The sequence below is a fragment of the Alnus glutinosa genome, chromosome 13 (genome assembly GCF_958979055.1).
Source record: "Alnus glutinosa chromosome 13, dhAlnGlut1.1, whole genome shotgun sequence".
Classification (NCBI taxonomy): Eukaryota; Viridiplantae; Streptophyta; class Magnoliopsida; order Fagales; family Betulaceae; genus Alnus; species Alnus glutinosa.
This window is the reverse complement of record NC_084898.1, coordinates 12,240,451-12,312,500: the sequence shown is the minus strand read 5'-3', so window position 1 is coordinate 12,312,500 and position 72,050 is coordinate 12,240,451. Positions and strand designations below refer to the sequence as shown.

Sequence of the window (72,050 nt, the reverse complement as noted above, 5' to 3'; positions counted from 1 at the left end):
TGAAGACTCTGAAATAAACGGAATTCGTGGTAAAATGGCAACATTACATAATAATGATTTTGTCAAACAGAATGTAGCCAACACAAACTAACAATCTCCCCATTTGCCATTTTGGGACAAAAATCACTTAACCGATTTAAAAATACATTCTCAGCCCAAAACAAAAAATACTTCCCCTTTTTGTCTCAAAAGAACAACGGGTAAACATAGTATAGAAAAACCTATAAAATACTCCCCCTTGATGTCTCAAAAGGACAAGGGTAAATAGAGTATATAAAATCCACACACAACAAGTTCTAAAATAAAATTTAAAAAAAAAAAAAAAACAAGGATAATAGAAAAGTGTCTGCAAGTAGCCTAAAAAATCAGAAGTTTGTAAAACAACTTATAGAGAGAGGAACCAAAATCCTTCAAATACCAAATCCTGCTGATCCACTGAAAGCAAGTGACGGAGAGAGATTCGTACATAAAGCTGGATTTGTGCTACTTCGGCTTCTAGCTCCTGAATCTGGGAACCATAGACTAAAAAACCTTCAGTCGCTTGATTTTGCAAAGCCTGAAACTGGTTATCCAAAGATTGACATCCTCTAAGCAACTGGTCTGCAAGATAAATGAGAAGATTCACTATTGAACCTCTAACTGATACAGATCTGAGAAAGATGCTACGGAAGGCTCTGCATGAGCTGGGGGAACAAGCTTATCTAAATCCTGAGACCTTTAGAAATTGAATATATGACTTCAACAACAGTCTGTTTTCCAAAGGATCCATCTATTTGACACTTTGTTGGGAGCCATGGATGACATATTCCTGAAAAGATTTAGACAGAAATATATCCAAAAATAATACCACCAAGAAAGATTAGATCTTGTTAGTTCCAAAAAAAAATGTGGTATTATGACGGCTGTCAATTAGATGCTCCAAAAATTACAAAAGCAAATATAGCAATCCAAATGGCACAGATATATAAATATCAACCCAACACATAGACAGAATAGGATTTTTATGCACAATATCTCAAGAAAATATTCCGGTCAACAAATATTCAAATATTCTAACAAGCACAAAAACTTAAAAGAACAAAGGAAGACACAAAAAATATCATGGAATGAGAAGAGATGTGCAGAGAATGCCAAAATCTCGGGAGAAATTCGCGACAAAAAACACAACATAACATGATAAATCAATACAAAATGCAGTGGTGTGTGAATGGCAAAGAAAGCAAGCGACATATAAAAACCTATAAGGATTGCGTCCGGACGTGTTACCAACTCGTCCGGACGGTACACTGCCAAATTAGCAATTAGCAGGGCCGCTTGCATCCGGACTATAAGCCAAGTCCTTCCGAACGCTTCACATTGAAAAGCTGAAAATCAGAGAAAAAATTGTAGAAAAATAATTTTTCTTAAAGTTAGCTTCAGAACCCACATGTATAAATAACCGATAAAGCAGTCAAATAGCAATTCAAAAATATGCAAAGATATAATTGAGAGTTAAGTATTCAATCGGCACAAATTTCCTTGCAGATAGAAATTTTAAATAAATTACTCAACTCATGCAATGTGTGTGTGTGTGTGTGTGTGTGTGAAAGCTTTCTCAATAAGGTATGAAGTTTGCTGATATGATTTAAAGCAACTGAATTTTCTAAACAAGAGAGAAAATCAATGTTAGATCAGTCAAAAGTCAAACCTTATTTTGCGAGGGCCTAGCCACCCTCATCTGATACATTCCCCCTAAGATGCAACACTTTTCTTTTACTTAGTCCTTTAGTAACCGTATATTTCTGCAATGATTTGGTTACTGACTATTTCTTTAAGGACAAGTTTAATAATAGATTTAGCACAATAAGCAATGGATCTTTTTACTATCTAGATAATTGAAATTTAAATGCTTTTTATCACTTAGTGCTGCAACCTAGAAAAAATGCCGGAATTTATAGGTTCTAGGATCAACTAGTGAGTTGGTCATTTTGACCATCTTAGCAAAAAATAATTTATCTCATAAGAATTTTCAGAAGCTAAAAGTCAAAGAGTAAAAAAAATGTACCTTGGGGGAGCCTTGGATAATAGTGCACAATTTTTTATTGTATGAGAAAAATAACTATCTATCATTAAGATGAAACAAGAAAATTTAGCAGATATCAAGCATACTTTCAATTATATATAAGCATATTTAATCAATGTACAATGAACTGAGATTTCAGGCAAAAATATATTCAATATCTAAAAAGCTATCAAAAGAAAAAAATAGAATTCTACATCTTTTCCCCCAAAATTTTTTTTTTTTTTTTTTTTTTTTTTTTTTTTTTTTTTTTATGTTGAAATAAAAAATAAGACACAAAAACAACAAAAACATGCTTATGGAGACAATAAATAATATCTAGTCCTAACATGTGAGGTAAAATCAAACCTGTCCTTAAGGAGAGAAGTTTAGAAATACCAAGACAGAAAAGCAGTTGCCCGATGTGCTTTATCTGTCATCCCCAAAAATATCTGCAGAAGTTTCTCAAGACAACAAGAGAAAATACGGGGATAGAATAAATGGTTCCTCAAACAAAATACAAGGCATGGATAAGATATGACATGATAAATAATGCAATGCAAACGTACCTGGCATGCACTAGGATTTAGGAACCAAAATCCTAGGCATTCGTGAGACTGCACCTCTACTAGGTGAGTCCACCCCCCTCAATGGGTAAATGGTCTCATCTTTCCTTACCCATATCTTCTTTACCTGAGACATAGGGTTGTAAGCCATGTCCAATTTGTCCAAACTGACTAGGACATTCTTCATCATGTAGACAAGCCTTTTATAAATCTGAATTTCCTTGGGCTTGTGAGGCTTCTCTCTGAAGTATTTGGCCTTGGAGTGACCATTCTTGTCATTGTGATGGCATCAAGGAAGCATGATGAAGCTTGGAAGGTTTAGAGCTAAACTTACCTGTCTTTGACTCTTGCTTCTTGATCCAAAGCTTCTAATGTCGAATCTGATGATAGTGTGGCCTAATGTGTCCTATGACACCACAGTGATGGCAGGTAGGCTGTCTTTGTTTGCTGAAATGCTTCTTGACAAGCTTTGCAATTTGAGGCCGGACAACAGGGCTACACCGTCTGGACGCGATTCTTAATAAGGCAAGACGTGGAGAAGAATTGCAACCATCCGGACGTCAGGGCAACATTGTCCGGACTCGGTCCTTATTATGAAAGTTACGTGCAGCAGAAGTACAATCGTCCAGACGTTAGAGCAACATTGTTCAAATGCGGCCCTAATATGGAGAGCGTGAAATGCGTTATGGAAAGGCGGTTGCAGTTATCCGTCTAGACGCACTTAGATTCCGTCTAGACGCGACCTAGAGAAGTTCATTTTAGACTTGACTTAGGTTTTCTTAAGCCTGTAAATAGAGGCATCTAGGCATGTAAAAATCATGAATTCAGTGTTGAATTCTTCTGTACTTAGAGATGGTGTTTAGGTAGAAATTGTGAAGATCTGCTAGCTCTCTAAGGGTTGCCAGTGTGTTGTTGTTGTGCTCGTATTGAAGTCTATCTTAGAAAGGAGCCCTAAGGTAAATGAATCCATTGAAGACCCCTTCAAGTAGGTGACTTGGTTGGGAGGTGTTCACGTTGGGTTACATGTCAGAGTGCAAGATACAATCGCTACATATGGGTATGTGAGTGTTACTATCTTTGTACTAACTTTGTCTTCTGAATAGTAGATTTCCTGAGTTTGGCTGCCCCGGAGTGGTTTTTCTCTTAATTGTGTTTCCACTTCATTAACAAAATATTTGTCTCATTTAATTCCACACTTTTGATATTTTGTTACACATTGCACACACACGGTTAAATCATAAGTCATATTTATTTTTCAATATATATATTATTGCTTTACATGTACATATATGTTTGAATATTTCATATGATATACATGTAAGGTCCCTAAGTTACATTGTATATGACTAAGGTGTGAGTAATGAGATTATCACATAGAATATCAAAGTCATAGGTCCTTGTAATTTATAAAATATTGTTTGTAGTCCAAAATGGAAATGGGAAGCAGGAAGGGCTCCGAGTTGATAAGTTGGTGTAAGAGCAAGATAGTGCCATGCACCAAACGGACTACATGAGTCATCATTCTTTCAATACTATGATTATGAATGATGTACGTGCATGAAGACTTATAACAGTTACTATAACAGTTACTCTAAATTCTGAGAAGATTGCGAGCTTAGATGTAAAGTGTAGGTCACTTTGATGTATAAGAATGAGATCAAATCGTTGGTCAACACTTTTGTGCGTTGGGTGATCACATGTAGCATTGTGGGAACATTTTCTTCAAGAAAGAATCTAAATCCTTTGTCATTGAACAAAGTGATAAGGAATATTCTCCTTGATATAGATTTAATGTGATTGATTATCCTAAAGTTCGGGCCTGAGTGTTTCAGTGGTATTTACTGAAACTTTGTTTTGTGTAAGAGGGGATGAAAAACTCACAAGGTACAAAAATGTTATATCATGTAATTAAATCAGGAGTATCAAGAAAAAGAGGTAGTAAACTAAGTATCGGTGTATTGACTTTGGTTCAGCTACGAAATAATTCCATGGAGGGGTAACATGTAATAAATAAGTAAGTTGCGAAGATTGATTTATTAATTTGAAAATACATATTAGGGTGCAGTCACATTTGTTTAGTGGAATCAATTGTGATTAAATAGGGTCTTGTGATATTGTCACAGACCTATTTAGAGCTAATTGTTTTTTTTTCCTTTTAGTCCCTCTTTGAGCTGATGTAAATTGACCATATGCTATGAGCCTCGGTTATATATTTATTTATTTTTTATTGTTTTATTTGATAAAACATGGGCCAAAGAATTATGATTCCTAAGTGGCTCATTACTTAGAGATGATTGGGCTTATGAATTAATTTCCTATGGGCTTAAGCAATTAAATAGCTATGAGCTTAATTATTTAAGAGCTATGGGCTCTTAGAATAAATTTCAAAAGGCTTAAGAAGATATTAAGGAGCATTGGGCCTAAGGGATAAAACTTAAGCCCATGCTGAAAAATTAGTAACAATTGAGCTAGGATTAAAATCTTAGTCCTAGATGCATGGGATGGACGTGTGGTGCATGACCAAGGGGAGTCTTTCACTCCCACTTAGCCGTGCACTGTACTAGGAAGGAGGATGAATTTTATTATACCTATGACTCCTATCATATCTATGCTACCTAGATAGTAGGTATTGGAATTGTAGTTCTCCTATGACTGCAATCATATCTATGCCACAGCTCTTTCTTATCTCTTAACCCTATCATGAGTATAAATCAAAGTCTATAAATAGATGGTCATAGTAGAGTATTGAAGTAGGGAGTCCACACTTACGGTCATATTCAATCATCAGAAAGAAGATCTGGAGGTTGAGTCAAGAACACGAAGAACATGTTCTTCACCATTCAACATGCAATGAGCAAATCAACCAAAATCAACTGGCCCTAGTAGCCTAGGAGAGGCCGATTTTGATTGTAAGTACCCTGAACACGTTAGTTTAATTAATCTAGCCTTGTTTATCTTAAAGAAATTTTTTCTAGGATCGGTATTCCGATGCGCATACTTTGATTAGCACAAGATCTCTAAGTAATGAGCATGAAGCCTTATAAATCATCATATGAAATCTAATCATAATGATATACATATGTTAGGTTCCACTCAAACTTATAAGCATATTAATCCGTTTAGCCAGTAATTCCACATAAATCATTTTATGCAAACTAGTCGTAACGGTATACATATGTTCTGTTCTATTCAAAATCATATACATACTGATACATCTAGCATGAAAACCATCATAAATCATAAATCATTTCATGCTTACCTTTCATATGTTTTTCTTGTTTTATTTCTGAGGCTAATGAGATTTTCACCCAACTGGTCTTACACATGAGCGGCTGATGGGACTGCAACCTAAATGGTCTTATGTTCATTGTTAATGATTTCGTTCCATGTTATGCATCCATGCCATAATCATTATATACATGCTTTCACACACTTATGCAACATTTCGTATCCCATACTTTTCATAACATTTTCAAACATATCATGAAATCTTTAACTCATCATAAAGCTCAAAAATCATTATCCTATCATATCTATCTCAATTCACAATTTCATAAAATATACCTTTAATGCTCATAAACCATCACCAAATCATATCTAACATAATTCAAAGTATCTAAAGCATTCTTAAAACTCATATCAACCAAAATATTATTGGCTAGAATTTAAATAACTATAGCATTTTTGTATCTATATAAAACCATCAACACTTAGTATCTTTTTTCTCAGTAAGTTAAATACTCACCTAGGCTGCTCGACTTAGAGTTTATGAAGGAATTTCCCAACATAAGCTTGCAATCTACCACTGCATTACACATTGCAATAATACATTAAGACTATCCCAATCCAACTTTAACCTTATACTTTACTAAGGTTCTTGATTTATCTTAAGAGCCAAAACATAAACCCATAGAATTTTTAAGGTTCCCTTAGACAACCCAATAACTAAAAACACCAACCCATAAGAAAATCTTATGGTTAGACACCAAAAATCTATAATTTACCACATTTACACAAAATGTAGTGTTTGGGTCTTACATTGATTTTCAACCAAAGATGAACCCGTTGCTTGGAAATTGTTTAGAACTCCTCTAAACACCAAATACCTAAAGAAATTTGATGGATAAAGCTCAAACTCTAAGGATTAACACAAAATGTAAAAAAAAAAAAAAAAAAAAAAAAAGCTAGGGTTTGTGGATTTACATCAAACCAATCAGTGAAAACAACAATTTCACACCAAAGATCGTGCTTCCGATGTCAAATTTTAGTTTAGAAGCTCCAAAGCACCAAGATTTAGGGTTTAAGTATAAACCCTAGAAGAGAGAAAGAGAGGATTTTCGGATGGGAGAGGAGAGAAAGAGAGAAAAGTGGGTTGAAAACACGTCCAGCTAACTTAAATCTCGGCCTGTCCGGACAAGTTAATGATCCGTTCGGACACATTAGAGTGAAATGTACATCTGACTCTCTAGTCCCACCGTCCAAACACAAATGTCGCGTGCGGACGTGCATGAAGAAGTGAACTCTCTGTCCAAATTGTTTTAACATGCTAAAGTCCGGTCTGGACATATTACTTCTTTCTTGTTTTTAGCTCTCTCTTGCCTGTAATAGTAAAGACAAAAAGATGGTCAAAGGAGTGGAGTACACATAGCACAAAAAATTATTTGTAGTGCATTTACGTTTGTATTCACTTTTTAGTTGAAAAAATAAACTGTTAAAATAAAAAAAAATATGTTATTTTAAATTAAAATAAGATAAAAATTTGCTCAGCAAGATAAATGCTTTTAAGTTGCAAAAATCACAAAGGATGGATTGGTTACAAATAAAGTTGGGCTTCCTTGGTCTTTTTATTGTGGAACTAGTGGGGCGGAGTGGGGGACTTGCTCTCTTGTGGAAGGAGGAACAGTAACTGGAGATCTACAACTTCTCAAGATGCCATATCAATGCTATCATTAAGGATGAAGATGGCTATTTCTGCTGGAAATTCACTGGCTTCTATGGGCATCCTGAGAGTGCAAAGCAAGAGGAATCCTAGGCGTTACTTAAGCATCTAAAATCTCATGCTCCCGTCCCTTGGTTGTGTACTGGAGATTTCAATGAAATTCTGGATCAATTTTAGAAGGAGGGAACCACAGTTTGACGGGAAAGCCAAATGGACGAATTCCGAACAGCATTGGAGGAATGCCAGCTCTGCGATCTGGGGTATATAGGATCCAAATTTACTTGGAGTAATAGACACAAGGATGCCACTTTCACAAAAGAACGTTTGGACCTTGCAGTTGCGAATAAGGAGTTGTGTGCACATTTCCAAGCTGCTATTGTCATGATTTTGGCGGCACAAACCTTTGATCATAACCCTATCCATGTGATGTTCAGTGATCAATACCCCGAGCTGCAGTGATACAAACATGGTTTTAAGTTTGAGGATAGCTGGACTACTGATGAGGAGTGCCAGGGGATTATTAAAGCATCTTGGGAAGATGATATATTAGGAAATGACTCAATGCAGGTAGTCCAATGGAGGCTATCGTCTTGTCAACACGAACTATCCTGATGGAGCTGTCGAAAATTTGGCAATGCCGAGAAACAACTAAAGGAGAAAACCAATCAGTTAGAGGAGCTCCATCGTCGAGAGAGCCCTGAACTTGTAGAGGCCATCATAAAGCTACAACACGAGATTGACGGTATCCTGGAGAGGGAAGATATCAAGTGGAAACAGAGGGCAAAACAGAATTGGTATCAAAACGGGGATTGAAATACGCGATATTTCCACGCTTGGGCTAATCGTTGAAAGAAAATAAATGGCAACCGAAAAATATGTGACGAGAACGGCCGAACTTGGACAAATAAGAAATAGATAAAAGCTTTTATTACCTATTATGAGAACCTGTTTATGTCTCAAGTACCAGATGGTGTGGATGTTTGTCTGAACCATTTAGAGAGCCAAATCACTGGGGACATGAATGAAAGACTACTGAGACCTTTCATGAAGGATGAAGTCAGCTTAGTCCTCTCCCAAATGCACCCTCTTAAGTCCCCTGGCCCAGATGGATTTGCAGCCTGCTTTTACTAGAAATTATGGGGCACAGTGGGTAACGTCGTTAGCAATGCAGTTCTTAACTACCTGAATGGGGAACCTTTTGATGCTGCCATCAACTCCACAAACATAGTGCTCATCCCAAAAGTATCCTCTCCCTCTTGGTTGATAGATTACAGGCCCATTAGTCTATGTATTGTGCTATATAAGCTTATTGCCAAGGTGCTTGTAAATCATCTCAAACTGGTACTGCCCCATGTCATCTCCCCGGAACAAAGCGCTTTTATTCCAGGTAGGCTAATCATTGACAACATCTTGGTGGCTTTCGAGACTGTACACACTATGGATACCCGATTGAAGGCCAATGAGGGATATATGGCCCTTAAACTTGATATGAGAAAAGCCTATGATCGCATAGAATGGAGCTTCCTGGAGGCTGTGCCGTGCAAAATGGGGTTTGCACCTAGATGGACCCAACTCCTAATGACATGTTTGAGGACGGTTTCCTATTCGATTCTCATTAATGGGCAACCATAGGGGCACATCGTGCCCATCTGTGGGCTCAAGCAAGGCGACCCTTTGTCTCTATATTTTTTCATCCTATGTGCGGAGGCCATGAGCTTTATGTTGCACCAAGCTGGGAGAGAGGGAGGGATAATAGACATTCCAATCATCAGGGGCAACACTAGAGTTAACCATCTTTTCTTTGCGGACGACCGTCTCTTATCCTGTCGAGCAAACCTCAGGGGATGGGGAAGAATCCAAGAGTTGCTAGCTTGCTATGAGACAACCTCGGGGCATAAGATTAACAGAGATAAGAACTCTATTTTCTTTAGCAGAAATACCAAAATGGAGGTTAGAACACACATCTTAACCGAGGCAGAGGTTAATTCTACTCAACAATACGAGAAGTACCTTGGACTCCCAGCTTTCATTGGACGATCAAAGGTTAGCACATTTAATGGGATAAAAGGAAGGATTTAGAACAAAATCAATGGGTGGAAAGAGAAGCTCCTATCACAGGTTGGCAAGGATATCCTCCTCAAGGCAGTCATTCAGGCCATTCCCACATACACTATGAATGTCTTCCAACTATCCAAATCACTAAATCGAGATATCAATTCCTTGATGCCCAAATTCTGGTGGGGACATCAAGAAAATGAACATAAGATTACTTGGATGAGTTGGAGTAGGCTAGGAAAGAACAAAGATAACGGAGGCCTCGGCTATAGAGACTTGGAATGTTTCAACCTGGCGCTCTTGGCCAAGCAGGGATGGAGGCTTCTCCAATAGCCTGGAACTCTGGCAGCAAAGGTTTTACAAGAGAAATACTACCACTAGGAGCTCTTTCCTAGAGTCCTTCCTCGGTAGGAGACTGTCTTTTTGAGGAGGAGTATTTGGAATGCAAAACAGTTACTCCAGGCGGGTTTGATTTGGAAGGTTGGCAATGGGGAGAATATTCAAATTTGGGGGGATAGATGGGTTCCCCCTCCATACACACATATGGTCTAATCTCGAATTCGGCTAGTAGACACAGAGGCCCGAGTCAGTGAGCTTATTGATCATGATTCAAATTGGTGGAATGTACCTTTAATTGAGAGTATATTTTCGAAGAATGTACCTGAGCAAATCTGTGGGATGGCTATTTGTCCTCGACTACAATCTGATAAGTTGATATGGGTTGGTACCCAAAACGAGAGCTTTTTTGTTTGTAGTGCATACCATATGGAGGTGGAACGAAGGGCATGGTACCATGGTAGCTGCTCGATGAGTCCAAACTCAAATTCTGCTTGAAAGGCCATTTGGAAGCTTCAGGTTCCATGAGCTGTACAAATGTTCCTCTGGCATGCCTATAATGATATCCTGCCCACGAAGGAGAAGCTGTTTAAACGACAATAGTGAGTGATCCTTTTTGCCCTCTATGTGGTCTGGAGCACGAGTCCAGTGATCATTTTCTGTGACAATGTGTGGTTTCTACAGCTGTTTGGGCAGAATGTAACAGGCGGATCCAAAAAAGTGTGCTTGAAGAAGGGGATTTTCTCACCATTTTTGAACAACTAAGCAATCGCATGGAAGCAGGGGATTTGGAACTGGTAGCAGTTGTGGCTTAGAAACTATGGTTGCGCAGTAATAAGGTCGTCTTTGGAAGGGTTGTATTGCCTCCTACCTGTTTGGTAAAAAGCGCAAAAGAATCGCTAGAAACTTTCCATCTGTCGAAAGCACAGCTCCGCTTCCCTCGTAGGGCCTAATGATAAGTGATGAATGTTACACATTCAAGCCGCTTAATTTACATATGTTAAGCTCTTAGTTTTGTTATAGCTTGATGTTTTGCATTGTTTTTGTGTTTTGTTGTATTTTACAGGCTTTGGAAGAAAATCCATCAAATTCCAAGATTATAACGAATTCGGCAAACTCACTTTCGGAAAGATTCAACTCCAAATCAATTTTGAATTTAAGAAAATAGAAGTCGGCAAAAATCTGTTATTTTTGGAAATAATCCAAAATGAGCATGTCTCTGTATTTTAATTATAACTTTTTCTTCGAGTATCAAATTATGGTGAAATTTCTAGCGTTAGAAAGCTATGAAACAATTGAACAAATATGTCAGAAATAAGATTTTCCTAATTCAGACGTTTACAATGCCAAAAATGCCCCGCAATAAAGAACCGCAAATCTGTACGAATTTTGGAATCATTTTCCTACTTTGATTGAAATTCCAGAAAATGAAAAGACTTATACTTATTCTATTTGGACTAAAAGACCTATTTACAATTTTTCTAGGATTCCTAGGGCTTCTAGAGCTTCTTTAATCTCGATAAATAGGCAACCTTCGAATAGAAGAATTGGAGGCTACTTCAAGAAGAATTTTGGTTTTTCTTTCTTCCTTTATTTTTTATTTTTATGTATATAATTTTAGTCTATATTAGTTGTAACTAATACCTTAGTTAGGGCTCGATTGAAGTCCTAATCATGTCTCTTTAAGTTTTTCAATTTGCTTTACTACAATTTATATATTGATGCTTAACTTGATTAATTCTAGTTTCTTGAATTTCTCGTATGTTTATGTTTGGCCATCATATGTGGTATGGACTTGTTATTTATGTCAATTCGGATGACCTAGTCCTGGCATAACAGAGTAACGAAAGAACCCCGACACAGGTTCTTGGATTAATCAACATAAAGACAACTGGAATAGATACCATATTCCAATTTGAGTGTGTTTATCGATTTCCATAGATTTATGCTTTCTTGAAGAACAACTTAGTAGATACCATGTTAAATCCTTCAAGGAAGAAAAAAGTTAGAGTAGATAACATATCTAACTCGTTGCTTAGGAAAATCAAAAGCTTTAGGAGAAGATACCATTCCCTTGTGGCTGGTAAACATTAAGCATTATGTTGTGATTGCAGTATTATGCATATTGCGAATCTTATTTGAGTATGATTAACGGTGGGTATCGAAGCCCTACCTTTTCTTCTTATTATTTTTAATTCAATATTTTATCCCGTCTTATTCAACATATCTCTTTTAGGAATTTCTCTTTAAATACAATTTATACCAATCCTCATGGGAATGATCTTGTATTTGCCTACTATACTATTGTTTTAATCTTGTGCACTTGCAAGTAAAACATACAAGTATTTGCCTATTTATTTAGGTAAATATTTGCACAACACCTAAGCGGGACGGCAAACAAAATGGACGAAGCCACCTTTTGGCCAGATCAAAATAAACTAGGATGCGGCTGTGGACCAAAAGAATAAGCTTATGGGAGTGGGGATTATAGCCTGGCACCACAATGGCCATGTTCGGGCTTCCATGTGCACCATCAAACCTTATGTATTAGACCCATTAGTGGCAGAGGCTCTCACAGCACGGCAATGAGTGGAACTCTCTCGTGATCTTGGGATCCAATCTATTTTGCTGGAAGGAGACGCTAAGGAAATAGTTCTTGCCTTGGAAACTGGTGGTGATTCGTTAGGAAGTTATGGAAGCATAATTGCATATGCCCGAAACCTCCCATCGCATTTCTGTCATGGGTTGTCAATTTTGTAAAGAGAGATGGGAATGGTGCCGCACATAAGCTTGCGAGACCGGCTGTATCTCAAATCTTGCAACAGGTCTGGGTTGAGTCCTACTCGAGCTATATCACGGCAATTGTATTTGCAGAGCAAGAGCTGAAGAGCCCCTTTCTACTGATATAAAAATTTGAGTTTACCTTTAAAAAAGAAAAAAAGAAAAAAAAATTGCGAAAATCACAAAAAGAAAAAAAGAGGTGGAAAAAAAAAATAAAAAAAAATCCACAGCGGATAAAATGTGCTTATATTCTCTGGTGGCCAGTGCTACGAGCAACCAACTGTCCGAGGAAGACCAAGCAAATGGCTGCTGCTATGGCACCGGCCACCCCACTTCGCCTTAAACCCTACGCAGCTCTTCGCTATCTCTCACTCTACACCAAACCAAACCCTTACCCTAACCTCCTCCGCAATTGCCCCAAAGGCTTAACGAAGCCCCTCATTCCGTCATTTTTTAACCGCCCGGTCCCATTCTCCGGCGCCGGCCTGGCCGTAACTCGCCGGAGATTATTCTGTAATATTGTCTCCGGAGCTCTCCAATCAGGCGAGGCCGTGGAGAGGACGAAACCGGAATTTGCCGATAAGCCGAGGGCCGAGATGGGCGAGAAAATTGGGGAGTTCAGGAAGAAGCTGAAGATTGCGGATATAAAGGGCGAGCCTGATGAAGGGTTGGGTCGCGTGGGGCAGACCCTGGTCGTGATGGGCTGGGTTCGGACTCTTCGGGTTCAAAGCAGCATTACATTCATTGAGGTAACAATCATTGTGTCAATTGTATCATTGTTTTTGTGGTGGTTTATTTGTGATGGTGCTGTTTGATTCCCGGGAAAATGTAGGAACAGAAATGGAACCAGATATTTAAATTTAGTAGTAAATATTCAGTTGACCGGACATAGATAAGTTGAGTTCAGTTTCTCAAAGTATTTTGAAGACTAATAATATGAGATAATTTCCTCTTATTTTTGTGCACCAATGTCTCGTAAACCGAAGAGAGTTTTGCAATTGCAATTATTGTGTGGATTTGAATTTAATATTTTGGTTATTTAACATGTCGTCGTTGGAAGTTAAAGTAATCGAAATTGTGTTATGAGCCTGCTAGGTAAGTTTGGTGTTTAATTAATAAAATGACAATTGTTGACACTTCAAGGGGTCAATTTCCTCCTGTTTAGCTTCTGAATCTTTCATGCCCATTTCATTGATAAAGCTTGGTTTAAATACAGGACTTGAATAACTAAAATACAACCATAAACACACAATTCTAGATAACTGCTATACAAGATACTAGATAACTGCTATACAAGATAATAGATAACTGCTAGAGTCCAACTGCTTCTGCAGTTGCTGTACACGATCTCCCTGTTCTGCTCCCACTAGACCAGTTGATCTCCTAGCATTCAGGACTTCTACCCACGTTCCCTCTTCTTAGCAGAAGCTGGACATGGAGACGACACCGTTTAGGGAATTTACATAATTTAAACATAAGTGGACATCCAGCTGTCCTAAACTCTCAGCAAGTTAGTTGGTCTGCCCCCACGTGTCCCCTTGATAAGCACCAAGATGACACTTGCCTTAGGCTGAACCCTCTTGTCTTCTTTAGATTAATTGAGACAGCCTTGCGCATAACACGACTCCTGTGTTCAGAAGACCTTGCCCACAAGGTTAGGGAAGGATGTTCGAAGCTCGTTCAGGTCCTCCCAAGTCGCGTCTTGTGCTGTCGTACCCGTCCACTGGATGAGTATATCAGCCCCAGCTTTGTCCCCTTTTTTCTTCAGGCGTCTGGCTAACGCAATTTCTGGTTCCGGAGCTAGAGTTCCCTCTGTTGTGAGTGGCGGTAGGTGCGGCAGGGGAGCAATTTGGTTACCCAACTTTTTCTTGAGGTTAGTGACATGGAAAATAGGATAAATCAGTGAAGTTGGGGGGAGGTCGAGTTTGTATGCTACTGCCCCAATCCTTTGGGTTACCTGGAAGGGTCCGTAGTATCTTGGAGAGAGCTTGAGATTTCTACGGATAGCTACTGTCATCTGACGGTACGGGCGTAGCCGGAGATAGACCCAGTCACCTACTTCGAACTCCCGGAAGGTGCGGCTGCGGTCTGCAAAGTGCTTCATCCTTTCCTGCGCGTCTTGAAGATTCTCCCGGATAAGTGCTAAGATGAACTCTCTGCTCCTCAATTCCTCTTCCACTGCTTGCACCCGAGTTGATCCTGCCTCAAATGGCATTAACCTAGGAGATGGATAGCCGTACACGGCTTCGAACGGGCTCACCTTGGTTGAAGTGTGCACAGAAGTGTTGTAAGCCCATTCTGCCAATGAAATCCATCGCATCCAGTCTTTGGGACGGTCACTGGTGAAGCTTCGCAAGTATCCTTCCAGCCCTTTATTCATAATTTCCGTCTGACCATCGGTCTGTGGGTGGTAGGCTGAGCTCATCAGCAACTCAGTGCCAGTTACACGGAACAGCTCCTTCCAGAATTGGCTAGTGAAAATCGGGTCACGATCACTGACTATAGATTTGGGCAACCCATGCAATTTGAAGACATGGTCCACAAATACTTTAGCAATCAGATTAGCAGTGTAGGGGTGACTGACAGGAATGAAGTGAGCATATTTGCTCAACCGGTCGACTACCACCAAGATGACATTCTTCCCCTGTGAGATAGGTAATCCTTCTACAAAATCTATGCTCACCTCAGTCCAGTTTCGTTCTGGTATAGGTAATGGCTGTAACAATCCTGCAGGGTGGAGGTTCTCGGAGTTGTTGCGCTGGCAGATGTCACACTCCTTGATGAATCTCCGGACTCCTTGTCGCATCCCAGGCCAGTAAAATTCCTTCTTTAGTCTTGAATATGTTTTTTGTGTCCCCATGTGGCCAGCTAATGGGCTGCTGTGGAACTGTTGTAGGACTTGTTGTTGGAATTCCTCCAAATTACCCAAATGAATCCTCCCCTTGTAAAAAAGGAGATCATTGTGGTATTGGTACTTCGTCTGATCCAACTCCCCTTGTTGGTATTGCTGAATGAGTTGCTGGAGCTGCTGATCTGCTGAATAGCTATTGGTAAGTTCTTTGGTCCAGGAAGGCTGTAAGGTACTGATGACTTGGTTGCTCATATTGTCTGTTGCCTTGCAGGTTGGTTGCTCATCGGTAATTAGAACTTCTGAGCCTTGTTGAGCTTTTGAGTCAGTGTTTGGCCACTCCATTCGAGACAGAGCATCTGCAGCCCTGTTCTCCCTCCCTTTCTTGTACTCCACAGTGAAATCAAAACCCAAGAGTTTGGACACCCACTTCTGCTGGGCCGGAGTACCAATTCTCTGCTCCAGTAGGTATTTGAGTGCCTGTTGGTCAATCCTCACCTTGAAGCTATGCCCCAGCAAATAGTGCCTCCACTTCCTGATGGCCATGACTAGGGCTAGTAGTTCCTTCTCGTACGTAGATAAGTTCAAGCTCTTGCCCTTGAGTCCTTGGCTGAGATAAGCCAATGGTTGTCCAGTCTGCATCAAAACTGCACCTATACCATCCCCTGAGGCATCACACTCAATGATAAAGGGTTTAGTGAAGTCAGGTAGGCCAAGGACAGGAGGGGTGGACATGGTTGTTTTGAGTAGGTTAAAAGCTTCTTCAGCTCTGTCATCCCATCTAAAAGAGTCTTTTCTCAACAACCTAGTAAGTGGAACTGCTATCCCCCCATATCCTTTCACAAACTTCCTATAGTATCCCGTTAACCCTAGGAATCCTCTTAAGGCCTTGATGGTTCGAGGAATGGGCCAATTAAGCATGGCTTCAATTTTAGATGGATCAGCCTTTACTCCTTCCTCTGAAATTAAATGGCCTAAATATTCAATCTCTTGGCACCCAAATTGACATTTAGATATCTTAGCATATAATTGATGGTTCTGAAGCAATTCTAGGACAGCCTTCAAATGGTTTAAGTGGTCTTTGATGTTCTTACTATAGATCAAGATATCATCAAAAAATACTAACACACATTTCCTTAAGTAAGGTCTAAAGACATCATTCATGAGGCTTTGAAAAGTTGAGGGTGCATTAGTTAGCCCAAATGGCATAACTAGGAATTCATAGTGTCCTTCATGGGTCCTAAAGGCAGTCTTTGGAATGTCTTCCGACTTCATCCTAATTTGATGATAGCCGGACCTAAGATCAAGCTTAGAAAAAATTACCGATCCATGTAATTCATCTAAGAGTTCATCAATATTGGGTATAGGGTACTTATCTTTGACAGTATTTTTGTTGAGGGCACGGTAATCCACACACATCCTCCAGCTACCATCAGCCTTTCTCACTAGTAAAACTGGAGATGAATAAGGGCTCTGGCTGGGCCTTATAATTCCAGTGGACAGCATCTCCCTCACCAGCTTTTCTATCTCTTCTTTCTGGTAATAAGGGTACCTGTAAGGCCTGGCGCAAGTGGGCTGAGCTCCTTCAGTCAACTGGATGTTGTGGTCAAAATTCCTGCTTGGTGGCAGTTCAGTTGGTTCCTGAAAAACTCCTGTGAACCCCTCCAATAGTTCAGTCAGTGCTGGGTGCTGCAGCCTCTTGGGTGTTGGTGCCTCAGCCCCTATGAGTTGTAACCAAATTCCCTTACAATCTGCCCCTGCTTTCCTTAGAAGTCCCTCACCCTCTACTAAATTATTTGCAGTTTTGATGAGACCTTGTAGACTAATCTCCTGACCTTGGTGTGAAAACTTCATGGTAAGCTCTACAAAGTCCCATAGGATAGGGCCTAGAGAACTTAACCAATCTACTCCCAGTATCATGTCACACCCTCCTAAAACCAATAGATGTAAATTAGTTTTGAAATCATACCCTTGGAGGCTGAATGTTATTGCTGTACAGCATCCGGGACAAGGAATGATGTCTCCATTGGCCACCATCACCGTGAGTTGGCTCCTCCCTTGTGCTGGTAGTCGGAGTCTCTTGGCCAAATTCTGATCTACGAAGCTATGAGTGCTGCCTGTGTCTATGAGAATTACCACCTGCTGCCCTAATATTCTTCCCATTAGCCGCATAGTCTTGGGGGCTGGAGTTCCTGCCAATGCATGCATAGAAATGCCTAACAATTCTGCTCCTTGTGGTTCCCCTTCTGACTCTTCTTCCGGTTCTACCTCTTCTACCCTTATCTCTTCAGGCTCACCCAATTCCACCCCTTCCAGCAAGAATAGCCTAGGTCGATTACACCTATGGCCTGGCTGGAACTTCTCATCACAATTATAGCATAACCCCTTCTCTCTTCTTTCTTGCATTTGGGCTGGAGTCAACCTTTTAATAGGAATGCTAGGTCGTCTATTGAAGTTGGGATTGTATGGAGGGTTAGTGTTTCTGGTTTCTGATGGTGTAGGAGTGGTAATGCGAGGTGGGGTAGGTGCTGCCGACAGTTTAGTGTAACCCTGAGAGTTTGTCACCCAAGGTTGGTACTTGTGGCCTCTACCTCTCAGCCTAACCTCCTCTTCTTGTAACTTAGCCAGCCCGAAGGCAGAGGATAAGGTAGTGGGTTTCAACATAGTTACCATGATCCTCACTTCTTCCTTCAAACCACTCAGGAACGTACTCACCTTAAACTCTTCACTCATTCCCTGAATTCTATTGGAAAGGATTTCAAACTGGACTTGATAATCCTCTACGGTTGAAGTCTGCTTAAGCTTGGTAAAGGCTCCTACAGGGTCATCAAAGGCTGAGGGTGCAAACCTAGTCTTAAGGGCAAACACAAATTCCTCCCATCCTCCAGTGTGGCCTGCATCCATTAACCAGTGATACCAAGTAAGGGCTCTACCTTCCATGTGGAAGGCAGCAATAGGTACCTTCTGATTTTCTGGGGTTTGGCTATATGTAAAAAACTGCTGGGCTTTAAGGATCCATGTGACAGGTTCGGTTCCATCAAACCTAGGGAAGTCTAATTTGACTGTGCGGGTTTGTATACCTCCTCTTCTATCATTCTGATCATCCCTTCCTACTTCACTATTCCCACTATTCTCTCCCTGGTTTTCCCCATTCGGATTACTACTACTCTCCCTACCACTCTGATTTTGATTCTGATTTTGACTTTGAGTAGTGGCCAAAAGACTTACTTGTTCCATCAGGGTTTTGAGCATCTCCGTGTGTTGATTGAGAGTCTCCTTGTTGGCTGCTACTGTCTCACTTAACTGGGCATATCGGGTTCCTTCGGCCATGGTCGCAAGAACGCGGCTCTAATACCACTTGTTATGAGCCTGCTAGGTAAGTTTGGTGTTTAATTAATAAAATGACAATTGTTGACACTTCAAGGGGTCAATTTCCTCCTGTTTAGCTTCTGAATCTTTCATGCCCATTTCATTGATAAAGCTTGGTTTAAATACAAGACTTGAATAACTAAAATACAACCATAAACACACAATTCTAGATAACTGCTATACAAGATACTAGATAACTGCTATACAGGATAATAGATAACTGCTAGAGTCCAACTGCTTCTGCAGTTGCTGTACACGATCTCCCTGTTCTGCTCCCACTAGACCAGTTGATCTCCTAGCATTCAGGACTTCTACCCACGTTCCCTCTTCTTAGCAGAAGCTGGACATGGAGACGACACCATTTAGGGAATTTACATAATTTAAACATAAGTGGACTTCCAGCTGTCCTAAACTCTCAGCAAGTTAGTTGGTCTGCCCCCACGTGTCCCCTTGATAAGCACCAAGATGACACTTGCCTTAGGCTGAACCCTCTTGTCTTCTTTAGATTAATTGAGACAGCCTTGCGCATAACAAATTGAATTTCTGTCTGTTTGATGGTATTTGAATTGGTAAAAACTAATGCATAGAATATGAATTTTTTTTGTTACTTTTGGTGCATTTTACTTCTAGACGTCTTACTGTATTAAGGTGTCCTTGTTATATATGTAGGTCAATGATGGTTCATGCCTTTCAAATATGCAATGTGTGGTGGACTCGGGCGCTGAAGGCTATGATCAGGTACCTATCACTATGAGCAAATTCTTTTTCTTCCTTTTTAAAGTGAAAAGAGTAAGATATGTCCATGATGTGTGTGACTATGTGTTAGGGGTGTATAGGTGTAAAAAGATGTGAAATGCCCACCTTTGATTGGCTTATGAAGTGTCTGTCCAATAAGACTCCTGCTCAGTTTTCAAAGCCTCAATGTGTTTGAAACTGATTTGCTATTAGGCTGAAACACCTCTTATAATATAGAAATCCTTTTAAGCAAGTTGTATAACATGCAAAATATGAATTTCTATTTTTTAAAGATTCTTTTATTAATTAGGGTAGCTTATCTTGATATATTCATTTCATTCTAGTACATATCTAGCTTTCATTGTGTCTTCTTTCAAGATTTGGAGCTAATTGATAGGTAGAAGCTGGTTCAATTGCAACTGGTGCATCAATATGGGTGCAAGGGATTGTGGTGGCCAGCCAAGGATCAAAGCAAAAGGTGGAATTGAAGGTCAAGAAAATTGTAGTGGTTAGTATTTTCTACCATTCTTATTGAATGGGGTGAATTTAGCGTATTTGCCATGTTATGCAACTATGTAGACTTCTGCAATGAAACTTTATTACTTTTACAATTTACGTAACAAATTTGCAACAATTCACAATCTAATTTATAGTCTTCCCACATAATATATGTATGTGCCTACTGAAAAAGCTTCAGAGGGGGTAGGGGGTATTGGTGATGAGTTTAAGTTTCATTTAGTGAAGTGGTCGAAAATATGTACTTTGATAATTTCATGGGGTTTGAGGGTGAAAACTTTGATTCAGTTTAATCGAGCCCTTTTGGTTAAGTGGTTGTGGCGGTATGCTAGAGAGATGGAGGCTTTGTGGAGATCGGTGGTGGACAATAAATGTGATAGTTTGAGGGGAGGTTAGTGTTCTAAGGAGGTTACGGGGCCCTATGGCATGGGAGTGTGGAGATGTATAAGGAAGGGGCGAGAGGGTTTTTCTAAATTTTTGAGGTATGAGATGGGACATGGATCTACGATGTAGTTTTGGCATGGTGTATGATGTGGGGAGCAGCCTTTGAAATTCTCTTTTATAGAATTATTCACTATTGCTCGTTGTAAGAATGTGTGGGTGGCGGATCATATGAAGTTCCGGAATGGAAACATATTTTCTTTTTTTTTTGATAAATAATTTCAAATTCATCAATAAAGCGCAGAGGGGTGCAACTCTAATTCACGGGAAGTATACAAGAGCGCCCCTAAAAGGGAGGAACAGGTAATAAATTTAGAAAGTCTACAAAAGTAAAAACACCTTGGTGGTAAAGACCGGACGCTAACCAAAGAAATAGCATGTTAAGCACACGCTTTCTTAACACCACCATTACAGTCTCTACATCTTCAAAAAGCCTCGCATTCCGCTCCCGCCAAATGCTCCACAAAACACAGTGAGGAACTAACCGCCAAGCTTTTCGAGCAAGGCCATGCCCAAAAGATGCACCCCAAGTAGTCAACAAATCCAACACCGTTTGTGGCATGACCCACTCAACGCCAAATAAAGAAAACATAAAGCTCCAAAGCTCACGGGCGATGTCGCAATGAAGTAACAGATGATTAATAGCCTCCCCCTTCTTTTTACACATACAACACCACTCAATAACCACAATATTCCTCTTTCGCAGATTGTCATGGGTCAGTATTTTTCTTAAAGCTGCAGACCATACAAAGAACGCCACCCTTGTCGGAGCTTTAGCATACCATATATTCTTCCACGGAAATGAAGGGCCTTCTTTCCTACTAAGCACTTCGTAATAGGACCTTACTTCAAATAAGCCCCTTGTAGAGGGATTCCAAACTAACCTGTCGCCCTTTCCTTGTCGAATCGAAGTGGAGTACAACTGCTCGAAGAAGGAAAGCACCATCTCCATCTCCCAGTCCTGGAGTTGCCGCGTAAAGAGAACATTCCAATGAATATTTCCATTATGAACTACCAAGTTATCCACCACCATTGCAGCTTTGTTCTTCACAATACTATACAGAACTGGATAACAGTGCTTCAAAGATCTCTCTCCACACCACCAATCATGCCAGAAACTGATATGTGACCCACCCCTTACCGCAAACCGAACAGAATTGCAAAACTTCTCCCATCCTTTCCTGATATATTTCCAAACCCCCACTCCATAGGAACCCGAGACCTCAATAGAACACCACCCACCCTTTAGGCTCCCAAATTTGGCGTCAATCACCAAACGCCATAAAGCCTCTCTCTCCCAACCATATCTCCACAACCATTTAACCAGAAGTGCTTGATTAAACTGGATGAGATTGTGAACTCCCAACCCACCTGAATGCAATGGAGTACAAATTTTGTTCCATTTCACTAAATGAAATTTGGCCTCATCCCCTATGCCACCCCATAAGAAATCCCTTTGGATTTTTTCAAGACGATTAGCCACTTTTAATGGAATAGGGAACATCGACAGAAGATACGTGGGGAGATTGGACAGCGTGCTCTTAATAAGGGTCAACCGCCCGCCCTTCGACAAATACATACGCTTCCATGCAGCCAACCTCCTTTCCATTTTCTCAACAACCCCTTTCCAAGTAGATACAGACTTGTAAGAGGCACCCAAAGGCAGACCCAAGTAAGTCATAGGCAAAGAACCAACTCGACAACCCAAAAGCTGAGCCAACCCTTCAACATCCTCCATCTCACCAATAGGAACAATTTCTGATTTTCCTAGATTGATCCTTAAGCCCGATGCTGCCTCAAAGCACAGAAAGATACACCTCAGATGTCGAATTTGTTCTTCTTGCGCCCCACAAAAAATCAACATATCAGCAAAAAGTAAATGATTCACTACTATTGCCTCTGACTCTCTAGGTCCCACTGCAAAACCTGTCATCGAACCTTGCTCCAACGTAGCAACCAGCATCCGGCTCAAAGCCTCCATAACCACTACAAATAATAAAGGTGACAGAGGATCACCTTGTCGCAACCTGTGAGAGCGGGTAAAGAAACCCGACGAAGTTCCATTGACGAGGATGGAGAATCTCACCGTAGAGATACAAAAACGAATCTAAGCCCTCCATTTCTCCCCAAAGCCACATCGTTGCAGTAAGTAAAGCAAGAAATCCCAATTCACATGATCATAAGCCTTTTCTAAATCCAACTTACACAGCAACCCAGATTCTCCCGAATGAATTTGGCTATCCACACATTCAATAGCAATAAGCACTGAATCCAAGATTTGTCATATTTTCTTTACAAGATTTGTGCATGATTAGGAGGTGGAAGTGGTCTTTGATTTCTTTGAGTTATTGTATTCCCAAAGAGTAAGGCAAGGAGGTGTGGATAAAATGTATTGGATTCCTTCTAAAAGGAAATCGTTTCAAGTGAAGTCTTACTATTATGCGTTATCTCCTTTGGTAAGTTCGCATTTTCCTTGGAAGAGTATTTGGAAAGTAAATGCTCCTTCAAGAGTGGTGGTCTTTGTGTGGACGATGGCTTTAGGGAAAATCTTAACTTTGGATAATTTACAAAAGATGAATGCTACTGTGGTGGATTGGTGCTGTATGTGTAAAAAAAAGTGGAGAGTCTATTGATCACCTTCTTTTTTATTGAGGTTGTAAGAGAATTATGGAGTTATCTTTTCTAGTTGTTTGGGGTTCCATGGGTTATGCCTTGAAAGGGTGAGAGAGTTGTTGGTGAGTTGGAGGGAACAATTGGGACACTGTAATGCTTTGAAAATGTGAAGGTTTGCTCATTTGTGTTTAATATGGTGTATTTGGAGAGAAATGAACACAATGAGCTTTTAAGATCGTGAGGCTGTGATGTTAGAGTTGAAGATGTTTCAATCCTTTTATACATGGATAGTAGTATTTAATAGTTTGATTGCTTCTAATTTCTTGAAGTTTTTTGCTTTCGTAAATTACGTTTTACTCATCAAAAAAAATTTCTCGAAGTTTTATTCTTTTTCTATACTTTATGGATTCTTTTGTATACTTCTTATGTATTAGGGTTGCGCCCTTCTGTGCATGAGCAATTTGGGGCTAACAATTTTTGAAATGACCCGCCAAGCCGACACAAATACGATAATAAAGTAGTAGGTTGGGTTATAGTGTAATAAAATTAGGGTCAAATCAGGTCGACCCGATTGGTAAATGAGTCAATTTTAGGTCAACCCACTTAACCCACTTTGAGGAGGCTTTATCATGTTATTTATTGCAATGTAATCTTATTTTCTCTTTTGCTATGTGTTTCTTTATTTAAATGAACTTTATTGGACTATTATATTATTTTGATTAGATCTGTGTTGAGAAGTTGAGTTTTGTTTATTAATTATGGTTATGGATAATTGGATATCGATTATTAAATTGATTGTCATGAATCTAGTTGTGAATGTGTATAATTGATATAATTTTTGCTTATAAGATATGAAATTTGTGTTAATTAGGTCTACCAAGTATTTGGGTCAGTTTAACTCATTTATATTAAATAAGTCGAAATAGGTTGAAATAGGTCATGTCAGCTCAACCAAAAATGATCTATATATTTAACGGGTTATGCAGGTCGTATCGTGTCACTTGTTTATTTAAATGGGTCACGTTAGAATTGAGGGAGTTTGACTCATTTGATAAATGAGTTGTAATTGTTTTTAGGTTACTATTCACAGCCCAGCAACAGCTGCCAAGTTCTATGCTACTATTTACGTTATAAAAAGCTCATTGTCCTCTCTCTCTCGACAGCGCGTCTAAGTGCGTACCGTCTTTCCTAATCTGTTGTTGGCTTCTCCAACAATGACTTCAGTTTTTTTTTTTTTTTGGTGTGTTGCGACAAATCTTTCTAGATGGTTCTTTGTTGAAACAAAATCGTTTGAGTTCGCAATGGAAGAGGGTGGCTCAGTTTTGTGTGTTTTCGAAAGGAGTAAGGGCATTATGCATTCTTTATCCTTGGGTAAAGGGACTGTGCAATGGTAGTTGACTATCATGGAGGAGATGCTTAAAGCAGAGGCCACAAAGAAGTTTTTGAAGTCCTACAGAGTGGGGGCTCTAAAGCATATATTCTACAGAGGGGTGTTAATAGATTAGGTCGTTGCAGAGTATGGCGGTGGCAGCCGGAGGGGCTTTGTGGTTGTTCCAGAATGAGGATGAGGGAAGGGGGTGGTCAGGCTTTGTTCGCGAGTTCAAGAGGACCATAGAATTGTTTCAGACATCCTCTAGTGATGGCTAGAATCACCACATCAATAGGGACGGTGGAATGAGTGTTGGCAGAGAATGTTGGGAAAAGGACGTTTGTTGAGGTGTTGGTTGGTAAGGGGCATCGTACGGCGGGCACTACTCTTCCTATGGAGGGCCATGTCAATCTAGAAGATGCAATACCACAAGTACAGACGGGCATTGGTTGAGGTGAGCATACGAATGCACGGAATCCCTGGCTTCATACTGAAGGAGGGAATGTGGCAGTGCATGAGAGTGAAACAAGGGGTGTCAGTGGGGCCCTATGTTTTGAGAAACCAACTAGAGTGTTTGAAGAGGGGAAGTGGATTGGATGACTTCGTATTTGAATGGGGGTTTGGAATCGTTTGGGCCGATGTTAGTCAATACTTCAAAGCAGGTTGTAAATGATACGTTGGAGCCCGATCAACGAGTGAGGGCCCAACCCTCTAAGAAGTTAGTTGTTGATGATCAAGGCCTAACATTAATGGATCAAGATGAACATGCGTTAAATAGGAAAAAAGCCTGCTTATCCCCCAAGTGAAACACACTTTTCAGTTGAAGATTAAACCCACCTTTAAGTGGGTGCCGAAGACGCGGGTCAATCCCACTGTCAAGTGGCTAGCAAAGACACGGGTCGGGGCTGATATTTCTTCAGGCAGGGTCTGGGTGTGGACTTGAGCTACGCCCAATCCAAAGGACCACCATTGGCTTCTCTGGTGTGCCAATATGAAGTGGATGCTCGTCTACGAGTTCTGTGGGAAGGGAGTTAGAGCTTATTAGGGGTCGCAGGGTCGAATACTCTCGCCAGTGGTCCTCTGACTACGGTGGAGACTTCCGGTAGCCAATTGCAGTCTCTATTGGCCTCCCCTCCCTTGGATTTCACTAGCGATGCGATTGTGTCGGCTTCCCTCAGCGTTGGACTTCCCGATATGGGAGTCAGAGGTAATGCTTTCAAGTATGTAAAGAGGCCTCGTGAATTCCAGCATTTGGTTCCTTGCTTAGGTAGTGTTGTTGACTTTGGGTGCTTAAGCTCTAGTGGAGTGAATGCCAATGGGGGTTCTGTAGAGTTGGTTGAGTCCCCACACTCCTGTCTGGTTTGGGTGTTGACCCAGTTTCTAATCCCTCAGAGTGGGTTATGGTGGTTAAAAGGGGGAAGCAGACTCCTTTGCCCGACTTCTATCCTCCCTTACTTGCTGCCCTTGAGGAGTTGAAAGGGGTAGTAATTGTGTGAATAAAGGAAAGGGCATTGTTTCCTCTACGATGGGTGGTTGTGATAGGGTCCCCGTGGATGGGTTCAACTCTTGTGTTGTTGTGATCCCGCCTTGTTTGGTTATGGATTTGTACTCAGAGGGGGAGCCTTTGCCTTTGAGCTCTTGCCCTCGAATAGCAAGCGAGTCTTTTTTGTTGCAGGGTCAAAGTCTTCAGCGTGGGTATTGCAGAAAGTGAAGGAAATTTGTCATCAAGTGGGGTTATCGTGTGAGGGGTTTGTGAAGGAATTGATGACTTTGCTTTCGATCATCGAAGCGAGCCACTTCCAAAAGGAGTCAACCTCTAGGTCCAAAATGGTTGTCAAAGTAAACAAAGAATTAAAAAGACTATCTTGTTCGATAAATTATAATTCGAAAGCTGAAAATTCTAGCCGAGGCAGGGTTAAGGGGGAGGGTTGTTATTGGTTCTTTATTAAGCCTAAATTGCTTTCTTAGAATGTGAGAGGGCTGAATGAGGGGGACAAATGCCTTGTAGTTAGGAATTTGCTCAGAGAGTGGAAGGCACATGTGATTTGTTTTTAGGAAACTAAGCTGGAGTCTATGTCTACTAGCATTCTGCGAAGTTTGTGGGGATGTCATTACGTGGATTAGTGTTGTGTAGATTCTAGTAGAGATTTCGAAGGGATCTTGTTTATGTGGGATAGGAGGTTGATAGAGAAAATAGACGAGTGCTTGGGAGATTTACTGTCGCTCGCTCTGTCAGAAATGTCGAAGATAATTTCTCTTGGGCCTTTGCGGGCGTCTATGGTCTCAATTTCGATAGTGATAGATGATATTTATGGGATGAGTTGGCCGGATTGCTTTGTTGGAGGAATTTGCTGTTGTGCATTTTCACAGTGAAAGATCGGGTGCAGACTGATTTTGTCCAGCCATGGTGGAGTTCTCAAATTTCATTTTTGAATAGGGGCTTATGGATATTCCTCTTGTAAGGGGTTCTTTTACATGGTCTAACGATAGAGACCCTCCCTCTAGATTAAGAATTGATAGATTTCTTATCTCCCCTGAATGGGAAGTCCAGTTTCCTGACTGAATGGGAAGAACTTCTTTAGCTACTTTAGCCACCTTTTCATTTTTAATTGCTTTTGACTCATTAGGAACATCTTCAAAATCCTCTTCTTACACAATATTTGTACTAACGCCTTCCTTTGCCGCATCCTTGAAATCTATGTTGTTTCCACCAAGCAGAGTTGTCCCTTTTAGATTGTATGCAACCAAACTCATCTTCTTTTTCTCAGGAATTTCCATACATTTAAAAATCTCTGAACCTCGTTTAGCCAATTTAGGAAATCTCTTGTATGAAGATGACCATTAAAGCTTGGTAGATCTATTGATAATTGTTTACACTTTTAAATCCTTGGAATACACCTTCGGCAAAGTCTCCATCATTGCTGGAATTCTCCAAATAGGTTGGCCATCTATTTGGAAGCATATGAACACATTCACAAACAGGTTGAACGAGATCCCCATCATTTTTGCGAATCGTATCGTTGTTGTGGTTCACATTTGGATTCATTGCTAGTCAAGCAAGAGCTGCTTGAATATCACATAAAGCTTCTTGTGCCTCACGTTGGAAGTCTATGAATCCGGTTCTCGTAGGAGCTTCTCTCTTGGAAGTGTCATTGCGAGTGAGGTTGCTGCCGTTGCATGGTTTAGCCATCAAGTCAAGGAATAACAGGGCTTTAATACTAACTGATGTGTGGAAATGATAGAAAAAAGTATGACTCTCTTGAATCCTTGAACACCACAACAACAACAAAAGTCAGGAAGAAAAAATCTCAAATTTTTATTATAAATAACTCAATAATGAACTTGATGAAATAGGGTTTAATAGTAGCCTTTATATAGGGTGCAAGACTCCAAGCCTAAATAGAAATCCTATAACTACTAGGACACCCCAAAAAGTAAATAAAATAAAGCAAAAAAAAAAAAAAAGAAAGGGAAAGAAACCCTAGCCGTCACTTAAATTTATGGTACACCTTGTCTTACATCACTTCCAATAAGGTAAGAGTTAACCATTCACATACCAAAAGAAAGGAAGTTTACTATTTTCATGGGTAAGAACCATGCCTTATTGATGGTTCGTATTTTGAAGCATTTGAACTTAGTTGATTGGATCTTCCAGAGGCTAAACCTCGAAATATAAGCCTGAGCCCCATGTTATTATTGTTATCATTTTATGGTGCTTGGATAGTAGAGGGCAATAAAATGGGCATTAATTACTATCAACTTATCAAAAAATAGTAGAGGGCAATAGAATAAGTTGTTCCTATTTAATGGTCAATACTCATACAGATGTGAACACTTAGTGCTACCATTGCTGCATCAAAGAGAAGGATCTTTTATATTGAACCTAAATCTAACTAAGAATGAATTTTTATCGATTTTGCTCCCATTATACAGCATTGTGTATTGGCTGATGAATTTAGAGAGAGAATTTCCTGCCTTCATATTTGCACTTGAATGAATCATCTTAACCAAGTCACCTATGCTGATTCTTCTGTGTAGCCAACCTCTATAAATTATTTATTAATCCATTATGTTTTAGCATGTACTACTAGTCTACTCTCTTGTCTCTTAATGAATGTCCTGTCTACAGGTCGGGAAGAGTGATCCTTCCTATCCAATCCAAAAGAAAAGGGTCAGCAGAGAATTTTTGAGAACAAAAGCTCATCTTCGTCCAAGAACAAACACTTTTGGTGCGGTATGGTTCTGCTTATTGTTTACCATAGTCTGGTATTAAGTAGCAGATGCTGATTTGATCCCTTTTCTCTTTTATTGTTTAATGATGCATGTTGGTTGTAGGTTGCTAGGGTAAGGAATGCATTGGCCTTTGCTACGCACAAATTTTTCCAAGAACATGGGTTTGTTTGGGTTTCAAGTCCTATTGTTACAGCTTCAGATTGTGAAGGCGCGGGTGAACAGTTCTGTGTGACTACTTTGGTATGTGCTGTGGCTTAAAATAGTTTCTTCTATAGAATGTTAAATGTTTATTACATTTTGTGTTTCGTAAGGTAATACAAATTTTGCTTTCTAATCTGAACTTGATGTTTTCTACAGAGCTGAATAAATAAATCGTTATCTATAACTTGAGCTATTCTTGATGTTTACTGGTTTTCTGCTGTCTTTTTTCTTTACACATAGTTTAACATTTTTATATATAATTAGAGATATGAATAAAATGCCATAGTGCAAGGTATGATTTGAGCCTATTGTATGGGAGGCCATTAGGTATTAACACCGCAGTTGGTCCTTGTAATGCTGCCATTCCATTTAGTTGTGCTGCAGACCTCTTTATGCTTCTATAAAACCTAAAATTATTTCTTAATTAACAGATACCAAGCTCCGGAGAAGCTGTTGGTTCTCCTTTGGATGCCATTCCGAAGACTAAGGATGGGTTAATTGATTGGTCACAGGTGAGTCATTCATTGCCAAACTCTTTAAGTTACTTGTACATAGCAAATCAGATCATGTTGGCATGCGATTTCCAATTCATAGTAGTATTATATATCGTAACCATCTGAAAACAACATACTTGAATATCCGGTGAGAACTAATTATGTTATGTTATATATTATGGTTAAAGGACCTTTTGGTGTTGAATAGTGTCTGGTTTTGTTTTTAAGATTATGATAAGTGTAGTCAGTATTTGGAAAATTGTTAACACAAGTATGCAGTTCTGTTAATCACCATTGATTCCATTATTTTTTTTTTTTTTCTCTTTTCATTTTTGTGTGTCAGGATTTTTTTGGGAAACCCGCATTTTTGACTGTCTCAGGCCAACTAAATGCTGAAACCTATGCTACTGCTCTTTCTGATGTAAATCTCTAACCCTGCCTGTCCTTATTATTAGCATCAATTTGGCAATGAAAATAATTGTATATCTTTCTTTCTGTAAATGACTTTGGCCAGGTGTATACATTTGGTCCCACGTTTCGTGCAGAAAATTCTAACACATCTAGGCACTTGGCTGAATTTTGGGTAAGTGTTCTTTGTTCCTTTAATTCCTTTAATGTCTCTTTCCCTGTGTAGTTCTTCCTGTTCATGTATTCTCGATCAGAATATCTTAGAACTTTTTTCGCTTTGCTTAAGATGATTGAGCCGGAACTTGCATTCGCTGATCTGAAAGATGACATGGCCTGTGCAACTGCCTATCTCCAGTACGTAGTATGTTTCCCTTCATAACGTTGTCAATTCAATACTATCATTAGACTGTACTCTGGCAAGCTGATGCATGCGCACATATTACAGTTCTTGCATGGGATCTTTATTATTGGACTTCTAAAGTAACATATGCCTCTATGCTTGAAGGTGAGATATATCCTCGAAAATTGCAAGGAAGACATGGACTTCTTCAATACTTGGATTGAGAAAGGAATCATTGATCGACTGAGTGTATGAACTCTTAGTGTAACTTATCCTTAGTCCTTGCTGTTGTGTATTCATTTCTTTCAAGATATACTCCTCCAAACCTCCTTCTCCTTCTATTTTCTTTTTCTTCTTCTTCTTCTTCTTCTTCTTCTTCTTTTTTTTTTTTTTTTTTTTTTTTTTTTTCGTTTTTAAATATGATGTTCTTGCTTAATTATCATCCACCCTGATTTTTAGCAAATATATTTTTTCTCCAATCAACAGGATGTGGCCGAGAAAGACTTCGTGCAGATGACTTACACTGATGCAATTGAACTTCTTCTAAGAGCAAATAAGAAGTTTGAATTCCCAGTATTACTCATTATTCTTGCTATTTAAATTGTTGCCAAAATCTATTTTAATTCCATTAACGGTATATATATATATATATATGTAAGTTACAAACCCATCTAGTGGGTCTCCCATGATCTCTCACTCTCTTCTGTTGTTACAGGAGGAAAAAGTGTTATTTTAGCTAGAGCTCATTGGCCTTAACCGTGGTTATATAGCAGCAAGTTATTTATAATATCTTTAAAATATTGCTTCTAGATGGATTTGTCGTGATAAATTAAAAAAAATGTCACCAATCTAATTTGATCAAAACTGTAGTGTTTTTTTTTTTTTTTTTTTTTTTTTTTTTTTTTTTTTTCACTAAAGGAAGCGACTTAGATGTATCAAACTAAAATGTTTTTGTGTACTGATTCTACCATTGAAGTCATATGGTATGCTGCCCCGAGTTTGTAATGGGTTGTCTTTAGTACCAGGCTATTTTCTCTTCTCCCTGTAACCATATGTGCTAATATTGCAACGATTCCCTATTCTGACCAGCCCTTTTTTTTTATCAGAATATTTAATTTTTTATCCAACCCTGAAGTAATAAAGAATTAATTAGGAAAGTTTGGCATGGACCTATGCTTTCAAGTTTCGAACAAATTTGCTCTTCATGTCTTGGATTACAAATCAGTTACCTTAATCTATTGTTATAAGAGCTTGATATTTGAATCAAAGGATGTGTGGTACTAGATAGCTTCCTTGTTGGACTTTCACTTTCTAATCTTCAGAAATATGCTACTTGATGCATATGAATGATGATAGGATCTGCTCTTTACCTGTCTAGATGTTGAAAGGATCACTTGTTGCAAGATAACTTAAACAATTTAATAAAGATAATGGGAAAACTCTAACATTTGGGATGATATTAATTATTTTAGTGCCACAGAGATGGATAGCCTTTGGTTTGTTTTAGTGTTTGATATGTGAACTATATATTTTTTTAAGCAGTCCGCTGCAGTATTTATGTTGTTTCTCATTACGTTGTTTGACAATGCTTTATCTGCCATCTAGCTATGTTATTTAAGATCATTTTTCTTTTCTCCCAATTATAGGTGAAGTGGGGATGTGATTTGCAGAGTGAGCATGAACGTTACATAACTGAAGAGGCATTTGGTGGATGCCCTGTTATAGTCAGAGACTATCCTAAGGCACTAGATCCCCCTCTTTCTTCCACTCTTTTGTTAGAATGAAGAAAGAAAAACTTATGCTGAGGTTTATTTCTATAGTTGGATCTTACATTGTGAAATTGTTCAATTTAAAATTTCAGGAGATCAAAGCATTCTATATGCGGCAAAATGACGATGGAAGGACTGTTGCAGCAATGGATATGTTGGTTCCTCGGGTAATCTTAAGATTTCTCATTTCGTTTCTCCTGTTGCTGTTAATTAGTTAGATTTGTCTAAGAAACTGGCGATTTAGTAGTGTTTTCTTGAGGAGTAGTAGTGCTGCAAATTTATAAACAATAGCAATGCTAAGCCTTTTGATGTTTGTATGGCAGCAACTCATTCAGAAGACGAATGTTTGTGTATGTGTGACTCTAATAGAATGTTCTCTCTCTCTCTCTCTCTCTCTCTCTCTCTCCACGAACTTTGGGTGTAGTTCTCTGATAGCCTTCAGTGGTTCAATCTTGTAGTTGTGCATGTGATATATTTAGGTGTACAAACTTTTTATCATGTTACTTTATTTCAATTCCATAGCATTTTATAGATAACTGAAATTTAGGGCATTTATTTTGTTGTAATGTATGAGTTTTCTTTGCTCAAGAGAAAACTATGAGGACTTCTATATTAAATATAGGGTTCTATTGATTGTTTTTTCCTCTTTTCAAGGAATATAGTTTACATTTGAAATAAATGGTTTAAAATTATTTAACTTGTAAAAGACATTACCATTTAAAGGTTATCATAGAGGGTGAACAGAGGTTTTATAGAGGTGTATTGCTTATTATTCTTCCATACTTTACAAGTCGCCATCCATGTGAGGTATGTTTGGTTGTTTGTGGTTACTTGGGGGCTCCTTACACTTTTAAGGATATCTCGATTATTTATAAAAAAAAAAAAATGAAAAAAAAAAAAGTTGTTTGTGGTAAAAAAGTGCTATATTTGGAGTCAATCAAATCGTAAGAGTAAGAGAAATGATAGCAAAAGTACAGGCCGAAGAATGCTTGTGGTATCAAATCATGGCTAGGTGAGGCATGCCCCACGTGATTCCATGTGGCATATATTTATTTTCTACCATCAACATTGACATGTGAAATTGGTGAATGGGCTTTTATCCAGAGGCTTGCGTTGACCCTTACATAGGAACTTCATTGATATTGAATCTTTGTCAGATTGGTGAGCTTATTGGTGGAAGCCAGAGAGAAGAAAGGCTTGAATATCTGGAAGCTCGTTTAGATGACTTCGAGCTGAATAAGGACAGCTACTGGTGGTATCTTGATTTGCGGCGTTATGGTTCAGGTGAGGGATTGTTCTGTTTAAAATTAAGAATTTCTCTTCAGTTGGCGACATTTGTGACTGGTGCACTTAATAATTTACAATTTAGACTAATTGGTTCTACTTGCATCAGTTAAATATTAAAAGTATAATAAGTTGCTTAAAAGGTTTATGATTTTAAAATCTGAAATTGGAACATAATTTATCTGAGGTGTTATCTTTAGTGGGGTTTTCCTGATGGTAGATCCTCCACCATGTTACTGCCATCAGTAACTTTCGTACTTGAGGATGACGTACAAGATCTCATGATCTGGGAAGTGAGAGCTGATAGGAAACTGGGTAGTTTTGATTGGTTGCAACAGAAAAATTGAGAGAGGAGGTGCATGTATGCTGCTTCATATGATTTTTTGCGATTACTTGGTAAAAAAAAAAAAAAAAAAATGATGTTTTGAACATCCAGAGAATAAGGATAGTTTTGGAATTACAGCTCTTGATGAGACTTTGTTGACAGATTAAATTTGTATTAAAATAGATGGTAAACAGAATATGAGTAATGTTAGGGATCATATTTTTATCTTCTTAAAGTTGATGTGGCTTTTAAAATAATAATTGGATTTAGAATGGATCACTATTAGATTTTGATCAAACGATAAAAGATGGTCTTTAGCATTACTCTACTGAATATGGAGTGGTGGGAGAGAAGGTTTGGAAAAAAATTATACTTAGGATGTTATTTAATAACGAAGTTATTGTTTCTATGTTTTGTTGTTGAAATCTTTTATCAGTAACGTGCGTTTTTTTTTATGCCCTGTTTTCTTGTATGCCAGTTCCTCATTCAGGGTTTGGTCTGGGCTTTGAAAGGCTTGTGCAATTTGCAACTGGAATGGAGAATATAAGAGATGCAATCCCTTTCCCAAGAACACCTGGTTCAGCTGAATTTTAATATCGAAATTGGCATTGCTCTCTTCTTCTTTGGCTCATTTTTTTTTTTTTTGGGGGGGGGGGGGGGGGGGGGGAGGGGTTCTTCAATTGTAATTGAGCTCAGTCTTCTTCTTTTTCTTTTATTTTTACCTGCCCCTCCTCCCTTTTCCTCTCTCTTTGCTTTATGCATTTGTACGTCAAATTTTTTGAACTATGTTGGAAACACAATAAACAAAATCTTAAGCCAAGTTGGGCTGTCTCCCTCTGAAGCATGAAGTTCAACATTTCATGTGATTGTAAATGAAATACTGTTTCTTGTTGAATGTTTACAGTTTGTCTTCTTTGAGCTCAATGCCATGTTGAAGAATAAAGCTTTAAATGTCATTTTGGATATTTTCTCTTAAGCTTTCATTTGTGCCCATTTCAGGAAATATTTGGACCTTGTGGACGGCTAATGTTTTAATCTTCTACATAGCATTTTGACCGTAATAAGTTGTGTTGTGTAAAATATTAGTTAAAGCTCCCTAAAACTGGCGTTCGCAAATTTGATAATAGAAATTCTTGTAACGGCACCATTTGATGTAATTGGCTGTCGTCAAAATTGGTTCCTATTGTTTGGGGTAAAAAGTGATTAAAAACTTCATGGGTTAAGCAAAAAGACAATAGGTCATTACCATTAGAAAAGTTGACAGAATTCGTTAACGCGTCACTAAAGTACCAATCATAGTGTGACACGTGTTACTTATAATAAAAAATAAAAAAAGTTATTATATATATATTGAAAAAAAAAATAAATGGGATGGTTTTTTTGACAAAATGAAGGTGACCGAATTACCTTCAAAGTCATGAGAGTGGTTCAACCACCCCTTTGGTTGGCCTTGAGGCGATTGAACCATCCCATGACTAATTGACTATTGGGGACGTCATGCGAAATATTGTGTGCAAGACCAAGACCGCTGTTGATTCGTAATGCTGATTAAGAGAGAGTCTTGCAGAGTGGACTCGTCAATGGTATCACAAGGGAAAGCTTGATCAAATAGTAGAGCCATTTTTGAAGGGAAAGATTGTGCCATAATGTTTGGAGAAATTTGGTGAGATCACAATAAATTGTTTGCCTTAAAGATGGAATCGAGCGGCCATCAATGAGCGATGTGATGTGGGGCCTTGAATTCACATTACAACTCCTATTTACCACGTAAAGAAGTCTCAATAGATCTCTTAATCTTATAACTCTGGGCAAAAAGTATCGACAATAAAATACTTATTACATCACAAGATAGCAATAATTATATAGAGTAAAATGCTAATTCTCTAAGGTATCATAAAATAAAACATTAAGTGTTAAGGAATATTTCTTTCCCACCCAAGGTGGGGCTAGATTTGCCCTCCAGGTGGGAGTCCGGACCTCGAGTTTTGGTCACTGGCAGCTTCCAGGATTTATTGGACCAATCAAATCAAGTTAAAGAAGACATAAAACGTTCACACAGAGCTTCGTGCTTGACAAGGGCAAAATAGGCATGTGGCATACATGAGTATAAAAAGGGAGTATCAAAATTAAAAAAGGCAGATCTATTATCTTTGGGAGATCTTCTCTCTCTCCCTTTCTCTCTTCTCTATATAGACACTTGACTGACTTGATCGTCGGAGGAGGCCTCGCCGGCCAACCCCCGGTGGGCCTTTCTTGTTTTGTAGGCCATGGCGCGGGCGAAGGGGACGTCCCTGATGCCGCCACGTCACCGGACCAAAAAATTGCATCAACACTTTGGCGCCGTATGTGGGAACGACGTTGTCGTTCTTACAAAAATAAAAGCTCAGAACGGTGACTGGTGGTAAGAGGCCTCCTTCATCAAGAGAGGGCGAGTCGAGCAGATCCGGATCCACGCGTGACGAATCCAGACTCAAAGGCAACATGTCTGCACTCGCATGTTGTGATTTTATGAAGATCTAAGCTGATGTGGCCTCCTGGTAGCAACTGAATTGAAAGCAAAGTTAACTTTTGCCAAGTGAGAATATGTGTAGCAATGGATCTGCAAATCTGGATTCATTGGCATTGAGCTGGTGGTCGACCGCGCATGGCGGAAGATAAGTCTCCTCTTCTTCATTATGGCCTGGATGTACAAATTTGCATTTGTATTTTTCGATAACCCTCGCAGAGGGAAATAGCCTACTGGGAAGAGGACGAAAGACTCTTTCATTTACACGAATTGTGCGCCAAGTGCAGTTCACGTTTAGTTTCGCATATGTGGAAGGAAAAGTTAGGGTTGGCAATTCGGGTCAGCGGGTCGGGTTCGTGTCGACCCGGCTGACCCGATTACATAATCGGGTCAGACACGAACCCGACCCGATTATTAATCGGGTCAGACACTATAACCCGAACACGACCCAATTGTGAACCGGGTTACACGACACGAACCCGGTAACGCGTGCCCACTGCCCACCCCACAACCCACAGGACACGCCGTCGACGAGCCCAGTGCCCACCGCCCCACCCCACAGCCCACAGGACACGACGTCGACGAGGTGGAGCAGCCGAGCAGGGCTGGCAAGCCCAGGCCTCCGGATCTGATGAGTCGATGACTAGAACCGAGCACTTCCGCCTTTAGGAGGTTCGACTGGCTTGGACCTTGAAAGATCCGGTGGGGACGACGCCAGTGGAAATTGAAGGGAAAGAGCCGGTGGGGACGACGCCGGTGGAGATCGAAGGGAAAGCCCGGACAGAACCGGTGGAGATGTCGCCGTTTTGGAGGGTTGCGTGGTGGAGCTCGGCTTTGAGAACTCTGCTTTTGCGGCTCTGAGAGCTTGGGCCCCTGGACCTCGTGGGAAGGATCCGAGTCTCCGAGAGGTGTCTCGGCCGTTTAGGAGGGTTGCGGTGTGAACTTCATGAAGATTGAAGATGGTGAACTGGCGGCACTAGCCCAACTGGGTGATGGCGTGAAGCGAAAAGAAAACAAGAAATGGGTGAATCAGGGTGATGCGTGATCCACTGATCCGGGTAGGGTTTCACAGTTTCGGTCCTTTTGGTTTTGGACCTGACTTAAAAAAAAGAAAAAAAAAAAAAAAGAAAAAAAAAAGAGGAGCTAATCGTGTAATCGTGCCTGGCGGGTCAATCCGCGGGTTGACCCGCCAGACACGATTATAAACGGGTCATAATCGGGTTGACCTGATTATGACCCGAACCCGATAATATTAAACCCTAACCTTGAATTTTCGTGTCGTGTTCGTGTCGGGTTCGCGGGTCGTGTCAAAAATTGCCAACCCTAAGAAAAGTACTTGGTATTTAATTTATTTGTCATGAAACTGACTTGGTCAGGGAATAAAGGGTGAAGGGTTGGCCACGTTTTAAACTAAAGAAAGTTATAAAAAGTTGGGTGTTGTTTCGCTAGTTTTTATGTAAAGTCAATGTTCTCCTGACAGCATCATTGATTGTTCCTAGGAGGTAGTGAGAATGAAATTTTCATATTAACCTCACTCTCACTTGGTTTCATGGGTGTTCTTTTCAGCGTTTGAACCGACGATACCTCGGGTTCTGGTTATTGGGCGCCCTTTTACAAATGAAAGTAAAGTGGCAGGTCACCGACCTGTAAGGGTTCGAGTGGTAGAGCTTAAATACAAGTTCCATGCACAAGGGAAGGATTAAATTTCAGGTAAAAGAAAGGTGCCTTAGCGCTTCATATCTCACGCATGAAGAGGGCGAACTGTCTGAGCGGCTCCCGGACTTGCCAGCTTCCAGTGGCAATCTCGGCCTCGGTTTCAGGAGAAGCCTTCTCTGCAGCATGTTAGCTGCACTTCATGAGCAGTAGAAGGGAGATGGAGCTTGATTTGGGCACAGGGAAGAGACGCCATTGATCCCAGGCGGAAGATTATCTAAGGGCCAAGGGATTTTGGAGACCGGGGGTATAACTAGAGCTTCATGAATCTGATCACTTCTCCCGCTAGGAGTCCATTCGGGTGGCTTCTGAAGGAAAGACGAAGGTCAGCAAGGTGGGACCTCGATGATTTAGACAAGAATAATGAACAAGAATTGGAGAGCCGAGGCCCATTCCCCCAGCATTATCCGGAAAGGTCTTTGAGTTCGGAGAGATTAACTCAATTTGGTGCACCCCTGGCGGCCACGCCTGAAGTTCAGGCGTAGATATCACCTCCAGTGCTCGGAATTCGAGAAGATTGGTCGGTCGTTTAAGACCTGCATGGTTCTTTCTAAAAGAGCCATAATGGGCAAGTCTAACTTAGACCCATATTTCACACAACTAGGGAAGCTCACGAACAAGCAAATATATCCCCACCCCGACCAACTGAACAACAGGGTAAGAGAGTCAGTCCTGAGGTAAAGTTCAGAAACTTGTTACATGTTTGAAAGTCTGGGTGGATGGTTCGGTGCCGTCGCTCGTTGTTTCTAGTTTGGGAATTACAACACTGTAGAGCCCGTGAGTTGTACAAAGGAAATTCATCCTCCATATGACACCTTCGCCGATATCTCGCTTACAAAGGAAAAATGAAGCAGAAAATTTGTCTGGCAGGCATTAGCTTTGGAGTCCGACCATAACATTTGAGTTCCTTCAAAAGTTGTTTGAACCTTGTGGCTTCATCCTCGCTTGAACCCCAGAGGTCTTAAATATGGTAGTGTCGGGCCCACTCCCCGGATGTCCTCCGAAAAGCTTATCACTATGAGAAAAAGGTTTCAAAATAGTACTGGCAGATTGCCACAATTGGTTGTATCTTCTAGCTGGAAGGGAACCAAGGTTGGCGAAGACACCATCACACATATGCATGTCGTACCAGAGCGACGACAGTTTCCGGACAATAAGAGGTAAGGGTGCTGAGCAGAACTTTTGATCCCCTCCACACTCACCGGTCATTGCAGGAAAGGGTCATCTCGGAACTCAACTCTTTGTTCCGAGGTCAGGTGTCCCCAGGCTTTAAACTAATCAGAAACCTTATCACTCATCTAGCAACAAACTCAGCTTGGAAGCCCATGCTTGAATAAATGGACCACGACAACGAAATTCATGGTAGCCGGTGATGAAGGATCCTCGGACGAACATGTCCGAGGTCAGTTCCGGGGTCATCCTCGGACGAACATGTCCGAGGTCAGTTCCAGGGTCATTTCCGAGAACCTGTTCGAGACGAGTTTCGTAGCTTCAGCTGGTTGATGAGGACCCGAACTCTCGATAGCTTCAGCAGGTTCCGGGGTCATTTCCGAGGACCCTAAGCCTAATAAAAAGAAGAAGAAGGGGGTTACACATGAGAGGTATACGGTTTCTTACACAAAGAGGGGGCTATCTTCTACTGAAGAAGTGGCTTACTGTGGTCACTTTTATAGCAGTCGGCGATCCGAGGAGTGCAGTAACAGAGTTCAGGAAGGTATCTCGTTCATAAAAGAAAAGCAAAGTAGAAAGAGAGCTCTAGATGGTCCGAGAACCTGTCCAAGGTCATTTCCGTAATCACTTCCGAGATCATGTCCGGGGTCCGGGGGCCATATTTACTGCTACATCCTCAAGATTTGTATTAGATTCTATAGGTTCTTCGAGAAGCACGAAAAGAAGAAACATAGACCTGGCTGGACCTACCTTGATTTAACTGACTTTGTACAAAACAAAAGGTGGAAGACTAAGACTCATCGGATGCAGAAATCGGGTTGGTTCCTAAATTAGTTGGCCAACGTCGGCCACCAAATTGAGATGGAACTGGGTAGGGAAAGCCACAAAGGGGTCAAGATATTCTGACGTTGTTGCTAGCGAATTGGATCATTGATAGCGGTTCCTAGAACACCCACACAGAGGCTTACACCTACAACTACCAGAATTGTGGGCAATCGAGTCAGGCCTAGGTTTGGACCACACCAAATCTGGCACTTACACTCACCTCCTCAAAAGGATTCAGATAAGTTCTCCTTTCTCTTTTTTATTTCATTTTTATTAGAACTTGGATGCTGAACATTGGAGGCATAGATATATACGTATATGCCTCTAACAATTAATGGACTATTGTGCCCCTATGGAGCATAATTTTTGACAGTCTTATTATTTCAAGAGTAAATGCTAGACCTACTCTTTGATGCCTGCTGATTCTTAATTGATGTTTGGGCTTATGAAAGAAGGTACCCGAGAATATTCGGCTAAATTTATTCATCCATTTTCCTGGAACCAATTATAGGGAACAGGTTTTTAAGCTCATTGTAGGAATGGGAACTGATTCAACCTCGGTTTAATCCTGGTAATCTCCCCCTTTGGATTTATTAATCTCTTTCTACAGCACTTTTGCAGGAGCTTTTGTTCTTATTATGCAAACGGATAAAGGGAGCCCGCCCCCTCGAGGGGAGTAACGGGTGGACCCCTGTCTCCGGACAGGGGGGTTAAAGGGAGCCCGCCCCCTCGAGGGGAGTAACGGGTGGACCCCTGTCTCCGGACAGGGGGGTTAAAGGGAGCCCGCCCCCTCGAGGGGACTAACGGGTGGACCCCCTGTCTCCGGGCAGAGGGATTAAAGGGAGCCCGCCCCCTCGAGGAGACTAACGGGTGGACCCCTGTCTCCGGGCAGAGGGATTAAAGGGAGCCTGCCCCCTCGAGGGGACTAACGGGTGGACCTCCTGTCTCCGGACAGAGGGATTAAAGGGAGCCCGCCCCCTCGAGGGGACTAACGGGTGGACCCCCTGTCTCCGGGCAGAGGGATTAAAGGGAGCCCGCCCCCTCGAGGGGACTAACGAGTGGACCCCCTGTCTCCGGGCAGAGGGATTAAAGGGAGCCCGCCCCCTCGAGGGGACTAACGAGTGGACCCCTGTCTCCGGGCAGAGGGATTAAAGGGAGCCCGCCCCCTCGAGGGGACTAACGGGTGGACCTCCTGTCTCCGGACAGGGGGATTAAAGGGAGCCCGCCCCCTCGAGGGGACTAACGGGTGGACCCCTGTCTCCGGGCAGAGGGATTAAAGGGAGCCCGCCCCCTCGAGGGGACTAACGGGTGGACCTCCTGTCTCCGGACAGGGGGGTTAAAGGGAGCCCGCCCCCTCGAGGGGACTAACGGGTGGACCCCTGTCTCCGGGCAGAGGGATTAAAGGGAGCCCGCCCCGCGAGTGGAATAACGGGTGGACCTCCTGTCTCCGGACAGGGGGGTTAAAGGGAGCCCGCCCCCTCGAGGGGACTAACGGGTGGACCCCTGTCTCCGGGCAGAGGGATTAAAGGGAGCCCGCCCTGCGAGGGGAATAACGGGTGGACCTCCTGTCTCCGGACAAGGGAATAACCTCGGTAAAAAATCACAATGAGGAGCATAACCTCGGTAAAAAATCACAATGAGGAGCATAACCTCGGTAAAAAAATCACAATAGGGAGCATAACCTTGATAAAAATCAAGAGAGGAATAAGGGCCTCGGTAAAAAAAAACGAATCCGAGGAGGTGACCTCGTTAAAAACAAGGAAGAAGACGAGGATAAGGCCTTGAGAGAATCAAGACACCGGACGAGAAAATCGGCATTTGGCTTTTCGGCCTTGGTTCATTTTCATAGGCTCTGTGCTCCCAGGACAAATCACTCCGGCTAGCTATCCTCAGACCGGAGTGCTTTGGGGGGGTAAGAGCTTGGAGGATTGTTATCGAATGTTTAATACATAAAATCCCGTTGACATTTCCGATAACTTCCGGATTAGTTTAAAGGAAGAGGAGTAATAACCTCGTTAAAAAGAAGAAAAGAGGGAAGAAGACGAGTATAAGACCTCATGAGGAACGTCCAATCTCGGACAATGGATCGCCCCTCCTGCTTGAGAGCAGAGGGGTGATGACGAACCAGATATTTCCGGGGTGGACCGTCGCTCCCCGTCCATGCAGAATTGAGAAAGAAATTGTGGCCGATGACGGCCTGCGTTGCCAGGTCTATGTTCATATATGCATAAAAGGAGGAATGCCTCCCGTGGACCAACTTCTTTAAATTGGGTGAGAATACACGTAGAGTTCTTTCTTGAATAGAAGACTCTTTCCGGATAAGGAGACGAGTAAAATGTTGACGTCTGGCATATCGCCTATGTAAAGTTGAAAAGGGAGCAGTCCGAGACTGTCTTCCTTTGGAGAACGGAGGGTAGTGTCAGGTCGGGATAGTGAATCTCTCGTGAATAAAGAGGTAATCCCGAGCACTACCTCCCTGTGAGGAAATCCGTCCGTGAACTGTGAGGAAACCTTTTATCGGACAAGGCCGAAATGCCTACATCCCGACCTTCGGATAACTCTAACGAGTCCAAGAATTCAAAGAGAAGCGAGTCCGTCCACGGATAACATTGGAATGATTGCTAGGAATGTCAGAGAAGTTGATCTACTGAGTGCCGTAGATTAGCAATAATGGATTCGGCTTGGGAAATTACAATTCCCCATCTTCAAGATCATTTGTTGCTTGGGAACCCTTGAGAACGGGGAGTGAACCCCTCTAACAAGTCGGGCTAGGGGAATGTCCCCCGTAGCAGACTTTGCTCCCAGGATACTATTGGCATTCAGACTCCCATTGTAGGATAACATAAAAAGGAATGTGATGTTTCATGGACTGTTCCTCCCTAGATAAGGGGATCCTTCTCGGATAAGGAAACTGAAAATTCTTCTCGGATAAATCAGCCCCTGTGGAATAAGGAATGAATCGAGCATCGGCTCTTTGTAGACTGGACCCATTAAATTGGAGAGGAAGTAGCGAGTAAAGCTCATCTTGGGATAGAGTGGAGACTTACCTCAGATGAGGAGACCGATGTAGCTCCCGGAAAGCGTGCGAGGAGATAGAGGTAGCCATGATGGCTGACCTCCTTCAAGCAAAGGACAATGCCTATGGATTTGGATGATTACCTTCTCTTTGGATGAAGAGGGGGGTAGCTCAAAGACAACCTCGGACGCCACTCCCCTCCGGATATGGGGTGAGAAGGAAAATCTGCATGAACTTTGCTAGTTTGAGTAGGTGGGCTCCGGATCATGAATCGATGCACCCTTTTCGGGTTCGGGTTATCCTATCTAACCAAAATAAATTCCTTGAGTGTCACTGACATAGAGGCCCTAACCTAAAAAGACAACTGGCCGGAGCCTACACAATTGATCAGACCCACCGGAAAAATTATCCAGTGGAAGAAAAATTCGACAGGACAAAATTGGGGCCCGGCTGTGTTGATATGCTTGCAAGTTTTTGGCATAAATTTGAGAAAAATGGAGAAGCCAAGCCGAGAATGATAAAATTTCTTGTGGCATCTATAAGGCCTCCTCTGTAATAATGATTGAGGAATGATTATCAGAACATAAGTCCGACGACAAGGATTGAGGAATCAAGCCATGGCTGGTGAATGTGAACAAGGAAGCACCCCCTAAGGGAAGTCATTCCAGGAATCTCGACCTTTACTGTGCTGCTATTTCTCGTCACAGTGCTAGGCAAATGCTTGAAAGCTGGGGGGTGCTACGATCCCGGAACCACCATCTACATTCGAAACACTTCTTGGACAAGTAGAAGGGTTGATGGGCTGAGCCTATAATTTAGGTAAGGAACCCCTATACAACGCTCCAGACCAACGATAGCATTCCAACTTTCCAATGGCAGGCTACGGTCAACCTACATCATCATGATCGGGGACAGTTCCTCTTAACTACGCGGTTTGTCCAGCATCGGGCTGAAATTGACTTTCCAGATGCTATCTGCTTTCGGAGCTATATTAAGGACAAGAAATTTCCGGTCTAAAGACCTAGAGGTCGTAGATAAGTTGAGACGATTACTTCTTCTTTGAAGAGACAGAAAGGACCACTGCACCCTCAGTAGTCCTTGGCCCCCAAACATGCCGGTTAACAGGCATCTGTCAGCCATAGGAAATTGAGGGCCCGACGGTAAGTTTCCTACTATTGAGAGCAGCGAGTATGTTAAGGTGCCATCAGAATCATTGTCCGGGGAAGCATAATGCGAATGCTTGACATGATGTTATACGGGTGCAAAATTTTATTATTTATGAGGCATCCATTTCAATGGAAGACTAGTGAAGTTATTGGAGGTTGACTTGAAATTCGTGTTGCAAAGATATGATTTTCACCAAAAAGATTTTGTTAGATTTACTCATAGTACACACATGCATGAAGACAAAAGGAACGGACAACCCCGAAGGAACATTGTGAAGGGTAGTCATCTAACTACAAAGATGAGTTGTCTGAAAATTTTGAAGGGTTCACCCGTGCAAAGTTCAAGTACAGCTTGAATGGTTGAGCTCTCGTGAGCAGTCGGGGTGAAATTGGCGTGCTGCACAACTCCTGCAGACCGGACAGGAACAGGTTGGCGTAGAGTTGGGGGCCGCACACCCTTGTGTGTCTAAAGCCGGAGATCGCACATTCAGAAGAACCGCCGTGAAGAGTGAATACTCTAGGGCCATCCATGATAAATTTGTGAATGTGTTCGGCCGTGAGGACCGCGCCAGGAATGAAGGGCATTGCAAGAAGATCTGGAGAATTCAAAAAGAAAGGAAAGGAAAGTCCGGTCCCCGGGAAAGGGGTAAAAAGAAAGGAGAATCTACTCAAATGTGCAATCTGGAGACCAATGGCTTTCTAGCAAAGGAAGTGACGAATAAATAGGAAGATAATGACGATCAATGCACGCATGATTTACGGGGTGTTAGGTGAGCCTAACTAATGGTGAATTTATGAGGGAAATAAATTCTTGATTGCTTGCCATAAATGGCTTGGAGTTGCGTGGAACGGCAGTCAAAGAAATGCTCAAGTTTTCACAGGACCAAAGGAGGGCATTATGCAAATTGGATGAGGAATGATCGATGAGTCAGTCGAATAACAGAGGTTTCATTAGGTAAATTCTCCATACTTTTATACCAAAGATAGGAGAATTGGGGGGTAAGTGTTAAGGAATATTTCTTCCCCACCCAAGGTGGGGCTAGATTTGCCCTCCAGGTGGGAGTCCGGACCTCGAGTTTTGGTCACTGGCAGCTTCCAGGATTTATTGGACCAATCAAATCAAGTTAGAGAAGACATAAAACGTTCACACAGAGCTTCGTGCTTGACAAGGGCAAAATAGGCATGTGGCATACATGAGTATAAAAAGGGAGTATCAAAATTAAAAAAGGCAGATCTATTATCTCTGGGAGATCTTCTCTCTCTCTCTCTCTCCCTTTCTCTCTTCTCTATATAGACACTTGACTGACTTGATCGTCGAAGGAGGCCCCGCCGGCCAACCCCCGGTGGGCCTTTCTTGTTTTGCAGGCCATGGCGCGGGTGAAGGGGACGTCCCTGATGCCGCCGCGTCACCGGACCAAAAAATTGCATCAACATTAAGTCTAAATCCCAAAAAAAAAAAAAAAAAAAACTCTCCAAAAATATCTGTGAAACAACATAAGGGAAAATAATGTCTCCCAAAACATTGTAACAAAATCAAAGCTAAGCTTGAGAATCTGAGTCGTCAGTGCCCATGGGAACCCACTTCAAAGCATCTGGCTGACATCAGGTAAGGTAAAACAAAAATAATACTTCTATGATTTCGTCCCGCAAATCTTCAAATTTATCCCACGTAAACTGCAACCAAACATAGTCTAACTCTTCAAAGATAATTCCTACTAAGTCCTCCACAATCACATGCCTTCTCACAAGACTCGCCATCTAATTGCTGACTAACTATAAAACACAAATATATTTTACATGTGGAAACAAATCGAGTATAAGTCCACGACTTAGTGAGTAAAAATATCACATGAAAGTCAGTTATCTATTTAGTTAACTCATAAGTTTGACAAAAATGGTTTCAGATTAAAATATATCATTGTATAAAGACAATTCTTTGGCAACATATCAATGCATGAATGAAATGCAGTATACATATAGTTATATGATAAACAATAAATTAAAGTCTTAGTTTAATTATATATGGTAAATTCAAGCTCTTAACCATTCTCGATAGGTTTTACGCTTCTTGATGGGCTTCTGGTACAACACTAGTGCCTCGATGAAGTACAATAGTGGCTACCAACAAGCAGTCTGATTGGGTCCGACCTGGTGGCCCCACTACTAGCAATGACGCTTCATCATGACCACCATGCATACGTCAGTTATCTAGCCCATTGGATCTAAGTGTCAAAACCTAAACGTAAATATGCACCATAGGGCCTTGACCATATAATGGTAGCCCATTACTAGAAGTCATGTCATATGATGCAATTGTTGGGGATTATGCGTTAATCAAATTAGACGCAACGGAATACCGATCCCAAAAATTTTCTTTAAGATAAACAAGGTTAGATAATTTAAATAGACATAAGTACTTACTTGAACGTGTTTAATAATAAACTGCCATTCCTTGGCTATATGAGCCAGTTAACTTTGAAGCTTTCATGTTGAATGATGAAGAACTTGTTCTTCGTGTTCTTGACTTAACCTTCAGATCTTCTCTTTGATGACTGAATATGACCGTGAGTGTGAACTTACAACTTGAGGTAATTAAACTGTTGTCTAACAATTATGTATTTAATACTTCACTATAACCCTCTATTTATAGACTTGGATTTACTTCTTCTGATAGGATTAAGAGATAAACATTTGATGTAGTTTAGATAGCGTATGAGTCATAGGAGGATCCACTCCTCCTCCTAGCTTCTAGGATACACGACCAAGGGGTAGATATTATCTCCCTTTGGCCATGCATCAACCGGCTAATGGGGAGATAATATCTCCTCATGCATCTAGGGATAGGTTTTTAACCTTATTCCATTACTACATATTTTTCAGCATGGGCTTGAGTTTTATCCCTAAGGCCCAATGCTTCTTTATCTCTACTTAAACCTTTAGAATTAATTCCAAGAGCTCATAGCTCTTTAACTGCTTAAGCCCATACAAATTAATTTATAAGCTTATAGTAATTATATTGCTTAAGCCGATAGAAATTAATTACTAAGCTTAATCATTTCTAAGTAATGAATCATTTAGGAATCATATTTCTTGGTCCCATGTCTTATTAAGGGGTAATTATTTTTCTTCTCATGATCTATTGGCCATTGTCAATATGCCACCATAAACTGACACCATCACCAAAAGAGAGAATTAAACTATCATTTACATACCAAAACCTCCATTCCGTCAGTTAAATTCGTGAAAAGACTCAAATACCTTAATTTAAAATCAAAATTTACATAAAATACCCTCAAAATTAAACAAATAAAAAAAAGGAAAAAAAAAAAAAAAAAAAAAGGAAAGAAAGGGGGTGGCTGATCGAAACCTGAGGTGGCCGTGAGCCACTCTAGAGGTGGCCGGAGCCACCTCTAATGGAAGAGGGGGGGGGGGGGGGGGGGGGGGGTTATATGTAAATGGTAGTTTAATAATCTTTTTTGGTGAGAGTGTCAGTTCGTGGTGACATGTTGATAATGGACAGTAGTTCATGGAGGAAAAATGTAATTACCCATTTTATTAAATAAAACAATCCAACATTGATAAATACATGACCGAGGCTTATAGTATCTAATCAATTTACATTAGTTCAAAGAGGGACCTAAAGAAAAAAAATATACAATTAGCTTTAAATAGGTCTATGAGTATTTCACACAACCCTTTTTAATCACAATTGATTCCACTAAACAAATGTGACTGTACTCTAATATATATTTTCAAATTAATGAATCAATCCCCGTGATATACTTATTTATTACATATTACCGCTCCATAAAATTATTTCGTAGTCGAACCAAAGTCAATATACTGTTACTTAGTTTACTACCTTTTTTCCCTTATACTCCAGATTTAATTATATGATCTATCATTTTTGTACTTTGTGAGTTTTTCCTCTCATCTTACACAAAATAAAATTTCAGTAAATACTACCGAAACACTCAGGATAATCAACCTTACTAAATCTACATCAAGTGGAATATTCCTTATCGCTTTGTTCCATGACAAAGGATTTGGATTCCTTCTTGAAGAAGGTGTTCCCACAATACTACATGCGATCACCCAATGCACAGAAGTTTTGACCAGTGATGTGATCGCATTCTTGTACATCAAAGTGACCTACACTTTACATCTGAATTCGCAATCTTCTCAGGATTTAGAGTAACTGTTATAAGTTGTCGTGCACGTACATCATTCTTAATCACAGTGTTGAAAGAATGATGACTCACGTGGTCACCGTTCGGTATATGGCACTACCTTGCACTTACACCAACATATCAACCCGAATCCCTACCTACTTCTCATAATCAAGATAGATTGCTAAAATTGACATGTTATAGTCTAGATGGGTTTGTCAATTCCATTTACGACTACGAACATTCATTTATAAATTACAAGGACCTATGCTATGATCTTCTGTGTGATAATCTCATTACTCACACTTTAGTCAAATACAATGTAAGTTAGGGTGCTTACATGTATATCATATGAAATACTAAAAAATATATGTAAATGTTAAGCAACAATATTTTTATGTCCAATGTTCAATTTATACAATTTAGGAAAAACAACTTAATGCAATTGGAGTTTTGGACACCAATTCTAACATTCTCCCACTTGTCCTTAATTCCAATTGGACACTTATTTGTAATTCTTATTCGCGAAATGAAACATCTAATGTTTCATCAAAGCAAGTAACTTGTGAACAAGATATAACAGAATTTGGTCACAATAGAATCATGCCACGTCATTACCTTTTTGAGAGACTCTTCTTAAAAGACATATTCTCACTTGAGATAACTTTTGCGTTTCTACTAGTCGCAACAAATTCTTGGTCTAGTTTGGAGTTAACAACCCTTTTGTTGCTATACCTCTTCAACTAATTGTCTTACCAACAAAAGTAACCACTTTTACTTTTTAAGCAAAACTCTATAAGACTCGTCAATAATCCATTCATCCTATATTTGGATTTTGACTACTTATATTACTCCTAAATAATCTCAATGATCAGGGTCTTATCAATTCTGTATTACCATTCTTACTTCATATCTTACGTGCTCATGGCTATGTCCAAGTCTTTGATCTAACGTTCGAATTCATAGATCAAAACTTGATATTCCAATACTTGGATGCATACATTAGTTCAACAAACTTGCTAAAAAAATTTGTTTGACTGTATCATTCAGATACATCTGTCATGGTGATTATATTAAAATAATCAACCTTAGACTTAATCTTGAAAAGAAGTCAAGCATTGTTACAAGTGAAGAATTTTCTCATAGTAGATCCATTTCTTTCTGAGAAACTTTCTTTACCATCATTGCTTCAATGGTTTTATCTTTCCTTTCTGTTGGTACAGTTTCTGATATGGTGATGTGTCGCCTATTGATTCGCTGCCTCCCTCAAATGCACAACCTTGATTCCTGTAAAACAACAAACAACTAGTCGGGGGTGCCGACTACGCCCACTCCGATGCCTAAGTCAGTTCAAATCAATTTCCGGGAAAGTATCTGTAATCTCAAAGCTTAGAGAGAATATATCTAATACCTAGTGTGATGGTCTTATTTATAGGCTAGTAGTTGCAGTCTTCTTGGAATTCTTGAAGCCCAGTTGGACTAGGAGTTTGAATCCTAGTCTAGTTGAACCTTAACCTTATCCTCAGGGAATTTGAATAAGGCTACAGAGTCCAAATTGAATTGCATTCGTACCTCTTTAATCTTAATTCTACGTTACTAGCTATCTTATCCCGTTAATAATGGGATAGAGGCTTATCCCTAATCTTCCGGGATACTGGTCTTATCTCACTCTAAGACAATTGTAACACACTTCAACCAACCCTCGAGGTGATAATATCCGAGACATGTTCGCTTCGAAAGGACTAGGAGATCTCGGAATATTGCCGCACTGTAACAGGGTTGTGGAAGATCCGAGGTGTTATCATACCGAGGCCATCTTATCCGAGGTTTTATCATACCGAGGCAATCTTTGTATATCGGGTTGTGATTCAACTTCCTAAATGGTCTCGTAGCTTCTATTAAATCTCCGAGGCATAAATATCCGAGATATGTTCGCTCTGATCAGACTAGGAGATCTCGGGATATTTCATACCGTTACTGGGTTTGATAGGACCGAGGCGTCATTATACCTAGACAATCTTCTTCTACTGGGTCGTAAAAAATGTCCGAGATGTAACACCGAGATGATTCAAGATTAGGATCCACGTGTCATCGGGGTTAATTTTATCCCCAACAGTTACCCTCCTAATTCTCTAATTTCAAAAATAAATTGAAATTAAGGGAGTTATTTATCGCCTGCCAACCTGTACCTGCTATTGCTTTTGTCATAAAAGGCGTGTCTTTTCAATAGTTTGAATGTTTGAATCTTACCGCTGACGCGATATTCTCGAGGTTATATCATTTAATTTCTGGATCTGAAACGTACGCCCTTTCGGTTTTAGGAGATACTGAAATGATGGCACCGCTTTATATTTCGGACGCGTGGGGGAGTATTTAATGTTTGGACTACTTTCACTATTCATCCTTTGACATATTCTCATATTCTTTCTTTATCCTCCATTGTCGCCATCTTTCTGAGTTTCTTTTCTTTCTCTGAAACTTCTACTCCTCTTTTCTCTCTCTAAAATGGCTCCCAAGAAGGCCACCTCGAATATTCCTCCTACCTCTCGGGCTCGAACCAAAAGGTCTGATGGCTACGTAGACCTTTCTCCTTTGGAGAGCAGGGTGGAAACTGCCCTCTTTGAAAGGCATGAGGGTGTTCTGCGTCTGAACTACGACATTCCTCTGACAGTGAGGATATTTTATCAAACCCCTGGGGCTCGACTTATTGATGGCGGCGACATCACTCTGTTTGAAAGGATGTTTTTGGCCGGACTCCTGCTACCTTTTCCGAAGATTGCCCGGGATTTCGTCCTCTTTCTGATGGTTGCTCCCAATCAAATCATGCCCAACGCCTGGAGATATCTGTTCGCTTCGTATATCCTTTGGAGGCTTGTGTTGAAAAAGGAGATGAAGATTCTCCAATTTTTGAACATTTACAGGCCGAGGCAGACTTCGGAGGGAATGATCGAATTGTGCATCCGCCACCCCCCTATTTTCATCAAACTTAAGAGTGGGTTGACAAATAATAAATTCTGGGAGCAGCAATTCTTTCAAGTATCTGGGGAGTGGGAATGCCCCGAAGGTACTCTTTTGCCCGAGAACCGTAGGATGTCTCGGACTTGGAAATTGTTGCGGCCTGACCGAAGTGAACCCCCTTCACTTAGCATATCTGACCGGGAAGATGTCATGAAGATAAGCGACTGGTCTGCAGTCAGGGTTAAAGCCGAGAAGTTTGATGAAGTTGATTTCAACAACCTTGTGACCGAGGAGAATCTGAGGCAATTTCTTGGATACAATATTCCGAGAGACAAAAGGACGATCACCAAAAGAGGAGCGGTCAAGAAAAGAAATGATGCGCCTCCATCTCCGAGGCCTGTCATCAAGAAGAGACCTTTTGGTAGAGCTGAAGAAATTCCTGAGGATGTTCATTTGAGGAAGAAGCGGAAAATCCCTCTGGCCGCCTCAGGTGTGAAGAGAACTCCTCCGAGGGTGTCCATGGCTAGAACCAACATCGAAGAGGGATCAACGAGCTTTCGGGGTTTCGTTCCGAAAGTTTCCCCTACACAAGAAGCTAGTTCTACGCCCCCTTTGTCTTAAGAGATGAGTCTGGCTCTGAGGCATCGTACCAGGGCCCAGATACTCCTCTTGAGGAAACCAATGCCAGAGCTTCCACAGTAACAAGTCCGGTGCTAGAGAGATCTGAAGAGAAGGGAGAACCGATACCTGAGGCCCAAAACGTGCAAGTCACACATCAGGTGAAGCATTCGGCGAGGAAAAAGAAATTCGGCGTCCGAGATCGTCTGGTTGAAATAATTTCAGAGGCTGAGCAGATGTGGGTTATGCTGGTCATAAGGCCTTCTGATGCCGAGGAGGTACGGCAAGAGTCTGCCCCTTCGGTTGAAGAATCTATTGAAGAGAGGGATGAGGATGTTAGCACCCCCCGAGATGAAGCTTTCATCGAAGACTTTGTGGAAGAAGGAACTCCTCGGACTCCTTCATCAGAGCGTCCTGGAACTCCACCACCCCCTAGCTGTGACTGCGAAATGGGGCATGCCACACCCCAAGAACCATGTACTGCTCCTGACCAAACCGAGCCCTAAATGGGAACACCCGAGAGGGTAAATACCGAAGAGCCTAGAAGTTCTCAGCAAGTGGGTGTTCAGGATACACCGGGTGCTGGTCTTGAAGTAAGGAGCGTGGATCAATCCGAAGCGAGCCAACATCTCGGAGAGCCTGAAGGATCTAGGGTCAATACCGAGGCCACCACTCCTGAGGCAGATCTGCATCTCGGAGCTTCTGATAGGAATAGATCCCCTACCGAGGCCAGCACTTCTGAATTAAGGCCTAATGAGTCTGAGGCAGCCCCGACTACGGCAGCCACTCCTTCTATGGGCCCTAGCTCTTCTTCTAGACTTTCAGCGGGCTTTGAAGTCTTGGGCAGAGGACTTCTCGGTCATCCAATGGAAGCCATAAAAAATCTAATCCCCGAAGGGTTCCTGAGAAATGCAGGGGTTTCCTCCCCCGAGAAAATTGCTCAAGGCATTCTTATTTCCCATTACCAGGTGAGTTTCTGAAAATAAACCTTTGTTTTAACCAATTTTTAGCACTTTATTCTAAATTTGCCTACCTTCCTCTTTATAGCTTTAGGTGAAGATGACAGCCCTCTGGCAAAGATATGAAAATCGTCAAGTGCAGCCTACTGCTCCAGCTCCCGAAGTGCAAGCTCAGCTCTCAAGCCTAGAGAAGGAAGTGGCAACTTTGAAAGCTCTCCTTCAATCTAGAGATGAAGAGCTTGCTTCCCGAGACTTGATTATATCCGAGGAGTGCTCCGCCAATGCTCGTTTAAAAAAGGAAGTACTTGAGGCAAATGAGCGGTATACTTGCTCTGTTGTGAGTCTTTCTGCTGAACTTGATCGTACAGATCAACTAGCCTCTCGCCTGTCGGCCGTACAGAACGAGTGCTCCGAAGCGTGCAAGAATGCCGAAAATGTCGAAGCAGAAAAGGAGAAGTTGAAGACTAAAGTTGAAAGACTCAAGGCTGAAAGGGACAAAGCTGTTAAGGCGCAGGACCGTTCGGAGAGTCTTTTGATCAGGCTTAGAACTAGATATGATGCGGGCCAGGTGATGAGTGCCAAATATTGTGTATTTGGACCCCTTGATTTGCACTAGTTAGACCTTTAGCCTTGTTATTTTTCTAATGTTTTGGTTAGTTTTTGTGTTTTCTGTTTCTGTTGGACAATAAGAGAGGAATGACAAATTTCATAAGAAGATAACTGGAAATTCGGAGACCCTGACAAGTCGATCGATCGAACTTAAAATTCGATCGATCGAATATTTGCCCGAAGTCGATCGATCGAAATAAAAGTCGATCGATCGAATTTTCCCAGAAACTGCTTTTGCAGAGCGCGCCAGAACGCCCAATCAGAAGCCAAAAAGCAGTCCTCCCTCTGATTTCCGCTGCAGAACACGCTGATTTCATGTTTGGGGTTGTCTCTAGCTGCAGAAGAACCCTAGAGGAGGGTAGAGGAGTCATTTCTTGCCATGGCTTTCCTCTATAAAAGCCATAGCCATCCCCTTGTTGAGAGAGTAGTAGAGAGAGTAGGAGAGGAAAGAATAGAGCAGAAACTCTGTAGTTAGTTTTAATTTCGTGCTTATTGTAGTGTAATTCAGTAGTTTATTTTCAGAATACTTTCTCTTTGTAGAGCTTTTCTTTCATTTCCATGGTTGTTCATCATTTTCTTGTGGTGTTCTTAGTCATGGAAGGCTAGTAACCTCAACTAGGGTTGAGGATGAAACCTTTCCATTGATGACACTCACAACCTTGCTGTACCACTTGCACATTTAATGATATATCATGTTAGTTGTTCAAGTTCCATTCATTTAAAGCTTTATCTTTTGCAATGAATGTGGTTAGTGGTGGATAGAGGACATTTTATGTGTTTCAACCGACTAATACATTGTTTTATCGGCTTGAATGATGATATCCATTGTGATTGAATGATACATTGGATGTTTTGATTTCAATCGGTACTCTTTGTGATTTGTCAATGTGTTGGATTCATTTAATGGTTCTTGGGTTTATGGTTAAGAAACTTGAATAACACCCTAAGCTTAATGTTCTCTGGGTGTTCAAGTGGAAACCAAGAGTGTGAGTTGTAGGATTTGGTTTGGTGGATTCCTTAACCTTAGTTCCTTTTATTTTACATATTTTATTACATCTCTTTCATTTAGTCTTTTGTTCTTGAATCAAGTCTCATACCTTTGGAACTAGGTTAAAATGAGGTTGATTAAGCAAGATACCAATATTTGACCATTTCCTTGTGGGATCGACCTCGCACTTGCATAACACTATATTGCAAAACGATTCGTACACTTGCGAGTACTATTTAAAACACATCACCAGGCAAAACTGAAGCGCTATCTGAAGCAGCTAAGCTATGTGCCATTCCTTCGGGACCAGAGCTGGGCTCGTGGATTCAACTGGGGATTCGAAAACTTTCGAACTTTGGTGATGAACCCTAAATATAAGTTCGACCCCGAAACTGTTGGGCCGCAACTGGTAGGATTTCCTGACGAAGCAGTCCAAGAAATGGAAGAATTCGGTGAAGAATTCATGCCAGATGGTCCGAGTTGGGGTGCCGACACACCGGATCCCCGAGAGGATCCTCTTGAAGAAGCTGCAGGCTAAGGGTTGTTCTCGGGCTTGAATTTTTCCTTTTTTTTTCTAAAATCTTTGTAACCTGTAAAGACTTTATATATTACTGAATTGAAATCTTAACCTTTCAATTTCCTTATCTCTGAATTTAGATGATCCATACTCATAGCATCTGGAGACCCCCAACCGAGGGGTTTCTTGTCTTGGTATCCTTTCCATAACCCTTTCGGGTCGTCCGAGGAAGGGACTTGAGCCGATTCTATCTTGAATGTTCTTGTCCTTCCGAAAACCTCCAATCCTGCCGTCGTATCCTTTCCATAACCCTTTCGGGTCGTTCGAGGAAAGGATTCGGGATATTCTTAACCTTATCTTTCGGAAACCCCCAACCGGGAGGTTTCAACCCTTTGTATCCTTTCCATGACCCTTTCAGGTTGTTCGAGGAAGGGACTCGGGCGGATTCTAATCGGGATATCCTTAACCTTATCCTTCGGAAACCCCCAACCGGGAGATTTCAACCCTTTGTATCCTTTCCATGACCCTTTCGGGTTGTTCGAGGAAAGGATTCGGGCGGATTCTTTTCTGGATATCCTTAGTCTTATCCTTCGGAAACCCCCAACCGGGAGGTTTTAACCCTTTGTATCCTTTCCATGACCCTTTTGAGTTGTTCGAGGAAAGGAATCGGGCGGATTCTAGTCCTCATCCCATCGGAAACCCCCAACCGGGAGGTTTCTTCCCATTGAATCCTTGCCATGAACCTTTCGGGTTGTTTGAAGAAAGGATTCGGGGGGATTCTTCCTTGAGCAACCCCACCATAACTCTTTCGAGTCGTTCGAGGTGAGGAGTCGGGAGGACGTTAATGTATCTTGATCATCTTTGGAGAAGTTTGATGAAGAAGTGTTTTCATTCTGTCTCGGACTGCTGCTTTACTCTTAGTAGAGATCAATCGATACCTGGGGGCTGTCTGTTCTTCCCTGCTCTCGGTGTTGGACTAACAGAGAAGTTTCTTGCCTTGATATCATTCCCATAACCCTTTCGGGTCGTTCGAGGAAAGGAATCGGGCATTCTTAGCGTTATACTTTTAGTAACCCCTAATGAGTACTTGCAAGCGCACGAATCGTTTGCAATATGGTATGTGCAAGTGCGAGGTCGAATCCACAGGGAAATGGTCAAATGTTGGTGTCTTGTTTAATCAACTTCATTTTAACCTAGTTCCAAAGGTTTGAGGATTGATTCAAGAGCAAAAGACTAAATAAAAGAGATGTAATGAAATATGCAAATTAAAAGGAACTAAGGCTAAGGAATCTACCAAACCAAATCCAACAACTCACACTCTTGGTTTCCACTTGAACACCCAAAGAACATTAAGCTTAGGGTGTCATTCAAGTTTCTCAACCACATACTCTAGAACCATTAAATGAATCCAACTCAAAGATAAATCACAAAGAGTACCCATTTGAAATCAAATCATCCAATGTATCCATTCAATGAACAAATCACAATGGATATCATCATTCAAACCAATAAAACAATGTATCTATCGGTTGAAACACATTAAATGTCCTATATCTACCAACAACCACATTCATTGCAAAAGATAAAGCATTTAAATGAATGGAACTTGAATAACATATATGATATATCATCAAATGTGCAAGAATTATAACAAGAGTGTGAGTGTCATCAATGGAAAGGTTTCATCCTCAACCTTAGTTGAGGTTACTAGCCTTCCATGACTAAGAACACCACAAGAAAATGAAGAACAACCATGGAAATAAAAGGAAAGCTTTACAAAAAGAAAGTGTCTAAGAACAAAAGCTACTGGAATACACTACAAAATGCACGAAATTAAACCTAGCTACTGTTCTCTGAACTTTCTCTATAAGGAGGTATGGCTATGGCTTTTATAGAAGGAAATTAGGGCTAAAAACCCATGTAAAATGACTCCTCTAACCCCCTCTAGGGTTCCTCTCTTGCTAGAGACAACCAAGGTCATGCAACCAGCGTGTTCTGCTGCGAAAATCAAAGGGAGAACTGCTTTTTGTCATGGAGAAGCTCCTGATTGGGTGTTCTGGCGCGTTTCTGCAAAAGTAAGTTCTGGGAAATTTCAATCGATCGACTTCGGGCAAAATTTGATCGATCGACTTTTAAGTTCAATCAATCAAGTTCTTTAGAACTTCAAAATTTTCCAAGCAATTCCACATGAATTTTGCCATTCCTCACTTATTAACCTACAAAACATAAAAACACAAAAACTAACCAAAACATCAGAAAATAACAAGGCTAAAGGTCTAACTTATGTAAATCAAGGGGTCCAAATAGACAATATTTGGCACTCATCAACCCCTAACTGAGGGGTTTCTCCTTTTGCATCCTTTCCATGACCCTTTCGGGTTGTTCGAGGAAAAGATGCAAATAGACTCTTTTCTGGGTATCTCCCCATAACTCTTTCGAGTCGTTCGAGGGGGGAAGTCAGGCTATTTCTTAGACTTCTACAATTGTTGATATGAATTGGAAAGAGATCTTATTTATTGATAACAAAATTGTGGAGAAAAAACAAAGAATTACATTTAATATTTCTTCAAGTGCTCAGCGTTCCATGATCTCGGGAGTATCTTCCCTGTCTCGGTCATCAGGCGATAAGACCCTTTCGGATGGCATCCTACTACCTTATAAGGGTCTTCCCATTTAGGTCCCATTTTGCCTTCCGTTGGATCTTTCGTCATTAAGCTCACTTTCTTGAGTACCCAATCTCCGAGCTGGAACTTTTTAGGGACCACATGTTTATTGAAATACCGAGCTTTTCAATTCTGATACGCTGCCCATGTAACTTGAGCGTCGTCTCTTTTCTCCTGCAAAAGATCTAGATATACCTTGGCCTTTTCGTCATTAAGCCCAGGATTGTAGTGAGCTACACGAAAGCTCGGGGATCCCACTTCAACTGGTATCACAGCCTCGGCCCCATATGTAAGTGAGAATGGCGTCTCACCTGTTGGAGTTCTTCCTGTGGTTCGGTATGACCAGAGCACCTCTGGAACATATTCAACCCATGTTCCTTTCTTCTTATCGAGCTTTTTCTTCAATGTCCTTACCAGGGTCTTGTTTGTCGCCTCTACTTGACCATTCGCCTTTGGATAAAGTACCGAGGCATAATAGTTTCGGATACGAAGTTCTGAACACCACCTCTGAAATGGTTCACAGTCAAACTGCTTCCCATTGTCTGTGACAAAAGCATGAGGGATCCCAAACCGGCACACCACCGACTTCCAAAGGAAACTTGTGATATTTGTTGTGGTTATAGCTGCTAATGCTTCTGCTTCTACCCATTTAGTAAAATAGTCTACAGCTACAACTAAGAACTTCCGACCCCCTTTCCCTACAGGCATTGGGCCGACAATATCTACCCCCCATTTCGCAAATGGCCATGGAGAAGTGAGGGGAGTAAGCTTCTCGGGACTTGCTTTCATAATTCTTGAGAACCTCTGGCATTTGTCACAAGTCTTGACGAGAAGAGCCGAATCCTTTCTGATTGTAGGCCAATAGTAACTTGCTCGGATGGTTTTTTGTGCCAGCATCCTTCCTCCCGAATGGTCTCCGCACACACCTTCATGGATTTCCTTGAGAACATAATCCGCCTTGGTCTTAGAGAGGCATTTGAGCAGGGGTTCGGAGTATCCTCTTTTATATAGTACTTCTCCGAGGAGGCGAAACCGTGTTGCTTGTATATTTACCTTCCGAGCCGCAACCTTGTCTTCGGGCAGCAACCCGTTTCTCAAGAACTGAATAATCTCTATAGCCCGTTCTGGTTCATCTTGTGTTGGATCTGCTTCCATGACGTCACCCCTCGGGGTTATCGATGACTCGGTCAAAACGATAATCTGCCTTCTAGACGCTTCAATCTCTTCATTTGTTCCTGATGCAATCTTTGAGAATTCATCGGCTCGGATATTTTCATCCCGAGGTATCTTCGTGATGACGACCCTTTCGAAATAAGATTGGAATCGGCGCACCTGTTCCAAATATCTGGCCATTCGATCTTCTTGTGCTTCAAATTGTCCTTGAACTTGGCCCACCACTACTTGAGAGTCACTTTGGATTTCAACATTAGTTGCTCCCATCTCTCGGGACAATGCCAGACCTGCTATTACGGCTTCATATTCCGCTTCATTATTTGTTGTGACAAAGTCCAGTTTTATAGCAAAACCGAACTCTTGACCTTCAGGATTCCTGAGGAGAACACCTACCCCGCTTCTGCCATGTGCTGAGGAGCCATCCACAAACACAACCCAGGTTAATTCTTTTGGAAGTTCTTCCGCTTCGGGAATGTTGCAAAATTCCACCAAGAAATCTGTTAGAACCTGTCCTTTGATAGCCATCCGAGGATGAAACTCGATATCAAATTGTCCGAGTTCCATTTACCAGTTGACTAACCTTCCCGAGAGGTCAGGCTTTTGCAGAACCTTCTTCATCGGATACTCGGTTAAGACTCTAATAGCATGAGCCTGAAAGTATGGCCTCAATCTTCTAGCTGAGATAACCAAAGCGAACGCCAATTTTTCGATCCAGGGATATCTTTCCTCTGCTCCATGAAGTGCTTTACTCGTGAAGTAAACAGGTTTCTGAATTCCTGAATCTTCTCTGACTAGTGCCGAGCTTACCGCCGAGGGGGATACTGCCAAATAGAGATAGAGTATCTCCCCTTCAGTAGGGCAGCTCAACAAAGGAGGTTTCGTTAAGTATTCCTTAAACTTTCCGAAAGCTTCCTCACATTCCTCACTCCACATAAATGCTTTTCTCAAAATTTTAAAGAAGGGAAGGCACTTATCTGTTGACCGTGATATGAAACGGTTTAAGGCCGCAATCCTTCCTGTCAGCCGTTGGAGTTGTTTTGTTGTTCTCGGTGCCTCCATCTCGAGGACAGCCTTGACCTTCTCTGGGTTTGCTTCGATGCCCCTCTGTGATACCATGAACCCCAAAAATTTTCCTGAAGAAACTCCGAAGGCACACTTCATAGGGTTAAGCTTCATCTTGTATTTTCTCAGAGTCCAGAAAGTTTCTCGAAGGTCTTCTATGTGTTTGGTTGCCCGAATACTTTTAACCAGCATATCATCTATGTATACCTCAACATTTCTGCCAATTTGATCCCGAAACATCCTGTTCACCAATCGCTGATAAGTGGCTCCCTTCTTCTTCAAACCGAAGGGCATTATCTTATAACAATAGAGTCCTCGATCTGTGATGAAAGCTGTTTTCTCTTGATCTGCTTCTTCCATGTAGATCTGGTTGTATCCCGAGAAAGCATCCATAAAGCTTAGGAGATCGTGCCCAGGCGTTGAGTCGACCAACAAGTCAATCCGAGGCAAAGGAAAACTATCCTTCGGGCATGCCTTATTCAAGTCAGTGAAATCTACGCACATCCTCCACTTGCCATTAGACTTCTTCACCAATACCACATTGGCTAACCACTCGGGGTAATCCACCTCCCGGATAAATTCGGCTTTCAATAACTTCTCTACCTCTTCTGCAACAGCTTGCTTTCGTTCGGCGGCAAAAGTCCTTCTCTGCTTCACTGGCCGATGATTGGGGTCCACATTCAGCTTATGGACAATGACCGAGGGATCAATCCCTGGCATATCTTCATGGCTCCAGGCGAATACATCACTATTGCGCCTTAAGAATGCCACCAGATCTTCCTTCACGAGTTGGGGGAGTTGTGAGCCTATACGAACTTTCTTTCCCGGATCACCTATTTCGAACTCCTCCAAGCCTTCCACAGGATCCCCCAACGGTGACTGCTATTTCTCGTCCTCCTTAGCTTTCTCACCCAGATTGTGCTGCCTCGGGGTGTCTTTCAGGGATAAGTTGTAACAACGCCTAGCCTCCTTCTGGTCTCCCTTAACCACTCCAACTCCTCCTTCTGTCGGGAACTTCATATTGAGATGCGGTGTTGAGGTCACAGCTTTTAAGTCGTTGAGAGTTGTCCTTCCGATAATGGCGTTATAGGCCGAGACTCTGTCAACTATCAAGAATTTCACCATGATGACCTTTTACCTCGAATAAGTCCCCCCCGTCACAGGGAGATCGATAGAACTGAGAGGCAGCACCTTTTCTCCAGCGAAACCCTGTAATTGGCATGAGACCGGGACCACCTTCTCCCGTGGGACTCCCATGTAATCAAAGGCTGACTTAAATAGAATATCAGTCGAGCTCCCTGTGTCAACAAGGATCCGTCGACTCTGATAATTTACTATTGTTAGGGTGACCACAAGGGTGTCTGTGTGCGGAAGTGAGACTCCAGCATAATCATCATCCGAGAACCCTATAATCAGAGGGTTATATTTCCGAGACTTTGGGGGCTTTTGGACCGAATATACTTCGAAATCATCCAGCTGCCTGGCATATGCCTTCCGAGCCGAATTGGACTCGCCTCATCCTCCAAATCCTCCCGAGATGGTGTGGATGATAGGAAGGTTGCCTTGCTGCTCCACCCGAGCTCTACTCCTGCTCCTTTCTCTTCTTTCTTCTCCTCGAGGTCGAGGTGCTGGTTCTGTGCTTCTACCTCTTCTTTCTTCCTGCCTCGGTCTATAGTTTCTCCTTTCATTCCGATCTTCTTCTCTTCTAGGTCGGGGATATTGGTCCCGCTCCTGTTGGTTTCTCTCATTAACGAGAAATCGGACTAGCTTCCCATTCTCGATAAATTTCTCAATCAACTGTCTCAATGATACACACTGCTCGGTCAGGTGACCATATGAATCATGGAAGGCACAGTATTTGTGAGCCAGGCGTGGAGGCAGATCTCCTGGAATGGGTCTCGGCATCTGGTAATTCGGATCTTTTTTGAGTTCCATAAGCACCTCGGTGAGAGAGGCATTTAATGGAGTCCACTTGTAATCTCCGAAATTCTTCTTCGCCTTCTTGTACTCCCCGGGACCGGCATCCTGTGTGGGCTCGGGATTCTTCTTCTTCTTGGGCTTCTCGGTGGAAGGCTGTTGTTGCTGCTGAGAATTACTGAGAAGGGCTCGGAGTGTTTCCTCCTGATTAATGTACTTGTCCATTTTTACCATAAAAGTATGAAGATCCTTCGATGGTTTTAACGCCAAGTCCGCCATCAACGGTCCGTCTTTCTTCAATCCTTGGAAAATTGCACCATAAATAAAGTCGTCTGGTGCACTTTCTGTCTCCAACTTTTCCTGGTTGAATCTCCATAAATAATCTTTTAAAGACTCGTTTGGTCCCTGCTGTATAGAGAGTAGATACCCTTTGGGTTTCCTACTGGCTCTTCCGGACACAAACTGGGCCAGGAATTTCCTTCCAGGGGCGTCGAAATTATCAATCGACCTTGAGGGAAGGTTCCTGAGCCAGTCTCGGGCCTTTCCTGACAAGGTGAGGGGAAAAGTTCGGCACGCCACATCGTCAGGTGTCTTGTGCAAGGACACGTGAGATTGGAAATTATCCAAATGCTCCACCGGATCTTCATTACCAGAAAAAACAGGGATATCGGGGACCTTAAACCTTCCGGGCAGGTCGAAGTTGGATACTTCTTTGGTAAATATAGACTCCTTATGCTGAAAGAGGTTGTCCACGAGAGACTCCTTCCCGTCTCGCTTCTGATCCATAGTTCTTAATAGTGCATCATACTTTATGCCCAAGTCTAGGACCATCTGCTGCAGCCTTCTTTCGGAGTCTGTTGGTGGAGGTGGAACCGGATTAATAGGCTCCACACAGTCCTCAATCAGCGGCTCGACTCTCTCCCCTGACTCTTCCGGGTTTCCATTAGGATTTGTTCCTTCAACCGCATCGTGGTTCAATGGTGGTGGAGTCTGAGCGGCTATCGGCAAAGCATTCTGAGCCAGCAAGTCCTTCACATTCTTCTGCGCCTGAGCCAGCTGTTGGCTCAGCTGGGTTATTCTGGTCTCTGGACCGGCAGACTCTACTTCTCCGCGGACATCATCTTGATTAGGGCGTCGCGCTTCTTCTTGGGATTCGTTTTGAACTGGATTAGAACGTCTCGTAGTCACCATCACAGATTTATTTTTCGTAAGAACAACTCTTCGATCCCATAGACGGCGCCAAACTGTTGGTACAGTTTCCGGTATGGTGACGTGTCGCCTATTGATTCGCTGCCTCCCTCAAACGCACAACCTTGATTCCTGTAAAACAACAAACAACTAGTCGGGGGTGCCGACTACGCCCACTCCGATGCCTAAGTCAGTTCAAATCAATTTCCTGGAAAGTATCTGTAATCTCAAAAGCTCAGAGAGAATATATCTAATACCTGGTGTGATGGTCATATTTATAGGCTGGTAGTTGCAGTCTTACTGGAATTCTTGAAGCCCAGTTGGACTAGGAGTTTGAATCCTAGTCTGGTTGAACCTTAACCTTATCCTCGGGGAATTTGAATAAGGCTACAGAGTCCAAATTGAATTGCATTCGTACCTCTTTAATCTTAATTTTACGTTACTAGCTATCTTATCCCGTTAATAATGGGATAGAGGCTTATCCCTGATCTTCCGGGATATTGGCCTTATCTCACTCTAAGACAATTGTAACACACTTCGATCAACCCCCCGAGGTGATAATATCCGAGACATGTTCGCTCCGAAAGGACTAGGAGATCTCGAAATATTGCCGCACCGTAACAGGGTTGTGGAAGATCCGAGGTGTTATCATACCGAGGCAATCTTTGTATATCGGGTTGTGATTCAACTTCCCGAATGGTCTCGTAGCTTCTATTAAATCTCCGAGGCATAAATATCAGAGATATGTTCGCTCCGATCAGACTAGGAGATCTCGGGATATTTCATACCGTTACCGGGTTTGATAGGACCAAGGCGTCATTATACCTAGACGATCTTCTTCTACTGGGTCGTAACAAATGTCCGAGATGTAACACCGAGATGATTCAAGATTAGGATCCACGTGTCCTCGGGGTTAATTTTATCCCCAACACTTTCTATTCAAACTTTACTTGTAAACTCAATTACAACATCTGAATTTTAATGCCGTTAGACGCCTCTACAAGTAGTCAAACTTTGTTGAAATACCAACTAGATTTTACATAGCCTTTATCTATTTATCCACATCCAATAACCATTCCATTGTATTCTTTTGGAATATGATTCATCTAATGAATCCCAATGCCCACTACGATATGGTTAGTACTACAGATATGTAAATAGTAAAACACATAGAGTATCTGAAACATCTGTAATGTCTTCAGATTAAATTATCACTTTTAAATATCTTAGCAATCTTCTAGAATCTCCATGCTCTTTTTTTAGATTTACTCATATAGTCTTCATTTTTAGAAACTTGGTGTGAACCAACATCTTCCTAACAAATAGCACTATATAGTTTCCATAACCTCAATTTCTTTAAAGAAATTAGGTAGAGTATCACTTTTATTACAAAAACTTTTATTCCTCATATCCCACAATATCTTTGGTGTGAACTAAAAATAATCAACTATGATACTTTTTATATTTTGATGAGTTATCCTAAGAGATACTTTAATTAAATCAAAAGTCATTTATGTATCTTGAAACTTAAAGAATTTCATACATAAACCTCTGTTCTTATAACAAATCATAATATCCTAACCAAAGCATATACCTATTCCAAGATTTATTTTCAAAGAAAAGAACCTTTTGTTCATATTATCCTCCAAGAAGGATTCTTAGACTAGTATCTTATCAAGATCCAATGGGCCTCTAGAACTCAACCCGAACTAGTCTTTGAATCCTTGATGGATGAATAAATACGACACAACTTTGGCAATATTTATGTTTTGTTAGCTTAAGAATAAACATCAAAGTAATAATTGATTCTAAAATTAAATGTCATTCATACAAATCATAGATAATCAGACTATCAACAATAAAAATTGAATTGACCATCAATCCTTTATTGCATTGGCATATTTCAAAAATATCCAATAAATACACAGAAAATCAATTTTCTTTGATATAGTTTGAAATTAGTAATGATTTAAATATAACATATTTAGAATTTTCATTCAAACTCCAAACTTTCAAGGTCTGTATTTTCTTCTTGATTTTTCGATTTTCTTGGAACCCATGCAATTTAATTGCAAACATATATTAGTACCAAATTCACACATTCGGAATTCTGGTGGTTTCTTACTAAACATGTATCTCAAAATCAAAAGAAAACGTTTACCTGAATGTTTGAGTGCCAAATACTTATGACAATTTCTCATCAATTGTCCATCCTCCTTGCAATAAAAGCATATCCCTTTGGCTTTACCTTTAGACTTGCTCATAGCTTTATTGACACCTATGACACAACTTTGCCATTTATTTTGGTCTCCTTCTTCTCTTCCTTACCTTTCGGTTCTCAGAAAAAAGTTTCACCAACATTCATACCTGACTCTGGTTCTTTCATGCAATCCGTTGCTACTCTTATTAATTCAGACGAAGAGCAGACCTCGTTGCATATTTATGTCTAGATTCATTAAAAGAGTGTATCACAGATCTAAGGATTTCATCAATCCTAGATTGATCAAGAACCTCAGCATCTAATAAAGCCAGTTGTTTCAATTTAACAATCTCATTGTGTATTGAAACAACTTCAACCATCTCGATATTTGTGTCTCGTTCGAGAATAAGATATTATTCTCCAAACTTTACTTCCAGTTATTCCAACATATCTGAAGCAACCTTAAAGTTTTGCAACTTTACATAAAGCTCATGTACTAATGACGTTAAGATCAAATATTTTGCTATATCATTAATGTACAACCACTGATTGTAATTATTTACTTCACCATCAATGGCTTTAATGCAGGATATATAGGATGAGTTTATACAGTATTGTGCCCTATTAGTCTCATAGATTTATTATAATCTTTATATTCATTGTTTATAAGTGGATTCAAAAATTAAAATAACAAGACTAATTAGCACTATATAAGGATCAAATGTTGTAAAATAAATAATAATATCAGGAAATACATTAATTTTGCAAACAAATATAATATGAAAACCCAATGTAAAATATATAATATTCAAAATGAAACGACAACCTAATCCCGTGATTAAAAAAAAATCCTCCGAAGGGAGCAGGGCCCACGATCAAGGTGAAATGTCTTTAAGTACCTAATTTGGCGAGACAACTTACTCATTATCAACATGGACGGCTAGATCGGAGTAATGCTATTTAAGTATTTATGTTATAAATTATTATTATTATTTTTACATATATAATATAGCCGACTTTGTTTACTATGCCTAATAGAGGAAAAAGTGTACATTTTAATATTTTATAACCATATGTTTAGTGAACAAAACGTTAATCTATCCATATTTTTCATTAAAAAAAAAAGTGTGAGATTCACATTATTGGGTCATAAAATAAACTTGTTCTCTCATTCAAATTATGTCTTAAAATTTAATTTTGGAATCCAATTTAATTTGTTCCTATTTTCTAAAGAAAATCCAATTACAAAACAAAAATAAAACTAATGCTCCGTTTGTTTCGACGTAAAATAGTTTCCGTCGTAAAATGGTTTCAGGGAAGTCATTTTTCAGGAAACTATTTTCTGTCGAAAGCATTTTTCAGTGTTTGGCGCGTACGGAAAATCGCAAATATTTTTTTATATTTTTATTAAATCATATTAACTTATAAAAATCAATTTTTATTCACAACATAAAAATATTAATGTAAAATAATATAAAAATCATCGATGACGAGATTCGGTCACTGACCGACTAGATTCTGACTATTTTCACCTGATTCCGACTAATATAACTAGAATTCGAGATAAAGGCCGGAATCCGGACAGTTTCGTCGGAATCTGGGATAGCCGGATTCCAGCGAAAGTGGCCGGATTCCGGCAGGCTGGCCGGATCTGGCCAGATCCGGCCGGCCAGGGCCGGCCGGGATCCGGCTCTCTAGCCAGATCCAGCCAGATGGCCGGAATCTGGCCGGTCTGGCCAGATCCGGCCAAATGGCCGTATTCCGGTCAGATTGGTCGCCGGAATCTGGCTGACCGGATTTCGGCGAAGGTGGCCGGATTCTGTCGCTAGATTCCGGCGACATTAACGGATGTTGGATTCCGATACCGGCAATATTTCGATGGTGGTCGGCTGCTTGAACGTGAAGGTCGACTGTGCTGTTTAAAATAGATCGACTGCGTCTGGCGTCTTCGGAAAATGATTTACGCTTTTAAAAAGCGTAAATCATTTTTCGAAATTTACTAAATATTTTTGGTCAAATAGAAATCATTTTTCGGTTGACTATTATTTTCTCCCCTACCAAACACCGGAAAATGCCGAAATCATTTTCCAAAAATCATTTTACGTCGAAACAAAAGGAGCATAAAAGAATATATTATTACGTGTTAGAATAATGCAGTGACAACTCGTGTTTATTCTACATCAAACTTTATAGCGGCACCACCGCCACGTCGTATTCTATTCTTGTTACAGCCAAGTGATGGAGTGTGGAAGCTGAAAAATATTGAGCGGAACAAGGCAAATAGCATGCACAGCCCCACGTATATACACACATTCACCAAACCTTTCTGGCGGTAAGAAAATAAAAGGAAAAAGAAAAAGGAAAAAAAAAAAAAGACACAGAAAAAATAGAGAAAACTGAAAAATATAAAGAAATAAACCTAAAATCAATAGACGAGGCGGCTCTAGGTGGGTGCGATTTAGGGGGGCTCTCTCTCTCTTCTCGTTTTATTGTTTCTCTTTGCTATTCCTCCTCTGGATCTGTAAGTGAACTTCGGTTTTGTTAAATTATTTACTTTTGCTTCAACTCAATGCGTCGAATTGAGGCCGAAATTCGTAAAATTTTGGAGTGTGTTGCTTTATTTCTGGTTCTAGGGTTGTAAAGACCTCAAAAGCCCTAGATCTTGTTCGTCTAAGGGTTATATAGCTTCGATTCAGGGTTGGGTTTTGGGAAACCGTGATTTTGAGGTAAAATTCTGCTTTGTGGTGTCGGATCTCGAGGAGTTATTAACGTCACAACTCGAATTTCGAGCTGTCGGGTCGGGAAAATTGTAATTTTGTGTGAAATTTGAGATTATTGGGGGTGAATTGTGCGAATTTAGGTGTGATCGAGAGGGATCGTGAAGGATTAGGGCTTGGGGAATGGCTTCGAATCCTTCCTTTCAGGTGGAGGATCAGACGGACGAGGATTTCTTCGATAAACTGGTCGACGATGAGTTCGGTCCCACGGCCACCACCGGATCAAACCCTCACTTCGCTGACGGCAGCGATTCTGACGACGCTAAGGCGTTCGCGAATCTGAGCATCGGTGAGGTTGGACATGCACTTGACGATTTCGGAGCAGAAGGCGAAAAGGATTGCGTGGATGGCGGGGAAGAATCGGTGGGCGCTCATGCGGAGGAGAGGAATTCGTTGGTTTCGGCGAATTCGATTGGATGTGATAGCATATTGGAGTCCAGTAATGATGGGATAGGATCTGAATTCCTGTCGGATTTGTCCGTGAGCAAGAGCAGTGGATCCGGGGGGTCAGCGGTTAAGGAGGTGGGGTGGAATTCGTTTCACGCGGACTCGGATTCGGTGCAGAATGGCAGCAAGGGGTTTGGTTCGTACTCGGATTTTTTCAGTGAATTGGGAGGCGGTGCCGGTGATTTCCCGGGGAATGTGGGCGATAAGTTGAATAAGGAAGCGAGAATTGTGTCGGCCAAGGGTGAATGTGTAGCTGATGGTATGAATAATTCGGTTAATTATGCGAATTATCAGGAGGGTCAAGTTTATGGTGCGTCCCTGGAACAAAGTACGAATGGGCAGGATTTAAATAGTAGTCAGTATTGGGAAAATCTCTATCCGGGGTGGAAGTATGACTCGAATACCGGGCAATGGTATCAAGTGGATGGTTATGATGCGACAGCGGTGGCGGATGTTCATGATTCGGCCAGTGATTGGGGTGCTGTTTCCGATAGGAAAACAGAGGTTTCTTATATGCAGCAAGCTGCTCAGCCTGCTGTGGCAACTGTGACTGAAACTAGCACGACCGAGAGTGTGTATTCGCATGGGAATAACGGGTACCCAGATCATATGGTGTTTGATCCTCAGTACCCTGGTTGGTATTATGATACAATTGCGCAAGAGTGGCGCACATTGGATACTTACACTTCGTCCATTCAATCAACTGTTCTGACCCATGATCAGCAGCAGCATCAAAATGGGTTTGTTTCACCTGCTAGTTTTAATCAAATCAATGATAGCTTATATGGTGAGTATGGGCAAGCTGACAATTATGCGTCTCAAGGTTTTGGTAGCCAAGGCCAAGATGGAAGCTGGGCCGGGGCTTACAGTAATAATCATCAGCGGGATTTGAGTACATGGCCAACTGAAACTGTTCTAAAGAGTGAGGCTTTTACGACTTTGGGTGGAAACCAGCAATTGGATAATTCTTATAGTTCTAAGGCTTCTGTAAACATTGATCAACAGGAGTCTTTCAATTCCTTTGGAGCAGTTTCAATTTACAACGGAGGGAGCCAGAGTCATGGTAGGGCTAATGGAACTTTTGAATTTAAAAGCTTTGTCCCTGATGGGAACTTTAGTCAGCAGTTTAATCAGCCAAATCTGAAGCCAAATGAACAAACAAAATTCTCGAACGATTATTTTGGCAGTCAGAAAACCGTTGGTTTTTCCCAGCAATCTTTTGAGAATGGCCATCAAACTTCTTATGCTCCCAATGTAGGAAGATCATCTGCTGGGCGTCCTCCACATGCCCTGGTGGCTTTTGGTTTTGGTGGAAAACTCATTGTAATGAAAGATAATAGTCCTCTCAGTAGCTCATCGTATGGAAGCCAGGTTGGGCCTTGGAATCTTCTACTTCTCTTTAATGCTCCATTTGGTTGCCAAAATACCGAGATAAGGAAACAAGAATATAGTTATGATGTTGTCCTATGTTTTTATGATGTGCACCTCCACGCCCCTGCTGGAAGACTTTTGTTTTGTTATAATTTGTTGAAAAATCAAATCTCTGTATAAGGCTCTCTTGAGTGAATATTTTTGCTTCTTTCAATTCCAATATACTTTCTCTCAGAGAAATAGCCAACTGGAACGTTTTAATATAAATATTATCAAAGGGCTAATCACGTATGTTTGTTTTATGTGAAGGATCCCGTAGGAGGCTCAATTTCTGTTCTGAACTTGATGGAAGTTGTCATGGGAAACACGGATCCTTCAAGCCTTGGATCAGGTGCCTCTGGTTATTTTCATGCTTTGTGCAAACAATCCTTTCCAGGTCCATTGGTTGGTGGGAGTGTTGCAAGTAAAGAGTTGAACAAATGGATTGATGAGAGGATTACAGGGTGTGAATCACCTGACATGGATTATAGAAAAGGCGAAGTATTGAGGTTGCTTCTTTCTTTGCTCAAGATAGCTTGTCAACATTATGGAAAACTTAGATCTCCTTTTGGTGCTGACACTAGTTTGAGGGTAAATCACACTTTTTCCTTTCATCTTGTTTTTGACTTAATGAGCAAAATTTTATATTTATTATGTCTACACTTGTAGTAGGAAAATCATAATAAGTGTGATTTAAGTCTTATTGACTTGTGCTTCCTAGCTGGCCGAGATCCTTCAAGATTGACCAAATTATCCACAACCTTTGTGACTTGTATCTGTTGTGCGTTAAAAATTGCTTGTCATGTGTCCTTTAGCAATTCATTCTCTTGGCAATCCTTTCCGAAGTTAAAATCTGAATGTGCCCTCTATTAGCTTGTGCATTCTTGCAACAGCTGTATAGCCTGTATGGTTTGGCATAATTTTATTTTATTTTATTTTATTTTATTTTTTTTATAAGTAAGAAAACTTTATTAAAAAAGTGAAAAGCGCCCCTAAGTACACATGAAGTATACACAGGAACAACCTAGCTAGCCCACAGAAGAAAGCCCACAAGGACCTACGCACACACAATACCCAAAGCCCCCAAAAACCCAAAAACCAGAAGATACTCCCATAAAGCCCAAACTACAAAAAAAACCCCACCTAAAAAACATGAAAACACCCCCAAAACCTTAAACCCGAAATACAACCAAACCCAAAATACAGAGGGAAAAACCCAAGAACAACAACCCTCAAAAGAACCCAAGCCAAAACCGAAAGCCGGAGGAACGACCCACAAACCAACCCAAGCATACAATTCTACAACATAAGGTTTTTTCCTTTCCTACTCCTAGTGGAAGGCTTAGTGTTGCCATAGTTGATAGAGCTATATGCAGATTCAGAAGCTCCCTCTTGCCTTTGGACTTTTGGCGCGATATCATCTTGTCATGCTGAAATTCTTCTTCCATTGCATCCCGAATTGCCAACGCTTCCTCCCCAAAAGCACCCTCTAATGCCCAATCCAAAGGCAAAACATCCCAAAAATCAACGTCCTCCTCCCAAAAATCCCGTTATGATCAAAACCGATCGGCCAATTATGAGATTGGGAGAAACCATTACCCTCAACAGGTGAAAAACTGGAGCAGACTCTAGGAGGGGAGGAAGGCCCAAATATGGTTTGGCATAAATACTTCCAGTACTTCCATATTTGCTCTATACTTTAGTATTCAAGTGCCTCACTGTGATAGAGTATTCTCCATAAGCCCACAGGGTAATCTCTGTGACATAAATGCCCCCCATCCTCTCCTTTTTTCTTTCTTCTGATAGCATGATGTAAGCTGAGTTTGAAGCCCACTTTCTCTCTTTTATTGCATTTATTAATGCTAGAAGACAGGGTTCGGACAATCAGCTGTTTTTGAAACTTACTGAATGAATATCTATCTTTTTACCTTCGATTTCGCAACTACAACTCCAAACCTATATGAATGACAGGTATTTTTTTCACCAACAAGGCGAACGGCATTCTGTTGTACTTGAAGTACGAATATTAAAATGCAGGGACTTACCAATGAGGTTCCTTTTATGCGATGCTTTCAGAAACAGGGATAGTTAATGGTTTACCTCTGTTGCTGTCGGTTTCAATGAATTATTTTAGATTGAGTTTCTTGTTATTGTGATAACTTTTTTATTTGGCCTGCCTTTTTCAGTCGTATCTTCCCATAAGCGGGTTCTCAGTTTTTTCCTTCCAACTGATTTTATGCTTTAAGAACAATCTACTATATCATTGATATGGCATTTGCTAATCTTTTAGCTTTGGATTCTCAATAGGAAAATGATTCTCCAGAATCAGCAGTCGCTAA

The 72,050-nt window shown here is 41.0% G+C and overlaps 2 protein-coding genes across 2 annotated transcripts in view; both read left to right on the top strand.

Annotated features, from left to right (window-relative positions):
- The first annotated feature begins 12,991 nt into the window (after positions 1-12,991).
- On the top strand, positions 12,992-34,319 carry LOC133854436 (asparagine--tRNA ligase, chloroplastic/mitochondrial). Its single transcript, XM_062290642.1, has 15 exons — positions 12,992-13,464; positions 19,602-19,670; positions 20,065-20,175; positions 28,736-28,840; positions 28,942-29,079; positions 29,472-29,552; positions 29,878-29,955; positions 30,049-30,117; positions 30,229-30,303; positions 30,448-30,531; positions 30,769-30,855; positions 31,929-32,024; positions 32,144-32,218; positions 33,209-33,335; positions 34,139-34,319. Exons 1-15 carry the CDS (start codon positions 13,018-13,020, stop codon positions 34,252-34,254), a joined length of 1,758 nt encoding a protein of 585 aa, XP_062146626.1. The 5' UTR covers positions 12,992-13,017; the 3' UTR covers positions 34,255-34,319.
- Positions 34,320-67,500: 33,181 nt separating this feature from the next.
- LOC133854816 (protein transport protein SEC16B homolog) overlaps positions 67,501-72,050 on the top strand; it is a 9,160-nt gene continuing 4,610 nt past the window's right edge. The window contains exons 1-3 of the mRNA XM_062291085.1: positions 67,501-69,672; positions 69,982-70,302; positions 72,019-72,050. The exon at positions 72,019-72,050 is cut by the window's right edge and continues 97 nt beyond it. Of these exons, the coding sequence (XP_062147069.1) occupies positions 67,978-69,672; positions 69,982-70,302; positions 72,019-72,050 (2,048 nt within the window). The 5' untranslated portion in view covers positions 67,501-67,977. The remainder of the gene's footprint in view (positions 69,673-69,981; positions 70,303-72,018) is intronic.

Bases quoted from the DNA above. Each gene is read 5' to 3' on its own strand.
- LOC133854436 (XM_062290642.1), top strand. From the start codon at position 13,018: ATGGCTGCTGCTATGGCACCGGCCACCCCACTTCGCCTTAAACCCTAC. The intron at 20,176-28,735 runs GTTAGTATTTTC...TCCTGTCTACAG, and splicing joins AGGTCAAGAAAATTGTAGTG to GTCGGGAAGAGTGATCCTTC. The intron at 29,956-30,048 runs GTAAATCTCTAA...GACTTTGGCCAG, and splicing joins ATGCTACTGCTCTTTCTGAT to GTGTATACATTTGGTCCCAC.